Below are 70,968 nucleotides of genomic sequence, written 5' to 3' on the forward strand. Positions count from 1 at the left end.
TGTATAACATAGTGCTGTGGGAAAGTTACGTTTAAGCCATCGCACTTGGCTAAAGCATTGGGTGAAATCTCCAAAGCCTGTGGTCTGGATGGTCCAACAGTAGTTAGTTCTCGACCACAATGGCAGAGCAGATCTCAACATCTCAGATCAGCGAGGGGGTAATTGATGGGTGTGAGCGCTTTGTGGTTAAGGGATAAAAAGGACAGAGTGATGGAAGGAAAGGAAGGAAGTGGGACAGGGACTGCCAGGGTGATTCCTGCACAATCGGTCGGAAAAGAGGGAGGGAGTTGTGAATCGGAGGCGATAATTGGGTAAAGGCTCACTGGACAGAGAAGAACGTGCACACGCTTTTTGAGTTACTGACCATCACGTTCCTGTGGGTTGAGTCACATGACCACAGCATGAGTCGTACCTCTGCGGTCTGAAAACTTCCCACTTAGTGGCGCCACTCTCAAATCCCAACCGCTTGAGTGTGTGTGTGTGTGTGTGTGTGTAAGAGAGAGAGAGAGAGAGAGAGCGAGAGGTCCACTGCTGTGTTCCTGTGCTATGATGTAGAGAGGCACCTGTCACACTAGTAATTCCTCCTATATCTGATCCATCTGCTGGTGAAGTGTGTGTGTGTGTGTATGTCAGTATCTGTCTGTGATTAACATATTGTGTGAACCAAATAGCCTCATCACGATGGAAACGCATGACGGTTCTGGCATTGCGGGGACATTTTGTTCTGGGCCTCATGCCAACTGTAAGCTACAGTCATATACATAACAATGGAATTCCCCCAGAAACGAGTAACAAGGCCCCGGGGCTGTGATTTACCGAGATCATAACTACAGAGCACTTATTTGCATGTTTGGGAATTTGAGAGGAATTGGAAAATTCTAGTTAAAGAGCCAACTGGGTATTTATGAACATTCTGATCATAGATGGTTGTTTTTTTATATTAAAGATTCACATAATATTTCATAGACTGTTTGGGATTCAGTGATATTCAGCACAAAAGTTGCTTGAATCACCAGTTTTTACTCTTACAGTCAGTATAATTAGATGCTGAATTCTGTGGGGGGTTTTTGGGCACAGTATTTCGATATTAGAGGGGCATTCACGTCAAACCGGGACTTTTGATCGCACAGAATAAAAGAAGTAAAAACTCCCTTTCTTTCTAAATATAATCCCCTTCTACACTAATACACTTATTCACAGCTTATTATTTCACTAGTGCTAGTGCTTGGATACCATCAAGGTAGAACGGGATCTCAGTACGCCGGACTGTCTGCTTCATATCAGAAACGCTGGCCTCCCGGGCACTCCTTAAATGGCCCAAATGTTTGGAAATGGCTTTAGCGAAGTCAGGACTAGACAGGGGAACGCTGCAATAACTCTCAGCCGAGTTCCTGTGATGTGTAAGTGATGTTTGTGAATGATTAGGGGTACAGTTCACAGAGACGAATGCGTCTCTCCTGCAAGTTGGCGACAAGTTATCTGTCCAATTTTACGGATCAGACGTAACACTCGCCGAATGTTGATGGAATGACATCAGTGAGCTCCGAACCACCTCGCACTGGATCGTCAGTAACGGACACGTTACGTGTAACGTGTTACCTTTTTTAATGCATGTAATTTGATTACAGTTACCAATGTCCATAGCATTACGGTACTAGATTTACAAATGTAGTGTTTCAAAATGAATCAAAATGCATTTAAAAATCACGTTCTGCGCGGCAGCATCACTTAACGACCATGCGCTTTAATCAATCCGACACACGGATACGACTCGGACGTCTTACGGGAAAAGGGGTGATTTTATTAAGGAAAAAACATGAAAGAAGAGGGTTAAAGGAGGAAAGAGGGGAAAAGGGGAGGTTTTTTAACGCTGAGAAATCCCGAGATCCGTTAACATTAATTATCGCTGGCCGGCCCGATCTGGCAGCCTCGCCCCTTCGCGCACCTGCAGAAAGGAAAGGACGTCTACGTAGGGAGCCTACGGAGTGAGCGAGGAGCGACCACAGGTTGAGGTAACTTGAAAGTAACGTAATTAGTAATCTGATTACTTTGTACATGTAACAATAAGTCGTGTAAACAAATAACAATTAATTAGTCAGTTGTAGAAGATTGCTTTTTTGAGTAACTCTGGCTAGGAGTCTCAACGTACTGCGCTTGAATTCTTCTGTAAATCATATTCACTTTTACACCTTCGTTCACAAAACATTTTATCAAGTCCCGATTTGACTTGAACACCCTTTTGTATTATACAGGAGAAAAAATAATGAAAATAATTAAATTTTATTTCCGGTCCTGGTTTCAGTCCTTGTTTGCATTTACAACACTGTAGTTTGCATGCTGAAGAAGAAACGCCCCAAAGTGCAAACTGGTTATGGCACACTGAAGTGTTCTTTTCCTTTTTTTTATTATTTTTTTTTTAATGAGAAAGACACACACACACCTTCGTCAGTTAGGGTAGGAGTCTAATTATTATTGTTTTTGCGTTTTGATACGAAGGTTTATTGCAGGAGTCGTCACGGTGTGTGTCTGGGAATACCTTGGCAATGACAAAAAATGTCCCAACAAGTTTAAAACTAGCCAGGGTTTGGCATGTCGTATGGTGGGAGGGAGGGATGACGTACTCCTGCTTCCCTGTCAGTCACGGCGGTGCTGGAAACGTGGGGGTCTGAAGGGGGTGATGGATGCTGAGCAGGGCGGATAGCGCTTCTCTCTCCGGGTGTGTTTTACTGCCTTATAGCCAGCATTGTGAAAAGAGCTTGTCTTTGTGTGTCTTGGAGAGAGAGAGAGAGAGAGAGAGAGAGAGAGAGCAGATATTTGCCCTGCCCTCCCCGGGTAAGTAGGTGTTGTTGTATGATTAGGGTTGGGATGTAGGGCCGGCTTTTTGCCACATCTCTGTGGTTCGCTGTGTTTTTGGGTGCATTTCCAATGTTTATGTGAGTCAGATGAGATTTCACGCATTATTTGTATGCTCTCGTGTGTGTGTGTGTGTGTGTGTGTAAGAGAGAGAGAGAGATGATGTGATCTGTGGCTCATTTGATTCGAATGAAGCAAAACCCTCGAAACAAAAGTGTGATTTGTTGATTTTTAAAGATTTTCGGTTTCCCTCTCTCTCTCAAGTTCCACAATCCGCCCGTGTGAGAGTGTGTGCGTGTGTGTATGAGACAACAAAAACATCTACATGATTAACGAGGATGGCGAAACAGCGCAGCCTGCTGTCCAGAATAGCGCGCCGCGGGCCCGGCGATGACTCAGATGTGATGGATGAGCCGGTAAGCGTTTACAGAAAGTGAGGCGGAGAGGCGGAGAGGCGAAGGAAGGACTGGAAAGGCATGAGGAAGAGAACGCGAGAACGCGATTGCTTACGTGTTGACTCACTCGGGAGAAATTGGAGCCGCTGAATGTGTCATGTGTGACTGTGTAGCTGACACATTATGAGCACGCACTCTTCCTTGCACTCTCTCTCTCTCTCTCTCTCTCACACACACACACACACACACATCCACACTATCACAATAGCAGACTGTGCTCAGACTCAGAGGGAGGATGATGGTCCTAGAAGCTCAGTCACTCCGGAGCACGGGATAACTTTCTCTTTCGCTCTCTCGCTCTCTCTCTCTCTCTCGGTCTCTCTTTTTAGTCTCTTTCCTTTTCGGTATTTCTCAGAAGGCAGCGAGGCGCCGGGACGGATGGACACACGCGTGCAGGACGTGAGACGCGAGACGTGAGTGTTCCAGGGGACAAACGCAGCTGTAACGTAGTGGCTTTGTGGGTGTGTCGGATTTTCAGCTTGGAGAAGTGAGAGTGTGTGTGTGTGTGTCGTGAACTCTGAATGATGCCGCATATCGCTTACAATTTATCCACCAGGATTTTCTGTTTTGTGTTCTACCGACGCACGATTCTTTCTAGTTTGAACCACACACACACACACACACACAGTGCAGTTGTTTATATTTTTACGATCATGCCCATGCCAGAGCTTCGGTAATGAGTGTTAATGTGTGACTGTGTGAGGTGAAAGAGGGAGGGCCAGGATGACTGTGCTATGCACCTTGCCCTGATTATCCACCGTAATGCGGCTCTCGTAAACCCTCTCACACATACACACACACTCGTCATGTCAGTGTGACCTGAACATGTGTTCAATTTTTGTTACAACCTCAAGATGTGGATTTAGCACAGTGCTGTAAACAGGCGCTCCCTTGTTTGCTCGCCGTAATCAGGCGATGGACGCTCCCGTACCGCTTCGGTCCGCGGGTTTCTCTAGGAACGTTCCTCTCATAACTCTCTTTCGTTCTTGTTTGCTTTTGTTTCCCGCGTCACGCCCGTGTCCGTAGCGTCTCTTGACGTCTAATTGACTTCTCAGTGACGCAACCCTGTATTGTACACGCGATCCAGAGCACTGAGTCAATCTCGCTAAGGTGTATGAAGCTACACAGGTTTTTTTCCCCCGTCCTAACCTGCGTCAACCCAGGTCGCACGCCCTCGCCGCGTGAATGGCATCGGACGATCGACGGCGAAGCCTGAGAGCTGACACCCATACTAAGGTTAGGCACCCGTTTTTATTTATTGGTGGATTTCGAGTTGGAGCGCAGTGTGATTGCGATCTCAGGCCGGGAATGACGGGGATAGCACGAAATGACGGGGCGCTAAGAAATGACGCTGCTGCCATCTGGCTCGGTGGGGAAGAAAAACAAGAATAGGGAGAAAAGGAAAAGAAGGGAGGGAGAGACGGACAGGCGGATGGACGGGGAGCGATTCTAATAAACACAGAGAGAGAAAAAGGGAGGGAGAAGGGGAGTTCCGTGTCAACCCGGCCTTTGTGTCCTTCCAACACGTCTGGTCACTACAGTAACTGACCTTTCAAGCTGTTGAGTGATACGTGCACGAGGTGCAGGATTTGTGTGCGTGAGTGTGTGTATGAGTGTGTGTTTACGGGCACACACATTAGGTCACGGCGACCGCCGATCCAATCCTGAGCTCAGGTTACTGGTCCGCGTGGTGAATCGATCCCGGCTCACTGGTGACTCTTTATTCTGGGTTCTCCGGTTTCCTCCCACCCCCTACTAACATGCAGGTGGGCGGGGCTAGGAGTGTGTGGAAGCCTGCTCAGTGTGAAGTCTCGTGTCTGCCACACAGGTATTCTGGGACAGGTTGTCAGATCGGGTGAAATGGAAATCGCATTTGTCATGAAAAAAAAATACGGCAAGTATGGGTCGCTCGTCTGGAGGTCCGGTTCGTGAATCCGTTTACAAATCTGGCTCGAGTCTGGTGTGTGGTTTGGTTTGTAGCTCTAAAGAATGCGCAAAGTGTTCCTTCAGCAGAAATCCGACATGCCAAGAAACCGAGCGTCCATGCTGTGAGATTTGTGGGATTTTGTGTGTGTGTGTGTGTGTGTGTGTGTGTGTGTGTGTGTGTGTGTGTGTGAGAGTGGAAGAAAAAGTGCCAAGGAAAAGGGGTGGAGTCCAACTTTCTTTCTCTCTCTCTCTCTCTCGCTCTGGCTCTCTCCATCGGTGCCATGTTTCTTTAATTCTCTTTCATGGGTGTGTGCTTCCTTTTTCATGTTTTTTTTTTATGACTATGTGTTTGTGAATGCTCATGAATGCTTAGACACACCCGGTTTTAGAAAGGGATTCTCAAACTCTCTCTCTCTCTCTCTCTCTCTCTCTCTCTCTCTCTCTCTCTGTCTTTCTCTCTCTGTCTCAGTAGAGCCTAATTAGTGGACCCGAAGCAGGTGCTCTGTTAGATCTGACAGAAAAAGGATTCCGCGACGGACGGATGACCCGCCGGGCTTCGGGAACACGCCGAGAAGTCGATCCGGATTTGGACGGATGATTGGAGTGCTGTGCCGGACGGAGAGATCCCATCCCGCCGAGGTAACACCAGGTTTAACACCAGGTTTGTGACCACTTAAGCGATCAGTTTTAGGTATTTCAGATACTTTAGATGCTTTGTAGTATTTCTCGTATGAATTAGGGCTTCTGAAGTGTGTGTGTGTGTTTGCATCTGTGTGAAACCGAGAGCCGAAAGTGCGTCAAACACGCACAGAAGGTAACTGAAACTGGACAGCTCTGGCCCATCCCACTACCTGCTCAGGCTCTGTGTTTGTGTGTGTGTGAGAGTGTGAGTGTAAGTGTGAGCGTGGGGTGATTGAGACGAGGATAAAAATAGTGATATAAATAGGAATAATAGAGCGACCTGGAGAAGGCGGGATAGAAAATCATGGAACAAAGGACAAATTGAGGTAAATCGATCCGATGTACATTTGGAGACTTAACCACACCCACCTTTCTCCCATGCGCTCATGGGTAAACAGCAGTGTGTGTGTGTGTGTGTGTGTGCATGCTCTCTGCTGTAGTTTAAAGGTGAAACACTATGTTTTGCGGAGCGAGGAGCACTATTGGGTAACACTGGCTTGGTTTTAATGGAGTGTTCTGGCCTCAGGATTTGAGCAGCCATGACAACATTACTACGTCTCGGAGCAGCCAGTGAGCTGGAACTGTGCGTCACCCAGCCCTGTGTGTGTGTGTGTGTGTGTGTGTGTGTGTGTGTGTGTGTGTGTTTGTATTTGTGTTTGTTTCAGAGAGCAGATGAGAGAAGGAGAGAGAGAAATGCAATAGCTCATGCACTTCAGTCTCAGCTTTACAACTAGAGCAATATGTAAGAAATAAAAAAAACACTTCATGCGTGCCGTTAATTGAAAAATAATCAACAACAGGGTGGTGTAATTCAGACTCAGCCTAAGCACGATACGATACTGTTACCACCCCGAACCTGAGTCATTTGCATTAAACACACTCACGAGATCTTTTTATAACACCAGAGCAGGTGCCAAAACTTTTGCCAAAAGATTTATTCCATATAAATAGAAAAACAAGTATAGAGGAAAAGTAATGCTGTAGGAAAGCAATTAGTTCACTGAACAGATTTATCAAAAGCGCTGGATCAAAGCACTGATATTGGAGACTCCTTACAAAAATTTCTCGCTTTTTTGTCTTTTTCCTATTTCTGTATTAAACAAGCCAATGAGATTTTTTCCCCCTAATGTGACATCATATGAGGGAAACCCTCCCCCGGGTTGGTGGGGCGTGGCTCAGAAGTAGCTCGAATTTGCACATTATATTAAATAAACACAGAAACAGGACAACGGTGACCCCTTGCAGGTTTCCCACCATGTTCCGGGTTCGATTCCCACCCAAGAAAGAAGGATATCCAATGTCAAACCTGTCCTAAGTTGTTGGCGTCCGCGGTAGGGACTGGCCTATTCACACCGAGCTATGACATCATCGTATTTAGGCTAGAGTTCATCATACCAGCTTCTGTCAAAGACCGTATCTTAGCACACCAAAACACTCATTACAGCTGGAACACTTTCTCCGAGTTGTTGTTGTTAGCGAAAATTGGGCCAGATTACTGAACATTCCCACTGGTGTGTGTGTGTGTGTGTGTGTGTGTGTGTGTGTTAGTCATGCTGCCATTCCCGTAACTGTGCTTGTGCTTATGTATAGTATGTATACAGTAGATTATCCAAAATCATGGTGTCTAGCTGCCTTGTAGTCATGGTGTCTACATGTAGTCCAATATGTCTGTAGTGACAATTAAGCTCTTTTCAAACGTTAAACTTCGGTTTATAATGTGGAACGTGTGTTAGCATTAGTGCCAGGCAGAATGTACTGTACCCAGGTAGGATTTAAGTAAACGCTTTATTTTCTTTTCACGACATTAAATGATGGATATAAAGTCTCAGTGCAGTCTCTATGGTGTGGGCGTCTTTAATTGTGCACAGCTAGACTAATTCATACCTGACCTTGTGGGTGTAACTATAGAACGAGCAGCAGATCTTTTGAAAATGTGAAATGAAATATTACTTATGTAACATGAATCACAGCTCGCTTTAATCTTTACATTTGGAAAAGGTCTGTGCGTTCTGAGATGCTTTTCAGCGCATCACTTTTGGACAGAGTGGTTATTTGAGTTACCATAGACTTAAAAAAAAACAGTCTGCTCCTTCTCCTCCAAGTGCTTTCATAAAAAAAAAAAAAGAAAAACATGAATGAAGGACTGATGCTCTCTGGGTGTTTTGTTAGTAATTTAATAACACAATAAAACGGGTGTAAATAATTAATGCATTGCTATAATGCAAGATAAACTAATGGCTGGACATTCGCAGATCTAAGTCCCTTTTTTATGAGTTTACAGTTTGAAGTAAGCATTTAAGACCAAGCTTTGCTAGGGGTATTTCTATTCTATATAGTAGAATAGCTTGAGATTTCCTTTTCTTCTTCATTGGCTAGAAAGCTCTTACTGGAAGACCTGGAGATCAGAGATTGCCCTGCTTTTATCTTATCCTGCTGGATCCAGGGCCTAGTTCCCAGGAACATCCGCATCCACTGCAAGCATGAAATTCAACCCATTCTGTTTCAGAGTCTCGGGGTTTGTGTTTCTGATTTACTGTAAGAAAGTAGGAAAGCATCCATGACGCTAGTCGACATGTCTTTATTGATCTAGGCTGTTGATCTCAGATAGAGGGCTCGGCACTAGGGCGTAGGGTATTGCATAACAATTAAACGAGACGTTGGAGTCATCCCTGTAGTGCACTTTGATTCCCAGGAGAAGCCAATCGCAGCACACTGAGCTTGTTTGAAAGCATGCAGGTTTCAGGCTGTTCGAAGGACGTGAACTGGAAGTAGTTTTAAGTCATCGCGTTCGCACCAGCGTGTACTTTTCTCCAAGTCAGGTTCCACAGGCTTCTCACACCCAGTTCATTGTTTCTTTACAGAGTTAGAATAGCACCCTGGTGACGACATCAAAGCTGTTTATATGATCCACGATACGATAACGAGCCTTTTTTTTTCCCCCGCCCGCCGATTTTATTCCAGCTAACGGAATATAAAATAAACTTAAATCATTAACTGTTAAACACACATAGACACACAAGTGATTTATCTTGCTTTCCTGATCCGGTACACTTTTCAGACAACTTATCAGAGTTTATTATTTTTCCATACAGTCATCCGTCAGGATTCCAGGAAAGACTCCTTACAGTAAGCCACTTTTTTTTCATGGCTCCTTTCGATTTTTCGGAAGTCAACCTGGCGCCGTGCCAGAGGAGCGAGGAGCAAGGACCTGCGGCTTCCTTCTGTATGAGTCGGCCGTGCGGTTAGAAGCTCGTGTCGCCGGCAGGCCCTCAAAGGATTCGCTACACATATGCAGCTGGGCCTCGCATTCTTTAGGTTTTTTATCACCGATTAGTCATTGGCAGAGTGCGCGGCTTTTAACAGGAGTCGAGATTTGGGGCCTACTTGCTGCCTGACTCACAGGAAGTGAGGTCAGGGTGTTTAAATGGAAAGCAAATGGGGCTAAAGAGGAACATGTTAGGAGAAAAAGAGATCCAGGAGCAGAGAGCCAAGCAGTCTGCAGGTCGCGTGGGGATGCAGCCGGCGGCTCCCCATGAGTCATTTTGAGTCATTTAGAGTCGTATTTATCAGTCACAGAAACATTTCCAGCCCTTGCACCTAAGTCAAGCAGTGCCAAGACTGACTGCTGCAGATGGACGAGAGGGGCTAAGGCTTTCAGTTCTGTATTTATATTTAGTCCAATCTTATTTCATGTTAACCAAAAGCTTGATATACAATATATGGTCAAAAGTGTACGGATGCCTAACCATCACGATCCATCCTATTTCAGGTATGAACCTCCTTTTATAGCTTTCTGTCAGATTTTTGGACTAACCTAGCTAGCTTGATTTACTTAAGATACACGTGTTGTAACCTGCTTTACAGGCTTGTCAATTTCATGTGTCCGTCTTTAAAAATGATACCCTAAGACCACAATTAGGACTAGCAATCGTCGCCTGTTTGCCGTTTAAAGAGGGTGTACTGTATGTGTTCCAGTGTGTAGGCGTAATAGTTTTATTCCGATACAAAAAGAGCCTGTGCTATAAAGAAATATTACACCAATATTTCCGCATTTTAGCGCTAAGGAATTAGCAGTAAAGGTTTAGCATTTCGCTATGTGTCGCGGCTTCATCCGATGAGCAACGCCTTAGATTTTCAGGATGCATTAAACTTGTCTGCCGTCTAATTTGCACTGGTAATAATACCGGTGCAAATTTTATTCCGTGAAAAGGAACCAAAGGGGTTTACTTGTCAGGTGCAAATATTTTACGTGATAGTCAAATCTGTACTCACACACACAACTACACACAAGAGAGTAAGATGAATGCTAATAGAAGTCAGGTTCCTAAGTAAATGTGGAAATGTTTACTATGACTCAACCCACATCATATCCCCTCTTTCATCCACACGTCATACTGAAACCTTGTCCTCACTGGCCCGTCTAATGTGTGAGCGTGGGCTTGGGTGTGTGTGTGTGTGTGTGTGTGTGTGTGTGTGGGACTATGTACATAAATGGTGGTCAGAGAGACAGACTTCTCCACTGTGAGGTCTGTTTCTCTGTTCTTCTCTCTCTGTATTTTCCAAGGCTTTTCTGGGTCTTCTCCCTTACTTGCACCTCCTCTCCAATTAAATTGTCATGGCTGTTTGTATTTTTTCCACCACAAAACAGTTTCATTCTCATGCCGCTGTTACATAACGAGAGAGAAGAAATGAACCAGGGGTCAAACTCTTCCTGTAAACCCATCAAAAGGGCCGGCCAGATGTTTGAAATTCCACTGAAGATCTCCAGAGCAGTTCCAGAGAAGTTCCCTAGAGCGTGTCTTGGATTAGAGCGAACGGCTAAATGGGAGAAATAATTTAGCTGAAAGTATTTGGAAAAAGAAAGTGCCTTGTAGGAAGAGTTATTTTGAGGATTGTTGTGTATGGAGTAGGAGCGTTGTTGTTGTTGTTTTTCCTCTCGCTGGTGTACCTGCAGTGAAGTGATTGAATGTTAATTGATCAGGCCAAAAACAGTTTGAGTGTAGCTTCAGTCGGCACAACATTACTTAGAGCTTTTATTAGATTAAACCTAGTGAGCAGAAAGGCATTAAAATATCTATTTTGGAAAACCCATTAGACACATGACTATGCCTTTGGCTTTCGTTCTGGTAAAGCGACAACACAATTGGGAAAATTTGTTTTTTGAGCACATAACATACTTTAATGACCTAAAAATATTTCCTCCAAATGACATTCAAATATTTGTTTTACTATTAGATTTACTTGAGTGAAAAAGAGTCCGTGTGCTTAAAGATGTCTAAAATCACAGTGAATGTCACACTTTGTTGGATGGAGTTGTTGTTCAGTCACAACGTGCAGTAAAAAAATCTTAAAATGCAAAGTTTATTCCTTTTTTATTGTTAGTGGGGAGAACATATATTAACATATATTAATATAATATATATAACTGTATTTGGTTGTGATTGACACAAATGAGAAACAACCTGCGACATTGTTTGACCTCCTTTGACTACGGTGTGCATCGTATAGTATAGTATAGTATAGTATAGTATAGTATAGTATAGTATAGTGTAGTATAGTATAGTATAGTCCACGTGATCAGGGAAGAAAAACGCCACAGATGTGATAAACCTGGTCATTCAGTACATTGAGGTCATCAGCTGACTTTATTTTATTGCCAACTGAAGCAACTACCAGATTGTAACATTGCCACCAGAGGCTTGTTGTACAGTGGGCACTTTGGAAAAGTGGTGAAAAGTGTGTGAACATCTAATGATCACAGTCCATCCTATTCCAGATATGTACCTCCTTTCCGAGCTTTCTGTTAGATTTTTGGAGCATGGCTGTAGAGTCTGCTCAGTTTGTTCTTGATTTACTTGAGATACATTTGTTGTAACCTGCTTTACAGGTTTACAGGCTTGTCGATTTCATATACCATAATTTCGTCTTTAAAAGTGAGATCTTGATCTCCATGAGACCACAATTAGGACTAGCACTTGTCGTTTATCCCTATACAAAAAGAACCTGCGCTATAAAGATTCCGCCGCAATGTTTCCGTATTTTAGCGGATGATGCGTGCATCACTTCATGTGCTTTCCTTCTCACCCTGACACGCCCATCAGTCTGAGCTCATCAGACCCACAATAACCTTTCTCCATTGCTCTAAAGTTCAATCTTTATGATCCCTAACAAAATTGATAAGTGTTTTTTCTGGCTACGCAGCTGTTTAGTCCCAGTTGTGTGTGTGTGTGTGTGTGTGTGTGTGTGTGTGTTCGTGAAAATGCTCTTACTTTTACTATTAAACACAGCTGTTTTGTATTTCTACAAATCTCCTTAGTTGTTTTCTTTGCTTTATGACAAACAAAACCAATTATGAAATTGTGAAATTTTTGACTTTTTTTTTTGGCCAGGCTAAATATTAGTGATGGGAAGTTTGAATCATTTTAGTGACTCGGCTTGTTGAATCTTGTTCATCAAAATGAAAAAAAATTTTTTGAGTCATTTAGTTCATTTCGTTTTTTTTTAACAGCAATAAAATGAATGTCTACATACACACATTTTGGCTATAGTTCCAGTAATATAAATATTACAGTGCAGCTAGGGACATATTATAATAAACAGAATGAGTAGCTCACCTCTCATATTTTCCAGTCTGAGTCGTATCGCGCCGCGCAGCGTCTATGGGAGTCACGTGACAAAAGAATGAACGACCTGGAGTAGAAGAGTCACTGAGAAAGAATCGCTCAATTCTGTTTCCTGTACAGTGTACATAACCTACGGAGGTATCATGATGATTTGCGCATGCGCGCCCAATAGAAAATGAACAAATCACTCTCAGAGACAATTCGTTTTTCTGAGTCATGTTAAAGACTTATTCAAAAAGATCTAATCTTTAGTGAACGACCCATCACTACTAGCTATAGCCAGAGGGAAAACCGAATATATAATGTCTAATTAATATTAGAAGTAGACTAATAGCAATTTTTTTTGTGTCAAGCCGCGCAAAAACTGTTCTATGCTGTTTCTTTAATGTATCAAGGCAGCATTTTGTTATAGTTTGCTAGTTTATTGTTTTAAATGTGTCAAGTGAAGACCTCCTCATCTCTACATTTACTTATAGCACAATAGTTAAGAATAAGCCGTCTACTGTTTAAATAAAGAATTAACACAGGAACATTATTTGAATTACTAAAGCGTGGACTGCCTTTAGGATTATTTTAAGCTCATCTTGATATTAAACATCAGCACAACTGATTGCTTTACATTACATTACATAACACTGCCGCTTTACTTCACAGTCCATTCAGACCGGATCCAGGTAAGATCCAGAAAAAATTGCAAATTTCTTTCGTTTAAATCCAGCCTTGTGATGAACCAACTCTGGACGCCGTCATTTCATAAGTAAAAAAAAAAAAAGACAGATGACAGTTTGCAAATAAACACTAACGTCTCTAACCAGCACTAAGCTCAGAGTAAAACATTTGAGAGCTTGCTTACAAAAGGAAGATGATTAATGACAGGGTGGTGCAGTACGCAGCCAGAAATACTCGCAGAGCTGCTGATGTAAAATATTCATCGAAACCCTCTGACCAGTCAGAATTCAGAGAATTCAGCAATGCTGTGGTGTAGCGTAGAAAAAAAGGAAAGCTATGAAAATGAAAACCAAAAAAAATAAATAAAATGCCAAAAAAATGAAAAAGGATGTGAGATGGTGAGATGAGATTGTACAAGTGTTGATTCTGTGTTGTTTTTGTCAGGTTGTGGGCTGCGGATTCCGATCACATGATCGTAAGACTCATTATTTTGCACCTCGCGTGTCTACGGTGTAGCCGAAGTCCTTACCCTTGCAAGACCTGTAGACGCCGAATAAACTTCAGCTGCAGATAAACTCCAGTTTCGATTTTGCATCGTTATGGGCGTGTTGCTACGCCGTACAAGTTTAATCCCAAATTAGCTGAAATGATTTTCTTTCAGTACTTTTCCTCTGCTCAAGTCATGTGAGTCATTGTGTTCGATTCTGGTTGACTCATCCGGTTTGATAAGTTCTCAGATGTCTCTCTGTGTGTGTGTGTGTGTGCGCGTCACATTGTCACATACCACGTCTTTACAAAGCGTAAGCTTGTCCTCGGACCTGCGGTTCCGTGTCATACGGCGAGACCTCAGGATTTAACTTAACGAGTTGTCGCTTTAGGACCGCTTACAGGAATGACACATAGCGCGGGATCGAAGCCTCTCAGACTGATGGCTGGGGGGATGGGGGTGGGGGGGGGGATGTGTGAAAGCACAACACTCTGTGCTGCTGTGCGTCACACTTTGATATCTCGCCCTCCGCCAAGTGTTAATTAGATCCTTATAATAATAAACACACACACACATACAAACGCTCATTACCTTTTTCTGATGCAGATATGAATCATCACTGGATGTTAAACACAAATAGAAGTAGAAGTAATCACCCCGGCTGCCATCCGCATCTATATCGGTCTCTGCCTGTATTTACAGTCAGAATGTCACGACCCTCTCGAAACCCCGATCCTGAACCTGATTTCTTTTTTTAGACCCAGTGGAGCTTGTTAAGGATCACAGGTTGTCCAAAATATGATGTATTGCGCTATAGAGGGTGTTTTTATGACTCACGCTCGCTCTCTCTCTCTCTCTCTCTTTTATGGCAGTAGCTTAAATAACATGGAGTTGGATCAGTCGTATCCAGTGCAAAATAAACCAAACAAACATCGACTCCATGCAGCGTCCGAGTAACGCTTATTAACCGTTGAAGCACGCCTTACTGTCACCCCTGAGCACAGTTCAGGTGTCTGATTGATCTGATTGGTCAGATAGGTGCTGATGTTAGTTTTCTCTAACAGCATCAGCTCTGAGAGTAATCTTTATATGAATGCATTTGTTCTAACCTTATTGTTGCTATAGTAACAGCTTATTCACAGGTATGCGTACTTTTTGTGTCTCATTAATTTTAATCGAGAGATAAGAAGACAAAGAGAGAGCTGTGAGACAGGAAGTGATACCAGGATCTAGCTTATCTGGACATTCCTTAAAATCAAATTGAACAATACATGGATAAAACAAAACGGTATAAACGCGTTGTTTATGGATTAATCAAAAATGGCTGGAATAATAAACTTTTGGCCAGCGACCAAACCTGGCTAGACGCCATTAGTGTATCTGCTTTTGCTTTCATCTTCGATTTCCCCTCACCCATTCCTCTTCTCTGTTTTCCAGCTGACTGCCACCGCACAAGACATGAACTCATGGTTTTGTGCTCACGAAGCATGAAGTGCGGTTCTGTCAGGGCAATCACAGGGGACGACTCTAACCCGAGCAAACCGCGGCCTTCCAGGAGCCATGTCATTCCGGCGCTCGCTCAGAGGGAACGAAAACGGAAAGTGTTTACCCATGCTTGCTGGAAACCTGGACGGCCGTGTGGAAAGAGGCAAAGAGAGGTTATATAAACGCCAGCTGAACCATCCAAACAGGCTGAAAAGGAGGAAGTAGGAAGCAGCTGAGCTGATTTCATCAACGCTAGTGAATTTAATTTTTTCTTTTTTTTGAGCACGTTTGAATATGAATGTCTATTTTTTTGGTGTTATTTTTGTGCCACTTCCTGGGAGAGAATGGAGGAGCGACTGGGAAAAGGAAATAATGCTTCCATGGTGGGCTTTTCATACACGCATGCATACCCGCGCGCGCACATATTTGAAGCGTGTGCGCATGTTTTCAAAACCAGTGCCGTCTCCAACCAGTGATTTGTGGCTGAAACACTGCCCTCTTGTGTTTGCACACTGAGCTGCATGCTGCTTTGCAGTAGCGTTTTTTATTTTATTTTATTATTATTATTATTATTTATACATTAAGGTAGCATTATAATTATGATTAGAGTTTTTTTATGTTTACTTTATAACACATGAGTTAGTTTGTTAAAAAACAACAGCGCGGTTATGGTTTAAACCGGCTTTCAGAGTCATTCGAGGTCAGGGTTGGGGTGAACTCGATGATGGCAAAGCTTGTTTCAGGGCCACACCTGTGGTTGCAAGCAAGTAAACAACTTTACTCGTGTATCCGTTTGACAGCCTACCGCCCACCTTCTGGTTTGGACCAGCCCTTGAGATGATGAGCATGAAAACTCTCAGTCTGATTTTAGTGACACCCAGATAAAGCACCACGAAAAGTGCTTTCTTGGAATTATGCATATATTGGAAATATTCTCCATATTCTTGGAAATATTGCAATCTTAGTGGAGCATCAAGAAAAAATGTAGCCATAAAAACAGCCCTGTGTGTGACACGGTGGCATAGTGATTAGCACTGTCCCCTTAAAACTCCAGGGTCCAGGTTCAGTTCCCACCTCGGGTCTGTGTGTGGAGTTACCTCCGGGTACTCCAGTTTCCTCCCACAGTCCAAAGATGTGCAGATTAGGACTAATTGGTGTTTTTAATTAGTGTGTGCTTGTGCCAGGTGATGGATTGGCACACTGCCTCGTGCCGAAAGTCTCCTGGGATACACTCCCGCGACCCTGTATACAGGCTAAGCGTTATAAAAGATGCATTAATATATCTGTACTGTATGTTTAAAAAAAATTGCAAATCAAATACAATATTATTAAGCCTAATAATATTTCTATTCAAAATTTATTTAAAAAATTTAAGCAGAAATGTTTCATTCTATCAGCGGATAATTTTGCTAGTTTTCGTAAATTACAAAAAAAAAATTCTCTGCCAAGTAAACAAAACATTCTGACTTCCAAATTTCTTATCATTTGACTAGAATTGAGCTTAATAATCTTGTTTTAAGAAATTACAGGTATTTTTGGCTAGATTTAAGAATATAACACATGCTAGGATGTCGTTTCGTGCGGTCTGCTTACACTGAACATGTTTTTAATACAGTCCTGGTTGAGTTTACTCTTCTACATCTGTACACCATAATGATTTATAATTGCTGCACTGAAGAGAACAGGTTTCTTTTTTACTACACTTCCTCCTCTCAAGGCTTTTTTTCTCCCTCTTTTGTGCTGTGTCAGGGAGTTTTACTGCCACTGTCATCTCTGGGTTGCTTATTATCGTTACACTTTACACCCCAATTATGACATCGCTGCTTGGTGATAATGTCTAATTCTTTCTTTCTTTTTTTGTAATGCATTTTCTCAGCTTTGATTGAATGCATCTGTGTTGCCAGGGTTGCAATTTGTACACCAAATTGGTCTGGTTTTGAAACGAAGCTGCAGGTGGAAAAAAACATTTCTGCTGTAAACAACATTTTCAGTGATTGGGCATGGGGAGAGCATTATGAAGGGTGTAATGAACGTGGCATGCAACGATGAATACTGCAGATACCGCAAATCAGAACTGCTGGGAGTCCTACAATATAAAAATCTCAAAGTAGAAACTGTACCAGATAACCCTGCATGAAAAAGGTCACACTGAGCAGCTGCCAAAGCAAAGGCCAAGCTGGTCAAACTGATGGATCATCCTTGGTTCATTTATCAAGTTATTTGCGATTGTCCACATGCAATGGAGGTCTAAGCGGGCTCACCAGGCGAAAAAAACAAAACAGAATCAAAGTTCAGGTGAGTACACAGACCCGATTGTCTCTATAGCGTTTAGTGTTCAGAGAAGCTGTGAATCCGTGACTCATGTTTTCTGACTCCTAACATTCGCCCTCTAAAAGGTCCTGACGTCATCCTCCCACGGCTGCAGCTCATGCAGTGATTTTATTTTTTTTTCTTTTCGAGCACGCAGATAAACAAAGCACGGTGCAGCCGAGGCTGCTCTTCACCTCGCTTCACTGGCCATGCAAAGTTGTTCCGTCATCGTGACACAAACCAGTTCAGCGGACGGTCGCGCTGCTGCCGTTATGTGTTTTAACAGGACCAGCGACTTCCCCTCAAACTGAACCACCTGCTATCACAGCGCTTTCTCCATTTCCTGCCGTGTTCTTTTTTAGCGCGGCCGTTTCCACACGGCGCACAGGCACCGACCGAGAGCACATCTTCTCCCGGATGCTGGTTTCACATGGTGGTTTAGATGTGTTCTACCCAGTGTCTAGCACCATTTGAAATCAGTGTTCCTGAAGAGGAATGGCAGCTGTGGAGCAGCAAAGAAACCACAAGGGGAACTTCCACTGAGGTTCTTTTATAAATGCTAATCATGTCAGCACCAGATTCTTTAGCGCAGTGCCCACACATTTATTTAATCATCTAGAGATCGCGAGTTCGAATCCGGAGTGAAGCTGTATCCTCCCACGCCCGGGCGCCTAGAGGGCTGATTGGGAGAGATGGGATGTGGATGCATCAATCCAGCCAATCATGGGGATTTCTAAGCTCATCCCAGTGGCGTGTGAGCAAGCAGGATAGCGTCATGTGTAACACATTAGGAAACACATTATTAAAGCCTTTGCGCTACTGATTGGTGGTTGTAGCCTTGATGGGGGAGTTCCCTAATGATTTGTAGGAATCGCTACAACTAAATTAGTGAGAATTCCAGAGAAAAAAAATCTATTTAAAAAAAGAAAGAAAGCGAAAGGTGACCATTATGGTTGCCAAGTTAGTTAAGATGCATTAAACCCCAAGCGTTCTGTCTGAAAGGTTCCTTTGACCCTTCCGGTGGCACTTTTCTTCGGTCTGAGGTTTCCTTCAATTCCACACTGACAGCTTTAGCCCCTGCATTAGTTCCCATATAACTTCCCGTCATAAATGGCATCTACTTAAAGCACTTTGACTCCGGATAAGAGCGTCTGCCAAATGCACGTTTTACATAAAATGTGTACTGTATTTAGACATTACAACGAAAAATTAAACTTGGAATGCAAGCAACATTGTAAACAAGCATCAGAAAACCAATTTCACACTGATTAGCACGTTATAAAATTGTGCCGAACTGTTTAAATTTGGAAGTAATTGTATTTCGGATATTAATGTTTCTCACTGGATCATTTGATGCCCACAAGAACGGCCTCACATTTATAAGAGACAAACTAACACCAACATGAGAGGTCTAAATCATGCCAATGTGTATATCAGGTAAGGGGTAGAGGATATAGGGTTAATATATAGAATATAGAGTAAGAATTATACGCTGTCTCTTTTACAGATCCATTACCGATTGATGAACGACTAACACTATTCCTTCTGTGCTTGTCTGTCTTTGTTGGTGTTCCTAAAGCGCACTGTGTGGGCTTGTGATGGAAGCATTCCCTCCTTTGTTCTCTCTCTCTCTCTCTCTCTCTCACCCAGCACTCTCCTGTCCACTCTCACCCCACCAAACGATGACTGATTTCCTCTGGTGCTTAGAGTCTGCTCCATCTTCTAGCACCATTTGAAATCGGTTATAAAGCCTGGGGACAAGTTCTTCAGTTTCTCCTATTTCATGAAGAAACAGTGTTTTGTTCCTGCGAGTAGGTTAATCTGATGCCATGTTCAGGTTTGTACCTGTGTCCGCCCACACTCAAGTTGTGTGTGTGAAAGGAAAATGTCAGTTTCATTCTGTTGTACTGTGTTTGATTCTGTACCATGCATAAAAGGACAATGTTGTCCAATTCGCTCTCATATAAAAGATATAAAACAGTGTGTTTGAGTATTTTATTATTCATATCTAACTACAGTTTGCCCACAAGGTGGCACGGTAGTGGTTAGCACTGTGACCTCATACCACCAGGGAATGTGTGCGTGGAGTTTGCATGTTCTCCTCGTGCTTGGTGGGTTTCCCCCGGGTACCCTGGTTTCCTCCCACAGTCCAAAGACATGCAGATTAGGCTAACTGTCATTTCCATCTTACCCATAGCTTGCATGTGCTTACTGTATGTGTTCCAGGGTTGTACTACACCTCATGCCTGAGCCTTCCGTGACCCTGTTCAACATTTTTTATTTTTATTAAAGAAAGGCATGCTGCGCAGTTTCTTTGATGTTGTCATTTTGTTATTATCCTGAATGAAGTGGAACACGCTCTGAACAAGTTTGTTCATGTAAGCACTTATATTTCTACATTTATAAACAGTCCCCAGTCTGTCCTTTTTTTTTCTCTTGAATGCTTGAATGAGACGGAACTGCAACGCGCACCATCCTGAATCCTTTTGTATCGAAGAACTTAGAATTGCAGCTTTACTAAAGCACTGATACAGGAGATTTGGTCCAAAGTACTAAAAAAAAATCTTCTCACAGTTGCTTTCAATCTGTTTATTTGGAGCATCCACTATACAAGTCTTTGCAAGTGAGCCGTTACCATAGAAACGCTAACATTTTCTAAAATGCAGTACTGTGCATAAGTCCCTGATTTCTTCATATTAAATGATGTAGAGTAAATGAAATAAATAGGAACATGTGTTTTACTGTGACCGGCTGCAAAGTGCCTTAGGATACAATAAAAAAAATTATGTTTATGTACCAACCATCAGAAGCAACCTCCTTTCCCCCCCCCTTGTCTGTTCTAACCACTCAGTATTCAGCATCATCAGTATACTAATCACCGACCTGATCATCTGCACCAATTTCTCACTGGTTCCTTCAATTAAATGTTTTTTGTGCTTGAATGAGTTATACGTCACTGTGTGGCTTCCATCCACGCATTCGTCCATCTAAGAACCTCTGTAGTCCAACCAGGGATCATGGAAGACAATAGCATGACTTGGAAAACAAAAAATATTACTCTGCAACTGGTCAGGTATAGGGACAAAAACTTTCCAAAAATGAGATCTGAGATGAGAATGAGAAATTCTGACTTTTTTGAAGAAAAATTTGAAAAAATGAGGGGGGGCTCAAGACTTTTGCGCAGAATTGTATAAGAACAGTTTGAAAGAAATAAGATACCCTCCTTTTCGGTTTTGAGAAAAACAAGGGTCTTTAAAGCAGAAATTAATTTTTTTATAGAGAAATTGTTAAAACTTTAAAAAAGAATACAAACACTTTAGTTTATGAGGCATCATCAGCTACCAGTTTCATTTTCACTTCAGTTTTTGGCAACAGAACATTATCATAGTACAGGGATGTGACAAGTAAGGTCCGATCTGGCATCAACTAACTGCATAAACATCTGTGATCCCATAAGGATATAACAGAGAGTTCAAAAATCCCAGTAGACTGCATGAACATGACGTCATGTCTGCTTGTTGTCTAGGACAAACTGCTAGTGGAGATCAGGAAGTCATTTTCAACACAGGAAGCAATATTACAAGTTCTCGGAATGTCTATGGTTGTCTGCTTTTACGATTACTCAAGTCGATTAAATAGATAATACGCGAGGAGCTTTTATTGAGCACCTTAAGGGCATAATGGTGGGGGTTTCAAAAAAATCTGCAAGAATGGTTGTGTGCAGTCTGGAGCAGCAGAGTCAGCTACTACTTTGTCAATCTTAACATCCTTGTTTTGTTCCTGGTTGGGGTCTATACCAAGCACGGCGAGAACATGGACATGCAAGTGCGAAAGGAAAAACGACTACACCTCCATGCCGCCATTATCTCATGTTTTTCACCAAAAATATTTTTATAGACAATCTTGTGTGTCTTCAGATAATAATTTGCAAAATAAGTGAAAGTCCCAAATTTATCTTGTTTTGCTGTCAAACTGTTTTATATGCAGTACATAAAAAACAGGTTTATACAGTACATATATATAAATCCATCTTTTTTTGCCCATCATTAAAGCAACACTTTCTGAAGATTGCCGTTAAGATGTCAATCAAGTTTAAATCTCTCAAGTATGCTTTAAGTATAACTTCTCATTTTGCAACTAAAAAGTTTGCAGCTTTATGTCCTGCCAAAAAAAGAACATGCTTTATTCTCTTGCCATGAATCACAGTAAGAGAATAAACAATCATGAGCCAGTCGTCAGTTCGTGCTCCAGGAATTGAATTTCATATTCTGTCCTTTTATATTCTCAGATTTGTGTGCTTCCTATGTAGATAAAATGTTCTTCTGATTCTCCAGATAGACCAAATAGCGTTCAAGTCTTTCATAGACATCTGTTAAAAATAAAATAGGTATTTATATTACCAAAAGATCTTTCATATTTTAAGATGAGAGATTAATGGGAAAATAAGATAGTTTTACTCGGCGGTTGTTGACAAAGCAGTCCGAAATGTCCTGGACAGAAAAAAGATCACAGACCAAAGAATGAGTTTAAAATGTTCAGTATTTCTAAAATTCCATGAATTTTGAAAGGAAATGAACGAAACTGTGAAAGTCTCATTACGTTCATCCAAGTGCAAAATGTTTAAGAATTTGGGAATCATAGGAAGTCTGGTAAAAATGTGACACTTCCCCAATACTTGAATCTCCATAAAGTTACTGTTCACCCACCCGCTTTTGGGCCTTCATTTTTTTTTTAGCTGGCCGTGCAGTAAAACGTAAAAAATACCAGTTGGACTTAAGTTGATTCCAGTTTTTTAAATAAAATCATATGTTAGTTGACCTTTTTGAATTGTGTTGAACAGGGTGGGTCAAAATGAACTAGGCAATGCGTAATGGCTATAGAACTTGTAATCTCGCTGGAGACTACACCACCCCATAGGAGCACCACCTCATTTTGCTGTTACTGTGTGTGCGTGGTTAGACCAGCATTTTCCAGGACGTTGGCTGGGACGTCGTGGACCTTATGAATGGACTCCAAGATCATCTCATCTCATGTGATTTTTTTTCCCATTGGGTCTACGCAAAGTAGGAGGTGTACAGGACAAAGCCTCACACACTAGAGGACTTGGAGGCATGGACTCAGCAATGTCCCAAACAACTTCCTTCAGAAGACCTTGCATCCCATTACCCGGCCGTTTGAGGAAACTGGTTGATGCCACCGGGTTTTTGATTTCATTTTCCTGTGTAGTAAAGTACATGTACAATTAGTTTTAATACATTTGTGTTCGAAATATGGATTTTATTACTAATTTTAATGCCAAATTCCTTTTCAGCCACCTTGTACGGTATTTCACATTATGTTGCCAAGTGCATCACACTTATACAGGATGCAATAGAGAAACAATTGTTTCAATTTAAATGTTTTCATTTATATATTTTTCCTTTGAAGTGATGATATGCTGCAGTTCATCTTTAACCCTACAGGTATGACACTCTAAACTATTTACAAACAAATTATTCAATACAATTCAAATCGAATCGGCACCTAAGTATTGTGATAATATCATACAGTTGAGCCCTGGTGATTCCCGTCCCTAATATTCAGGCCTTCCTTACACTGTTGCCACAAAGTTGTACAGGATATCTTTATATGCTCCATCTTCACCAATTCCCTTTACTGGAGCTCAGACGCCCAAACCTATAAAGTCTGACCTCGACCTCACCTATTTCCGATTTCCACATGTTTGGGCCACGAAAGGAGTTCCTGGAAGGCCATCGTTTCAGACGTGAAGCAAGCAATCTGGCGTACTGAGAAAATGTCCTATCTTGATGGTATCCAAGCACTAGAAAAAACACTGGAATAAGTGCATTAGGGTAGCAGGGGATTATACTGTATCTAGAAATAAAAGGAGTTTTTACTCTTGTACTCACTCGAACTTCATATTAATAGGCTACTATAAATACTAAAATACACAATGCAACCATGGGGGGCGCAATCCAGTGTCTTTTTGTGCCAGTCCCAAGTCTGGATAAATGCAAAGGGTTGTATCAGGAAGGGCATCCGACGTAAAAACATTTGCCAAATCAGTGATGCGAATCACAAATACCATTTCCATACCGGATCGGTCATGGCCCGGGTTAACAACGACCACCACCGGTGCTGTTGACCTACAGGGTGCCAGTGGAAATTGGGCTACTGTTGGTCGAAAAAGGAGAGAGAGAAAAGGAAAGGCAAGAGTTTAGGAGTGATAGTAGGGACTATGACAGGGAAGGCAAGAGAGTTGGTTGATATGATGCAGAGAAGGAAGGTGGGTATACTGTGCGTCCAGGAGACCAGGTGGAAAGGTAGCAAGGCTAGAAGCTTAGGATCAGGGTTCAAATTGTTTTACCATGGTGTGGATAGGAAAAGAAATGGAGTAGGAGTTATCCTGAAAGAGGAGTTTGTAAGGAATGTTCTAGAGGTGAAGAGAGTATCAGACAGGTTGATGAGTATGAAGCTGAATACTGAAGGGGTGATGTTAAATGTTGTTAGTGGCTATGCCCCACAGGTAGGATGTGAGTTAAAAGAGAAGGAGAAATTCTGGAGTGAGTTAGATGAAGTGATGCAGAGCATCCCCAGAGGTGAAAGAGTGGTGATTGGTGCAGACTTCAATGGACATGTTGGGGAAGGGAACAGAGGTGATGAAAATGTGATGGGCAGGTTTGGTCTTCAGGACAGGAATGTAGAAGGACAGATGGTGGTGGACTTTGCAAAGAGGATGGAAATGGCAGTAGTAAATACTTTCTTCCAGAAGAGGCAGGAACATAGGGTGACATATAAGAGTGGAGGCAGAAGCACTCAGGTCGACTACATCTTGTGTCGACGTTGTAACCTAAAAGAGATCAGTGACTGCAAAGTGTTGGTAGGGGAGAGTGTAGCCAGACAACACAGAATGGTGGTGTGTAAAATAACCCTGGTGGTGAGGAAGGCGAAGAGGACAAAAGCAGAGCAGAGGACAAAGTGGTAGAAGCTGAAAAAGGAAGAATGTTGTAAAGTCTTTAGGGAGGAGTTGAGACAGGCTATGGGTGGTCAGGAGGTGCTTTCAGTTGACTGGACAGCTACAGCCAATGTGATCAGGGAGACGGGTAGGAGGGTACTTGGTGTATCATCAGGTAAGGCGAAAGTGCACAAGGAGACTTGGTGGTGGAACGAGGAAGTCCAGGAGTGTATACAGGAAAAGAGGCTAGCTAAGAAGAAGTGGGACTCTGAGAGTCAGGAGTAGACAGGAGTACAGGGAGATGCAGAGTAAGGTGAAGGTAGAGGTGGCAAAGGCCAAACAAAGAGCATATGAGGACTTGTATGCTAGATTGGATAGTAAGGAGGGTAAGGTGGATCTGTACAGGTTGGCAAGGCAGAGAGATAGAGATGGGAAGGATGTGCAGCAGGTTAGAGTGATTTAAGATAGAGATGGAAATGTATTGACAGATGCCAGGAGGGTAATAGGAAGATGGAAGGAGTACTTTAAAGAGTTGATGAATGAGGAAAATGAAAGAGAACAAAGAGTAGAAGAGGTGACTTGTGGAGCAGGAAGTAGCAAATATTAGTAAAAGTGAGGTAAAAAAGGGCGTTGAAGAGGATAAAGAGTGGAAAAGCTGTTGGTCCTGATGACATACCTGTGGAGGTATGAAAGTGCTTAAGAGAGGTGGCAGTAGAGTTTCTAACTAGTTTGTTTAACAAGATCTTGGAGAGTGAGAGGATTCCAAAAGAATGGAGGAGAAGTGTATTGGTGCCGATTTTTAAGGACAAGGGAGATGTGCAGAGCTGTGGCAATTACAGAGGCATAAAGCTAATGAGTCATACAATGAAGCAGTGGGAAAGAGTAGTGGAAGCTAGGTTAAGGGCAGAGGTGAGCATTTGTGAGCAGCAATATGGTTTCATGCCTTGAAAGAGTACAGCAGATGCAGTATTGCCTTTGAGGATGCTGATGGAGAAGTACAGAGAAGGTAATAAAGAGTTGCATTGTGTCTTTGTGGATCTAGAGAAGGTGTACGACAGGGTGCCAAGAGAGGAGCTGTGGTGTTGTATGAGGAAGTCTGGAGTGGCAGAGAAGTATGTTAGAGTAGTGCAGGACATGTATGAGAGCTGTAAGACAGTAGTGAGATGTGCTGTAGGTGTGACAGAAGAGTTCAAGGTGGAGGTGGGTCTGCATCAAGGATCGGCTCTAAGCCCCTTTTTGTTTGTTCTGGTGATGGACAGGATGACAGATAAGGTTAGACAGGAGTCGCCATGGACTATGATGTTTGCAGATGACATTGTGCTTTGTAGCGAGAGCAGAGAACAGGTGGAAGAAAATTTGGAGAGGTGGAGGTATGCTCTGGAAAGCAGAGGAATGAAGGTTAGCCGCAGTAAGACGGAATACATGTGCGTGAATGAGAGGAACCCAAGAGGAACGGTGAGGATACAGGGAGCAGAGGTAAAGAAGGTGCAGGACTATAAGTACTTAGGGTCAACGGTCCAGAGCAACGGAGAGTGTGGAAAGGAGGTGAAGAGGCGGGTACAGGCAGGTTGGAATGGGTGGAGAAAAGTCTCAGGCTTTTTGTGCGATAAAAGAGTATCAGCGAAAATGAAAGGAAAGGTTTACAGGACAGTGGTGAGACCAGCGATGCTCTATGGCTTAGAGACAGTGGTGCTGAAGAAAAGACAGGAGGCAGAGTTGGAGGTAGCAGAGCTGAAGATGTTGAGGTTCTCCTTGGGAGTGACAAGGATGGATAGGATCAAAAATGAGTTTATCAGAGAGACAACCCATGTTAAATGTTTTGGAGATAAAGTCAAAGAGGCCAGATTGAGGTGGTTTGGACATGTTCAGAGGAGAGATAGTGAATATATCGGTAGAAGGATGCTGAGGCTGGAACTGCCAGGCAGGAGGTCTAGAGGAAGACAAAAGAGGAGATTTATGGATGCAGTGAGAGAGGACATAAAGTTAGTTGATGTGAGAGAAGAGGATGCAGAGGATAGGGTTAGATGGAAGCAGATGATTCGCTGTGGTGACCCCTGAAAGAGAACAGCCGAAAAACAAAGAAGAAGAAGTACACATCAAACTACCTCTATAACAGCAAATTGCAATATTAAAAAGAAACAAACAAAATATGGACTTTTGCATCTAATATGTACTCCTTGTGTATATAAAAGAGTTGAGTTTCATCACCTCGGCTAGCTGCGCGCATGTCTGGTAGCCGATCAAAACTTGGAAAGCGAAGGTAGTATACTCCCTTTTTTTTTTTTTTTTTTTTTGTGCAAGATTTAGTGAAGCACCATGGATCACAATAATGTAAAGGAAGCCAGTTTCAGTTTGCTTTTTAAAACAGTCGGTGCCAAGAGGAATCATAAATGAAGGTTTAAGTAATTTAAGTGAGGTTTAATGTTATATTTTAGTTAATTTACATGCCTTATGTAATGTTTTGATTGTCTTTATATGCGAAAATATGAATATAATGTTGGAAATTGTTAAGTTTGGTAATATTTCTGTATAGCTGGAACGAATTGTCTGCATTCACATTATTTCCTATGGGAAAATGCGTTTTGCAATATAAAATTTCGCCCTAAGAACTCACCTCTGGAACGGATTAAATTAGTATGCCTAGATACTGCTGTATTTTTCATTGCCAATTTTAGTGACTTTTCTTCCAGCGGTGTCTCACCATGCCAGGGAGCAGTGTGCTGTGGTGAAGCAGTTTACTGAAGTCTTACCAGAAGTGCTGATGCAGAGCTCAGTTATTCCAGTGGGCAATGTTTAAATATACTGAAATAAATCTTAAGAGAGCAGCTCATTTGTTAGGAGTTATGCCTTCTGGCAATTCTTCATGCATTATTAGTGCAAGCTGCTTAGATTCGAACATATAATTAAAATGTCTTCTTGTTTTATAGTTATAATATTCTAATGGAGGCTGTGTTTGCTCAGCTGATGTCAATAATATGCGGTTTTTCCTCGAAACAGTATCTGTATTGTGTGAGTTTGTCTCTCACGTGAAATAAATAAAGTGAAATGTGCCATGATGGTTTCTACCTTGTCATTTTTCTTACTATAACATTTTTATGAGTATTTGTTGTTTAGCCTTTTGCCTTGCTGATGAACATTTTGTGACTGAATAACGTTTTTGTTGCCAGAACATGTGGGTTTTTAGGAGAATTTAATTGCCTGCCAAAGTTAGCTTCTAAGATGAATGTAAGATGTGTTGGTTAGAGAAGATAATATGCTGGATAATGGGCATCATTGTAATCCGAAGCGAAAGCAAATTATATAGCCATAAAGAAAAAAAGGAATATGAGTTATTAAATTCAACTATAGTAAAAGCTTTATCTTGGACAGGGCTGTGTTGGATCTAGAGCCAAGAATAGTGGATGGGAACACCCTGGATAGGATACCAGTCCACCACCAGGCACCATGTAAACACATATTCATACACTCATTTACACTTTGGAGAAATGAATCATAACCAGCCACGTGGCAGAATAAATAAAAATCTGGAGGAAACCAAAGCGAGCCCTTGGAGAACATGTGAAACTCTGCACAGCCATTAACCTGTGGTCGTGATCGAACCAAGGATGCTTGAGCTGTGACACAATAACACAAGCCTTACTTATTCATTTAAAATACATACTTTTACATTTATAGCAATTGACAGACACTCTTATGCAAACACTGTAAAAAGGTGCTTTAAAGCCTCTATTAATAAATACAGCGTGATATTGGTTCAATAGGTCACGGACTAAGAATACCTTTAGCCTAATTACTCTTTTAATTAAAGTGCTAGTTCAAGTGAAAGAGGTAAGTCTTTAGACATCGTCTGAATCACCAGTGACTCTGCTGTTTAGATACCTATTGGAAGTTTATTCCAGCATCTGGGTGCCAGATCAGGGAAGAGTTTTGATCTATGCCTTCCTTGTATCCTGAGCGATATGGGACGAATCAAGCAGTTGGATCAGAGGGAGTGTGGAGGGTCTGTTTATTGAAAATGTAACATTTTATTTTATTTCTGATGAAAAGGACGAAATGAAATAACTGACCCCAAAAAAAAAAGATTTGTTCATTTTGATGAACGAGATTCAAAGAACCGAGTCACTTAAATGATTCAAACTTCCCATCACTCGTCGTTACTGAAGATTACTGAATGTAAAAAAAAAAACTAATTAAAGTAAATAAGTAAATCATTAGCAGATTATGTGTCCTTGGTGTTAGCAGACCTGCTTGTCAACCAAATCATTTTGTACATTTGCTAATTCTATGATAACAAAAACACTAGAATGACATATTCCTACATGTGATTGGTCAACACACTTGACCTAGTTATATAAACTGACATACAGCTATAATTTTATGACCACCTGCCTAATATTGAGCCCCCTTTTGCCACCATAACAACGATGTACTGTGTGTTCTGCCACCTTACTGTGGGAACCAGCATTGACCTTTTCAGCATTGGATCGGACTACACGACCCAGCCTTCATATCCCATGTGCATCAACGGGCCTTGGCCGCTCTTGACCCTGTTTCCAGTTTACCAGTTTTCCTTCAGATTTTACTCTGCTTATCTCTGGCTCCTAATAGAAGCTTTGCTGTGATTTTTTTTAATTATATACAGTGGAACCTTGGATTACGAGTAACGTGGTTTACGAGTGTTTTGCAAGACGAGCAACAATTTTTAATAATTTTTTACTTGAAAAACGAGCATTGTCTTAGTTAACGAGCACCGAGTATCATGTTTCACGCATGCGCTTCTTGTTTTAACAACGAGCGTTACGTCATCACAAGTGAGCCAACGGTTTTTCTCTCTCTTGCAGCAGAATTGTACGTAATCGTCTCTCCTGCTGGGTGAATACACACACGCGCTGTGTGTGAGATGTGCACACGCACACACATTAACGGAGAGACCGTTTTTAAAACCGTTTAAAAATTAGCAAGTAACATCGCTAGTCACACTCGCGTGAGTGCATACTAACGGGATTACTACTGTAAAGTAAAACAACAACAACAACAAAAATTAAACAGCTCCTCACCTTTAAAAACAGTCGCGACAGAGAAGAGTTTGTGTGTTTATTTGGCAACCTGAGAGGAGGCGAGCTGTAAAGCCGAGACCTATCGTCTCCCTGCTGGGTCTTAGTGCCTGCAGTGTTTTTAAGTGTGCGTGTTTGTGTCTGTGTAAGGCAGAGAGTTTGTGTGTTTGTTTGGCAACCTGAGAGAAGGGGGCCGTAAACGCGAGCGAGCCCCCCTTCATCCCCCCTCCTCTCAGGTTGCCAAATAAACACACAAACTTCTCTCTGTCGCGATTGTTTTCAAAGGTGAGGAGCTGTTTAATTTGTTTTTTTGTTGTTGTTGTTTTACTTACAGCAGTGATCCTGTTAGTATGCGCTTACGTGAGTGTGACTAGGAATGTTCTTTGCTAATTTTTAAATGGTTTTAAAAACGGTCTATCCGTTAATGTGTGTGTGTGTGTGCGCTCGCGCGCACATTTTACACACATACACTCTGGATGCACAAACGAAAACCCTTATCTGTCGGGGTTTAATTTTACATTTTTTTAAGGTAAAGTACAGGTTAATTTGTTTAATTTTTACTTTATATTTTGTATTAATTATATTTATGTATTTATTTTTTTGGGCTGTAGAACGAATAATTTAAGTTTCCATTATTTCCCATGGGAAAATTAAATTTGGTTTACGAGTGTTTTGAAATACGAGCCCACTTCCGGAATGAATTAAGCTCGTAATCCGAGGTTCCACTGTAATCATATCCCATAACAGCTGAAGATTATCATGGTCAGTACATGATACAGTTACAATATCTTGTTACAACGGCACCTGACAATATCAGTTGCAAAATTATTACAATATCTTGTTACAACGGTACAGTGGGTAGGATATATTAGGCAGCAGGTCAACGTTTTCTCCCTGAAGTTAAGCGTAAAGATTTTAACAATTTTGTCAAGGGCCAAATTGTGTTAGTCAGACGACTCGATCAGGGCAACTCCAAAACTGCAGCTCTTGGGTCTTGTAAGATGATCCTTGGACAAGGATTTTTTTGACAATTTCACACACTGTAGAAAGAAATAAAAATCAGGAAATACCATTAAACTAGAAGGTGTACAAACTTTTATTATGTAATAAAGTTTCCCAGGCAAAATGGCAGGAGGTTTTTTGTTGTGTCATCTTTATCTCTGTAGGAACAGTTTGTTTCTGTAACCAGCAGATGGCAGAACCTTGTATTTCCTTGAAGCCTTTTTTTTTTCTCCACACAAAAGTATCACTGTAGTTCAGCTTGTTAATCAAACATACAAGCTGGGGGTAAGTTCACTGCTGAGTTAACAGCGAATTAAATACAGAGCAAACACCAGAACGTCAGTTACACGACAATGGCGCTTTTCACTGTACACAGAATAACCGCTTTCAAAATAACCCCGCCCATTCAACCTTGTAACCTGGCAACCACTACCTATTCTCTTTCTGATTGGTCACAATTGGAGCTTCCGCCATATTCAAACTCAGTCCATATCAGTTCGGGCACATACATTTCCCCCCGGTTTACATTTCATTCGTAAATATTTTGCAGCCTTGCTTGAAATGGAGGAGACCGACGAGACACAAGAGACGAGGAGTGCGCGGCCAAAGAGAGAGGCGAGCTGCAAGAGAAAGTCTGGTGCTTCCTCCCCCGAGAGCAACAACAACAGCCAGCGGTGAGAGAGGGAGAACATGGCGGCTAGCCAGACATGCTAACCCGGGTCTCGCTATATTTACTACAAACAGTATTTAACCTCATTTTAACTCTCACTTTTTTACTTCCTGCTATTCATACGTCTAGTTCTTCATCTTCTCTTGTATCATTTGCTTCTTGCTCATTTTCAGTTATTTTTTTTTTACATAATACGTATTATATTCTGTTTAAATGTGTTTCAAAGCCTGTAGCTTATCAGCTCTTCACATTTTTGTAAACATTTTTTTCTACTTATTTCTCATAATCAAAATTAAATACTTTAATTAATACTTAAAATTACAACTTTATTTTAGCATTTAGCTTATTTGTTTACAGCACATCTTTATTTTCTGTATAAAACCCATATCAAAAAGCGTTAAAAACAAAGAAAGAAAAAAAGGAAGTTGTACCAGTGCATACAATCAATACAAAGCATTAAACTGACTTTTTTAATCAAGGTTTTTATTTAGTTACCTACAATGAACAGCAGGTGCTCGTCAGGTGTCATTCCCTCGTGTCACCGCATGATGTCGCTGCATACACGGATATGATGCTTCAGCATAAAAAAATATATAAAAAAAATCATAGCAAAGCTTGTGTTAAGAGCCAGAGATGCACTATACTGTACTGACAAATGTATTTGCCCAAACCTGTTAACTATTGAATTCAGGTGTTTCAATTAATTCTTTGTTATCCCCAGTAAACGGCATTTATAATGCTTCAGCATACCAAGACATCTTGGATGATGCACTTGAACTTAGTGGAAGGGCCTTTTTAAAAATTTATTCCAACATGAAGCAAACACTATAAAGACATTAAGTTCGTCATAAGTTCACACTCTGAGGACAGCGCTATCCTCTCCTTCCGCAAGCTCACAGAAGCCCCTGATTGGCTGTAGACCCATGATTAATGTGGGAGCACTAAGTACCTCTTATCCCTCCCCTATGAGAGAGCTCGGCCAATCAGCTCTCTCCAGACCTCCGGCTGCGAGGGGTTACAGAGAGGGATCGAACTCCGAATGGCGCACTTTACCACTGCGCCATTGAAGGTTTGACTGGCCTTGAAAGCCCTGACCTTAACTTTATCGAGCACCTTTGGGATGAACTGGAACAGAGCTTGTGGGCCAGGCCTTCTCGTCCAACATAAGTGCCTGACCTCATAAATGCTCTACAGAATGAATGGGCACGAATTCCCACAAAATGTTCCAAGAAGAGTGAAGGCTATTATAGCAGCAAAAGGGGGACCAACTCCATATTGAAGTACAGTTTGGATACAGTGTCATTGAAGTTTGGCCAAATACTTTTGTCCATTTAGTGTGTAAACAGAGTTTACATTGGCACTGAAACTGAAAGCTTCCAAGTTTCATGCCAACCTTTTTACTCTTTCCCATGACCCCTTAATAAAGTATTGAATATTAAATCTAACTTTGGACATGGTAAGTTTAGGAAAATAAATTACACACCGTCCCAGAAGTCTCCATACACAGGGAATGGTCGGATCAAAGGTTTCCCAGTAGTAAGCAAAGCTACAGCACATTGCGACGCATTTGGAGTACACTTGTACTGTATGTATGAAACCAGAACATGTAAACACATGTCATCTCTTCACAAGAAAAGAGATGACTGCGTGCACACCACACACACACACACACACACACACACACACACAAAGCCGTACTATGCTATATAGATTATTCTTTAATAATGTTATGTACTGTATTTATCGTAGTGTGTATCGTAGTATAAATAACAAAGGTGTCAATAATATTGGTAAAAACGTAGTGAAATTTCAGCACAAGTTCCAGCACTCAAGAAACTAACGACCCATGAAGTGAAGTGAGGTTTTGAACTTTTGAACCCACCCAAAATGTAGCAGTTATGTACTTGTGTATTATAATTGAGGCATTGATTGTTACTGATCATGATTTTCTGAAAAAACATTTCATACAGTACCAGTGGCGGGCAGTCAATAAGGGGCGCTGGGGCGCCGCCCCCTTAAAGTTAGGCAGAGAAGAATGCTACTTTAACATGTAATTATTTAACATAATTTATTTTAATAATGAAAGTCATATAGTCACAATATTCCGCTTATTTCTTAATATAATTTATTTACAAAAAAAAAAAAAATCATTGTATTCATTTGTGTTTGTGTACGTGGGGCACCGGACAATCGAGTGTCTATGTAGGCACGTCAATTTTTGAAAAGCATGTGATTGGAGGCTGAGCTCTAATTGGATTTTTTCAAATCATCCAGCACTGTGCGCCCTGAACCCTCCCACTTCTGTTCTTAGCAAATCAATATATTTAAAAAAATATTTGGGCTCATGTGATTGGACCATTCTCATCGAGTCTTATTAACGGTCATCAGATTAATTATTTAATGTATTGAATAGTGATCAACGTGGAAGCCAGATAAAGATGAGAGACAATTCTGTGATTTCTTTGCTAAAATACTTCTTCGCAAGACGATCGGACGGAGAAAGAAAAAAAGTTAAAGAGCTTGGACCAGATCGACCTGATCTTTTAATTAAGCAGCAGTCAAGTGATCACGGTCGAGCTTACACTCGGTGCTTTTCCAGCACGTCTTATGGCAAGCAGAGCTGGCTAACTGGATGCGATATGAGTCATGCCTTTATTTTATACTAGTAGTAATGATGCTTAAACACCTGATAAATGGCTATTTACAGGCAATTAAGAGTTTAATTAAAATTTTGTTTGCGCCCCCCCCAACAAATTTTTTTTGCACCAGCCGTCACTGTACAGTACATTACATACAGTAGTGTACAGAAGTCGTGTGCCTCCCTCTTTTCTTTATATTGTGCTTCAAAATTGTTTTCTTCTTGGCTCTTGTTTTCTGTCCAGTCCCTGTACCTGACCAGTTCGTTAAGCCACACAGCGACCTATTAATCATTCAAGCATTAAAAAAAATCAAATTTTTATTATCAGGAGAAAATTCACCATATTGTTTATCATGTAAAACATATTTTATTTGACTAATTCTTTTACTCCCGTGAGAAACTTGTTTTATTCAGTTGACACTTATAAAAAAAGTTTTTAAATGAGTAAATCCAAATGTAGTTTTAAAGTTCTTAGGAAAACATCTTAGCTAGTTTTAATATCTAATAACAAAAACTGACTCTCGCCATGAATATAGCAGTAGAAGGGGGCATCTCGCTAAAGAGGGAGAGAAAGAAAAAACAAACCAGTGAGAGAGACAAGGCTTTACAGAGCAAGAGTAGCAGATGTATCTCAAGGCAGGGAATTTTAAATAATACACTCACTTTTCAGACGAATGAAATGGATTTAGACGCAGTGCTAAGGGGTTATCGTTTCTCATGAGACTAAAACTATAAAAATGTTTTGTTATTGTGTCTGGTCTGTTGCTATGGAGTAATCTGTGATTACAAACTGGTCAGAGCTTTAGATAAAAAAAAAAGGCTTTTCTCATACTGATGTGATCTTAATGACTAAGTACCCTGCTTGTTTGCGGAGTGCACTCCTTGGAAATGTCTATGCTGACTCCCCCTTGTCCCTCCCATCTCTTCATCCATACACTCGAGGCTTTTTTTCTGTGACGCAACCCCATTTTTATTTGACAGTTTATTTCTTAGAAATAAGGTCTTTTCTATAATCCCTATAACTTGCATTCTTGAGTCGTAGGCCGTCAATGTCGTTCGTGATCAGCTTTACTACCCAGTTCCAAGGACCTCTAGATGACAAATGTGTCCCACACATCATCGGATGTCATTCATACGCACAGAGACATACGTGGAAAAGATTAACGTGGGCTCTCCTTATTTATTACTTCACAGGAATTCTTAATGAAGTTTATTCGTATTGTGATTTGAGCTTGTCTTTCTGAGCGTGTCAGAAAAGGCCCGTGGCGTTTGTGTGGGAGTGAGGAGGATGATGTAAGCGGTAGACTGCGGGAAATATAGTATTGTTCTGATGCGTTGTCCCATTATCTCATGTCTTCAAGCATCTGTGGGAGGAAGGGTGGATGAGATTCGGAGAGGTGGGTTGTTGACCATTTCATCAACATTTACGTGGGTTTTTAAGGGTGAGTTCAAATGTCATTTATGGGAATAAGTGGATAAATTCTAAGTATGTTGACTAAATTATGAGAGAGAAAAAAGACATGACTGTGTCGAAGACCTCAATCGTCCTACACTGAACCCTGACCTCAACCCCACTGAGCACCTTCATGTGATATCACGTGACATCATCAGTGCCTGACTTCTCTAATGTTCTCTTGGCTAAATGATTACAAAACCCTGCAGACACACTTAAATCTAGTGAAACGCTCTTCATATGTGTGCTAGCTTATTATAACAGCAAAGGTAGACAACGTAGAAGCAGCACTTTTATGCTTCTCCTGATTTTGGTATTTTGAGACACAGAGGCAACTGTTGGCTACAACTCCTGACCCTCAGCAGTATTTTTACTACATGCTACACCCTTGACCCCCGGCTGTACTGAAAGAAAGCACACAGAACCAGCAGTGGAAGAAAGAGCTTTATTTATTTAGCCAAGAAAATCAGTCAAGAAGGAGCTTTTTATTTATTTAACTTTATCACCACGCATCCTTTTATCATATCATGTCTTAGCCTTTTTGTGGCATTAGTGGACACAAGAATGTTTTCCAAAAGAGATGTTTACTATGAGTAAAGCATCCCTCTAAAGCAATGACTTTATTTTTACTATATTTTTAGTATAACTACTATGTTTGCAGCTATGGTTTATATCCCAGATAGGTCACAAGGGTTGTGCCTATTTTACACCAGCACTTAGAGACCCCACCGGTTAACACCAGTCTCAGAGCTCAATTTCTTTTACTCATCATTCAACTGTGCTATTTTAGTTTATGCATGTGAGCTACCGCCAAGCTACACCTTACAAGAGAACAATAGAGCTGAGCAGCAAGCCTGGGAAGGGGCTCTTCTTTTATGAGGTCACAATAGGGAGAAAAATAGAATTGTATTATTTAAAGTCTGGCTAATAACACTTATAAAATGGGGAAAGGACAACAACAACAAAAACAACAACTTTTTCCCCCCCTCAACTTCTGAAAATGCCAAAAAAAAAAGTGTAATTTGCATAATAGGCTTTCTTTAATGTGATCCCGGAAACAACCTAAACATTTCTTACATCACCCAGGCCTGCAAACCCCTCACACACAGTTCGGGTTTGCTTGCTATTTCCTGCGATCATTCAGTAACCATAATCCGGCATTGATGTGGAAATTCCTCTAAACCTTCAGGCAATTTATAGCCCATTCTTCCATTTTTCTCTCACCCGTATCACATTCTCGTTCACTAATCCGCTCACCTATTATGCGACAGTGATCTGATCCCCACATCACACCTACTCTCATACACAAGATATGAGCTCACTTCTTTCCTAGTAACAATGTCGGGGAGTTTTGTAAGGATGATGCACAGCTACAGGTTTGTACAAGAGGCTTCAGTTGACCGGCTTGGGTTGTGGCCGCAGTATTTGTGAGGTAATGAAAAGCGCCTTCTTATTTCTGCTCCTCATGCACGATGCCTCAGGCCCCACTGTTTTCTTTTAGAGTCTTTCATGTACTTGCTTGTTGTAAGTGAAGGGGGGGAGTGCACCACCTTCATCATTGGAAGCACACAGTCTCAATCAACTTTTTAACACAACTGTGATAGGCTGTGAATTAGCACCGCGGCGATTAATAGTGCAGAGTAGCTCATATCTTTTTTTACACTTTTCAGGCTTTTAATTTTTACAATATTGAGGGATGAAATTTGATTGGCTCTCAGTGCCAGATATATATTCATTGGACTTCAGAGTCACAGAACCTTACATCATAAAACCACATGATGTAAGGTTATAGGCTAGGCGGCTACGTTTAAGACTAAAAAGAGGACCGACCGACCGAGCGAGCAAAGCTAAGGGGCATCGTCAAGCTCTAAAAGAGTTTTATAGACCACCCGGACTCTGTTAGCTATGACCACATTCCCTGTGTGCTGCAGTAACACATGGGTAAGAGAAGGGGACAGCAGCTGCAGAAAGGCAAGTGTGGTGTTCCAAAAGTATTAAAGCACTTGAAACAATTAACCTCAGAATGATAAGAATGCCTCAGTCCTTATGTGCTTTTTAAAAACGGGGGGGGCGACGACATGTCGAGTTACCCCTCTGTCCTTCTATCTAATCAAAGGGTAAATGCAGACAAAGGATAAATGACTAAATAATTTTAAAATGGATCAAGAGATGAAATACTTACCAGTGTCCTCATCCCTTCTTCTTTGTCAACATATAAAACAGGTATGTTTATTTGTTAGGAAGCATCGTTTCTTCAGAAAACTTTACAAAACCTTTCTTCAGATTTTATATTCACAATATATAAATATATATATCAGATTATATTCAGACGTCCCTCGTTTATCCTAAGAGATAAACATTATATCTTGTCTAAAACTGAGCAGTTTAATCTCAAGTACTGCCGATGCTGGGATTTAAAATTATGACCATCTGCTCAGTAGTTCAATGTCTTCACCACTGAGCTACCACAAGCCTATTAAATTTTAGGTCAAGGAAGCTTATAGAGGAACATAGAGAAATCTACAAAACATATTAATGAAGACTTTGATTTTAACACCGTAATCTGTAAAACATTCCATAATGTTCTAGTTATATATCTTATAAATACCTAGTTTCAATGCTAATTATATTTTAAGTAAATATTCTTATTAATTTAAATAGTCAACCCTGGTGCAAAGCTTTTATAGCAATAATAAAATAGTTTCTATGGTAAAGAGAGGGATGTGGAGAAACTACTGTTAAAAGGGGCAATATTTGTGTTAGTCTTTAAAGTACAGTTTATGTAGATAACTTGGATATACCACGGGAACATCTGAAAGATTGCAGAGGTTCCCGAGCACTAGCTGATACCTCTGATAAATAAATCAATGCATCCTGTGTGGTTGAAGTGATCCACTCAGATGCTCAGTGAGTGTTAACGCCATTCAGACTCATGCACTGCAGATAAGCTGATGAATACGGGAATGTCCCGGGGGGGGGTTCTCTCACCTGTGCGTCTGAAAAAAGGACTCGTTATCTGTGTCAACATGACCCCACACGCACAGTTGTTACCAGGCCCCAAATAAAGAAAGAGTGACACTGCTTTTTAACAAAGAGAGCACATGAGGAAGTAGTGCACAGGGTCCTCTGAATGACTGCAGAAGCAAGAGGATTTAGAGTTGGTGCCATCGCTTGCTTTGGGCAGCTTCGTTCCTCTCGGTCTGCTTTTGCAGCCATTAATAGGAGATGCAGCATCACAGGAAGCAGCGCTACACAAGGCTCGGGGTGTGGTACGTACACCATGTGTGTATGGGATACTGTATTGTAACCCGATGGCTCACTGGTAAAGTTAATTGGTTTAATTAGTGAGGTGTATATATTTAAATAGAGTTATAGGAATTGAAACTAGAGAAATACATATGCATAACTGGAGAGATGACAAATTCGTTAGCTAGGGTAAATCACAGGCTTAACAAAAGCTCCAGTCTGCAACTCTTGTTTTTGTAAGCTTTGAAACCTGACTAGCTTTAATAGTGGTAGCGAATAGTAGCAATAACATATGATGATCTAGTTCATGCCAAATTACGTTAGTGCCAAACTAGTACACTTATATGGCCAAAAATGTGTGGACTCTTAAGCCTGGATATGCTTTTTAAATGTCCTGTTCCAGATTTAGTCTCCCTTTGCTGTTATTATTAACTCTCCACTCTTATGTCGATTCAAAAAGGTTTTTTGGGTGTTGTGCTGTTCGATTCAGTAGTAATGACGTTTATTTTCTAATTTGTCTGAACCAGCTAGATTTTAAATGACTAAAAATGACAAATTATCTAAAACATTAAAATGTTGGGTAACTTGTTTTGTTTAAATGTTACATGCAAAGTGGTACTTATTTTCTGGTCCACTCTCCAGTCCAATAGGTGGTGGTAATGCACCGCCTATAATCAATAGATAAAGCAGTTATCTTAAAAAAATATATGGGTTTTTGCAGATTGTGTTTTCAAGTAAACCTGAGGTATTCATTTTTGTAATTCTTTTTGGGAATTTAACATTAAGATTACCTAAATAATTTACTAAAGTATGAGCTAATTTCGAATCGAAAACGGACAAACCCAAAAGTGGTTCAGTGGGATTCGGAGCAGATTCGGGCCTCTTAGATTTAATAAAGAGAGATTATATGACCATAAGACGATTGTGTGCCTTCAGCTCTGTAAGAACCACATGAGGCTGTGACGGTCTGATGTCATAAGCACAGTGTATATGAGTTCTGGCGAGGGAGATGACTAGGCCTGTTTGGACTGGATTAGTGTTACATGGATAGATGGGGTAATATAATTACTGGAATATCTCTAGGGGTTTAATTTTGACTAGTAATTTTATACTGTTTTTTTTTTTTTTATAATCCTAGTATGTGCGCCTGTCTGTAAAGACTATGCAGGATGAAATGACAAGTAGAAGGTGACTTGGGTAGCGGATGTCCTGTCTAAACATATATGGCTAACGATTCTGCTATGTGGTGTTGAAAAAGGTGTAATTTTTCCTTTTTTATTATAAAGGGCACTCTTATTTTCATTTCTCTTTCCCAAACTAAAACTAATGCAAATGTATGATGTTTAAAAGAGCTTTTGGGTGGCAGTAAATTGTTGACTATTATTGCACAGGTACAAACAACATACATGTTAGAGTCGTCTTGTGATCAAGCACCTCATGTACAGCCTCGCTGGCTTGTTTAACAAAATGTTCTCTATGACTTTTTTTATGTTCTAGAAATTAGTTATAAATTAACAGCAGTTTGTATTTTAATATTTGTTCTTATTTCATGATTTTGTTTGTCCTAGGCCTCCACTGAGAAGAGGAAGTTCCTTCTCCTTCCGTACACCCGGCCCTCAGTGGGACTTCACTTTGGTGAGTACACTATCTGTTTTCAGAAGACGTCGACATTTCCACTGAGGTATTTTTAGTGGATATAATCCTAGAATGCTAGAGGAGATGTTTTTGTGGATAAAGTGATCCACTTGTCATCCAACACCTTACAGGGCTTTTGGACAAAGAGAAGAGACTGTAAACTCTGTTAGGGAGTGTGTTTATGGGTTTGGCGCAAAGAGAACTGCTAATCTCTTCTCCTCCTGATGTAAACAGTGTCTCATAGTGTGTGTGTGTACGTTTGTGTTCGCCCACACATCTGGGGAACCTGTTTTGGAGTTCAGAGTGGCTCTTTCTGCCCTGACCTTTAACACTGGTGAACGTTCTGTTCTGTTCATCCTCACCCGCAGATCTTTCTTGGGTTTGCATAACTGTTTTTGCTGATATAGATTTAGATCCTTAGCTGTCTCTGTAACAGACTAAACCAGCCAGCTAGACATCATGTGTGTATGTTGTGTTAAGTTACCAGACTTTCTGATTCAAATGTTAGTATTTTTTTTACTAATGACGATAGATCAACTAGAAAGCTAGAAAATGCCAGTAAGTCATGTGGCTTTCTTAAGTCCGTTAGTCATTGGCTGTTTAAGCCACTTAATGAGTCTGTGGTTAATGAGCAATTGATAAGGATTACAATGAATTAGATATTGTCTAATGATATTTTTTATTTCCCAGGAATCCATATCAAGTTATATATCAATTCAGGTTTTATGACGAGACAGAATACAGTATGATGTATATCGTTACCCTGTTTGTTGCTCTTGAAGCCTTGTAGCTCTTATAAGATTCCAACAGGAACAAAAGGTTTAATTGTGCAAAAGGGATTAAATGTGGAGCTTAGAATAGAGAAAAAAAAATTAACTAAAAGGCTAACACTGAGTAGTTCCCTAAAACTGTGCTAAAACTAAATCCAGCTATTAAAAACGGACATATACTAAACACTAATAGAGACGTATAAAACAAGAATTCTGCAACATCTCTGATCCAGCCAATCAGAAAATGGGGTGGGGATGAGTGTCCTCCTGGACTGGAGTGTGGAGCAGAAAGTTGGCGTGGAAAAAAAGATTATCAATTTGTATGACACGTGTAATTTAAACAAGCAGCAATCTTTTAATTGTGTAAAGCTGCTCTACGAAAATGACTTGTTGAAAGCGCTATACAAATTTAATTTATTGAATTGAGTGCTTTTAGAAATTTTTAATGCTGCTTGTGACAAATAACACAAACATTAATGCTGTTGAAATTAGTCAAAATTAGTCAAAAAGTAAAAATCTAATTTAATTGACTCTTTTGATTAACATTTTAAATTTTTAATTCAGAAGTTATACTCGTGTATTGATATACCTTTCTTTCATTTTTACTGATAACGTGGCTAACTCTGCTATAGAAACCATTTCAGTGGGAAACTTTCTGACAAAAAAACTTTTATGTGGTGATCTCAGACAAGCACAGTGATGAAACACTGTAGTATGAAAAATCCTAGTAAGATTAGACTAAATACTTGAAACACTCTTGGAATGCTGCTTACCCAATCAGATTAATGCGCCACCACTAACTGATATAGTTATATAGTAAGATAGAATATTTTCCTGTTTATTGGAACCAAAAGATTTTCCAAGCATGTTTAACCCATTTTTATTTTCAAATTGTTCTTAGATTTAGTTGGCATCATTTATAGACATAATAATTTTGATAACTATGAGCTTCAAAAACCATAACAAAATGAAAGCATCACAAACCCCCTGGCTCTGCTTCACAGACCCCACTTTGAGTACAACGAGTATAAATATTATAAATTATTTTAAACTACAGCTTTATAAATGAGGAGATAAAATGTGAGTAAGAAATGTGCAAATTAACTTTGTACACATCTGCCACACGGCAATATTATATGCCACTTACTGACATTAGACATTCTGTTCTAATAACATACACAATTTTATTTTTATTTTTTCAAACAGCTTATGTAAAGCAAGTATATTACCTAAAACAAAACACGTTTTAAAAACAATTCATTTTCTGTCTCTTATTTTACATATCGCTGCACTTTACTCGTACAAGACTGCATGTTCTCTAATAAAACAAGGATTTCTGTACTTTTTCTGTCTTACTTTTAAAACACCAAATTACGTCTTTGCCTAAAATATAAATTAAGATTTTTAGTTGATTATTTTAATTGATTGATTCTTTCCAGGTAAAAAAAACTTTGAATATCAAGCAAATGTTGGCCATCGAGCCGAAAAACATGTCAGAATAGTCCTTATTATAACCTAATTCTAGACATCGACTGTACAAGCTAGTTCTGCAGGACACTACATTTGTTAGCTATACGTAAACTGTAAAACATAGTAACAATACCCTGCATTGCTCGTTACTGATGACAAGAAGTTCAGCGAGGTGGCTAATCAGAGCGGCACCTTCTCCTTGGCCTAGCAGCCCACCTTGCCTGTAATATTATACGGAAAACACTACATGATTTAGTAACCCTTTTTTTTTTTAAGGAAACATTTTTATCGTCAGTCTTCCATTATCATGATTGTAACTTCAGTATAATGGAAAATTAGTAAAGGTAAATAGCTATTTAGCATTCTGCAGTTTGAGGTCATTTTACTAGTCCACAACACCAGTGTAAGGCATAGAACACATGCTGGATTTGATACCTCTATTAGTGCTTTATTTCAACAGAATACACTACATATATACATTACATGTATACATTACATTGCTTAAACAAAGCAGGAGTAGCTTTGTTTTTTTTTTTTCTTATGTAACTTGCTATAACAAAAGCAACATTTTTTGTTGTCCAGTTGCTCCTCCCTATAACGACTGCTACATTAGGCAATAGACATGGTTAATCCTTTCATATGAACTTGAATGCCTGTGCGTGACTGCGGCCCAGATGCAGCAGATAAACATCTGATCCTACGATACCTCATGCTTTCCTTTGTCCTGGTCTGCCTCTCACCGTCAGAGGAGAATTTACAAAGCTCCCGTTCCTCCTGGATCAGTTAAGTGCTATTTGAAGTAAAAGTAAACCGGTGTCTGATTAAGAACAGAACGCAAGAGGCCCGATTAGAAAGAGAATAAAGAGGCCGGGTGAATTCCACTGTTTATGAAGGCCAAGTGAAACTCTAGCCATCATTCCTCTCAGGCGAATCAGAGGGAGAGGAAGGGAAGAGTGTTCTTCATCCTGTGCCAAATAATTGCCTTGATATAAAGGTATCCACTGCCCCCTTGTCCAAGAACACGCACACACATTAGCTCATCAGATGAACATATGGAGCTCATTAAGCTTCCAGTTGGCACTTCACCATCTCACCTTCAAAACCTTATGGAGGTAAAAGATGAACATGTTTCACGTACACACCCCTTACTTTTTTTTAAATATATACACACACACACGTCTGCCACAAGGTGATGTGGGGGGGTGTTTGATGTGGCTGCACTTCCATGGCCTGACTTACAGCAGGTTGGAAAGCCTCGGGACAAATAGAGAATAATGTGTTTTTACTGGTTTCCTCAGACAGTTTGTTTGAGAAATGGCCCTGGTGTGACTTCATGGGTTCTCCAGAGCTGTTCCAAACTAGACAAAAAAAACTTGACTTTTAAAATATGAGAAAAATTACAAGAGGATTTGCGGTCATTGACTGTCTTACACAAACAAGCTTCTCAATTTTCAAAAATTGCTAATTCCTGTCCTCCCAGCCAGCTTTCCTTATTAATATCACGCCGATCAGCCAGCAGTGGCTCTCGTATGGTTCTACCGAGAAGTTAGTCAACTACATCTTTTCTGCTCATGCTGCATCACAGTGCAGTGTAAACACCCGAAGGGAAGGAAAATCTGCCTTCTTTCATGCTCACAGATGCTCACAATTGACTGGTGTCGCTATGATTGACAGGAGCGAAAGGATAACACTGCTGTTTCCACCCAGAAAGCACGGCCAGTTTTTCTTCCTAAGCTAGGGTTTATGATTTCTTACATGATGAGACACAATGATCTTTGGCTTCCTGCTGATAGTGAGTTGGATTTAACTTCATCTCTACCTGACAAGACTGATGCAGCAGAATTTTAGTCCTTGGCACCCTCCAGTTCTCTTGTCCATATTTCATGCGAATATGTTGAAATCACATAGTTTGCTGACTTGCCACATGAATGCTGTAATGCTACTTCTGTGATAGATTTCTCATTAACATTTTAAAAATAGTGAAAGAGGGAAAGAAGCCCCTGCTCTTCTGCTTTTGGGAGCTATAATCTAAAACAAATTAGCTAAACGCATCACAAAACTTTTCAGTCTAAATATAATGTATATTATAAATGATGTGTGTGTTTATCAAAAATAAAGAATTTCAGATGTTTTCAGCAGTAGGATTCTAATTTAAACCCCCAATTGAAATGTTTTTTATATATACAGGATGATACCGACAGTTTTCCTATAGAGCAGTTTCCTTTTAATGAGCAGAGTTTAGTCTTAGCATAAATATTTTATTCAGAATTTCCACCTGCTAATGTGTTAGTGTTTTTTTTCCACCAAGTTCAGGTGAGTGGAAAATTGAAATGAAAACAAAAACAATGAGATCCTCTACATTTAGGGAGGGAAGGGATGTCGGACTATCTCCTGTCAGCAGATGTTGCTGTGAAAATCCCTCTCAGGCATGTTGTATATTCAGGCCACGGGGCACTCTCCACTGTTTTCCTTTCCATTTTAGTCTGGCAAGCCAAAGGCCTGATCATGCTTTATTTTGTTTCCGCAGTCTGCTCAGTGTATAACTGGTCTCTGTTTTGGTGAGGGTTCTTATTAGGGTCAGGTTAATGTTAGTTATGAAGACCATTTAAGGTTGGAGATGTGTTAAACATAGTTAGGCTACTTTGTAATAGTCCGTGAATTAAACTTCATGTATTTTCAGCATGCAGCACTAGTTCCAGCTTTTTGTCTGGTCTTAAGCAACCTATTGACCTTCACACAGACATCATCATCAACATGACTCCTGCCCATTACCCACATTCAACCCTGGTTTCTGTTTATTTGAACTGCAAATTACCTGCTTGTAATTCATCTAACCTGTGTCCTAAGTACAAAGTACGCCTGTTCATCAAAGACCTAATTGATTCTCTCTATTGTCTCTGAATGGGGATTTGTCTAAATGAGCAGGCCATTTATCTCATTAAACTACACTCACATTACAGAGCTGTTAAGAGTGAATGCTTAAGGTAGCCTAGTAGCTCTTAACCAGACCACTATTGCTGACAGCACTGATCTTTCAGGATTTTTGCATGAAAAATCTTAGAATTATATAATTTGCCATTGATATGTACTGCAGTTTAAAGTAAATACATAAATGCACAAAATTAGGCTGTTATAGAAATACCCTATTGAGATGACTAGTATAACCTGATGTTCACGTAGGTGAGGAACTAGTCACTCGTTACTGGTACTTTGTCTCTTGTATCGACTGCTGCTTTTCTGACTTGTGAGTTTGTTCCCATGAGAAATGACTAGCAAAAATATAAATGTTTGTATAGCGAACTAGTGGTATAAGATTGGCCCAAGGAATTCAATTTAATTCAATTCAATTTTATTTATATAGCGCTTTTAACAATGGTCATTGTCTCAAAGCAGCTTCACAAAAAAAATTAAACTTTTTTTTTTTTTTTTCTAGAAAAGAAAAGAAAATATTTGGAAGTGTGTATGTGTGAGAAAAATGTGTCTAGATAATAATGAAATGAATGAATGATAAATGAAATGTTTCTGATGAGCAAGCCAAGGGTGACGACGACAGTGGCAAGGAAAAACTCCCTGAGATAGGAAGAAACCTTGAGAGGAACCAGACTCAACAGGGAACCCATCCTCATCTGGGTGATAACAGATAGAAATAACATCATGTGTGTTGTGCAGGTGAAAGTTCAATATAACAGAAGTTGTGTAGATTCAGTTCAGCAGAGGGCAGATGGCGTCTGGATCACTGGAAGCACAGGAGCAGGATGGTAGCTCCAGCCATCATAAAGCAGAATTTAGCTGGAGCAGGTCCTTCTCAAGATGCCTTGGAAACCTCGCAGGGTTGGCCTTTGTCTACTAAATACCTCGGGATGGGTAGAGAAATACAGAAAAGATGGAGAGAATTAGCGTAGTTGCCATTCAGGATAGGTGTACTGGAGTATGAGGTTAAGCGTTAAGGAAGCGTTTAAGGCAGCCATTCGCACTCGTTGTTGAACAGTGTCATAGCGAATTTGCGTCAAATCAGTTTTAGACATGTAGTTAGAAATTATTGCTTTGTTGTTTCCTAGTGCAAAAGTAGGACAATAATTTAAAAAAATCGATGTAACTCACTGTTGGTCCATCAAGGTAGACGTTCACATAGCTTTTATTTTGGTAAATCTTATGTTCTTGAAATTTGATTTAAACGCCTTCAGTATCAAAATACTAGATGTGTACATCTACAAATTTCTGTCCTAGAACTTCTCCAATCAAATGCACATTACATTACAAAAGCTCTTAAGAACTAATGGAAGATGAAGTAGTCATTAAAATACAGTTTTTAAAAATGTGCAATACACTATGTATAGTTTATGTCTAAATTCCTGCATAAGATATCTCTGACTGCTTATTTATATTCATGTATAAACATATATACATCCTCATATTTATATTACTCTGCTATCTTTGTGGCTTAAACGGGACCTGGGTCCTAGTTTTGTACCAAACCATGGAAGTGTGCTGGTATGACACAGAATCCTTGAAGCTCACTCATTGAGCTCAGACCCACACATGGCATGGTGTTAATGCAGCACTCACAAATGGGTAATACAAGCTGTTCAGATCTGTACCTCGGACAAATGTAGAGTTATGGGCCTCTCCATTTGTGTGTTCTCGAAAGTTGAGGACAAGTCATGTCTTTTTCTTTATCAAGTTGCAAGCAGGTCTCCACTTAACCTGTCATGACTGCCATTTTTTCGTGTCTCAGGTTTGTAGAATGACTTCCTGTAGTGAATCAGGAGCATTCTCACACAATACAGGTTACACTTTTAACCTGCTGAGCCTCACCACACACACCTATACATTTACACGTGCATATGCTAAAGTCTCCTGGGGGTTAATGATGGCCTTCCTGAGTTTGATGGACCTCCGTGTGGGACATTGTAAACCACAGTACTGTGTGCTTTAAGCAGCCACCCAGCCTTCAGGCAACCACGTCTGAAGCAACAGGCAGTGAACTAAATGAATAAGAAAGAGCGAGAGAAAGTCCAGCCTTTTTTTCTTTTTACAATCTTAGTGTTTAGTGAGAATGTGTATTGAGGAAATTGTGTTTTGTGTGCCAGGGAGTATATTTAGGCTTTCTAAATGAAGTCTGTGCTTATTGAATTGTAACAGCCTTTTGTCTCTCTACAGAAACGGAAACGCAGAGACAAAGACGAAGATGCAGTCAGTCTGTGCAGCTTTGACTTTAAGGTGAGCGTGTATGTGTTGAAACAGGGGAATGAGGTACTTGTGAACTCATCTTATTTCCAAGGTCTCAGAATCAGCACCACAGCTGATTAATAATTGAATACTCAAATTGTCTGAACAAACTTATTAATGCCCACATGAAATTTCCAAATTCAAATAAAGTCTCTACATGAACAACACATATATCTAAAAAAAATAAACTGCACAATTTAGTCTTTTAGAAACAACTTGGGGCCTTTATTATTTATTACGTGATAGAATTTAACTGGAATTAGACAGAATGATCAAACAGCCTGTCAGGCAGAACAGTAATACTGCACTCATTCCATGTAATAAATTGTATCATTAGACACCGAAATGTTGATAGTTTACGCTGGAAAAACTCCTATTCATAATAAAATGATTAAGAGAGAGGTCAGTCACATTTATTTTCATACTGTAGGTTATCTTGGCCCTATGGCCATGTTAGGAAATTATCCACTTAGAGCATTCTACGATCCTTTTGCTTTGTAATGTTTTAGATATCATTTTTATTAAAAAAATTCTCCTTCTCTATGATCCTTTATTCTTTTCTCTTTTTTTACCCTCTGTGATCCTTTATTCTCTCTCTTTTGGCAGGGATGAATTATTTCTTTATACACCAATAGCAACAGTTTCTTTCATGACAGTTATATAAGATGCAGCATGGGTGCATCATTTACACATCAATCAAATGCAAGAAAATGAGAAATTAAACTTTATTGCAATTCCAAGTTCTAAACCTCACCCAGCCCCCCTCCACCTCCCCCTCCTTTTCAAACACAACAGCACACACCCTCATGCGTGTTTGTGCAGGGAGGGGGGAAGGGACCCCTGTTGCAGGTGTTCACTAAAACCCCCACGACCACCACCCCAGGTATCACCTGAACTGAGAAACAAAACTGTTGGCACCGTAAGCCAGTAAATGTCAGTAAGTTAACGCACCCTTGTGTATCGAATGACTGACATAAAAAATTATCGTCTTTGAGACACGGCCATATTTTAATCATCCACGTCAATGTTGAGGTTGCAAGTAGGTGTAATGTTGAGGTTATCAGATTTCTACCTTGAGTGTCAAAACATACACTGTTTGCATTGAGAAGTTAGAAATTGAAACTCATTCATCTTCTCTACCGCTTTATCGTGTATTCAGGGTCACGGGGGGAATTGAAACTGAATCTCTTATATTCCTGTAAAGAATTGAGTGTTCCGACAAGTTAGTCATCCATCTGGTAAATGTATCATCCCAGGAAACAATTACAAACGTTATATTAATTGCTCAATGAATGACGGATAATGAAATGAAATAAATTGCTCGGGTAAAAAAGTGAGAACAAGTGTGAACATGCAGGGGCAAGGAAGTGTACATTTTCAGTTTATATGTTTGCCTGGGACCATTTAGTATAGACAGTGTTGTGTAAGAGTCTGTTTACAGTGAGGGGTGTGTGGAAGGGTATTGGTTAATTGTTCTGTTTGGTAGCAACAGGTTGTGTTTTGTGGGCATGTTCCCTTAGTCAACGCTCTTAAACTGCTGAGTAATTGACAGTCTAATGCTTCTGGTGATACAATACACTGAAAAAGAAAGCGCAGAGAAGATTTTTCCATTATGCACATGCTCAAGGTCCAGAGATTAGATGTCGGGTTAGGGCTGAAAGTTCGGAGCCTTTATTAAAATGAAACCATATTGACTTGAAGGGGTGTTCAAATCAAACCGGGACTTTTGTGAGAATAAAAACTCCTACAGCGACCCCTCTACAGAAGCAGCAATATTATTTCTGGATATAATCCTCTGCTACACTCATGCACTTATCCCAGCGTTTCACTAGTGCTTGGATACCATCAGTGTAGAAAGTTGCCTACACATCTGAAGGCCTGGCCTCCCAGGAACTCCTTTAAAAGACCACACATGTGGAGACTGCTTGGAGTGAAATTAGCATTGTACAAGGATGTGACAACAACCCCCAACCAAGGTCCTTTAATGTGCATCCTTTTGCACTGCCTCAGCGTCCACTGTAGGAACCCACCCACCCAGCCCAAATAAGCTAAATAAATTTAGGTAGACGTGCTGTCTTCCTATTAAACATATATTTTGAAACTATAGGAGACTGGATAAAAAAAATGAAGGATTGGATATCAAAATGCAATAATTCTTTTTAAGGGGTCAGTTGAGGATTATGGGAATTAGTCATCTTGTGTGTAAATTAAAACACACTCCTGAGTAAAACAACAAAACAAAAAAATTAAGAAAAAAAAGTTCTTCTTTGTTTATGGAAGTTTCAGGAATTCAAATTCTTCGCACAGTTTAGTTTCCCCATAAATCTGTTTACGACCAACTTGATCATTTAGGCCCATTGAGGTTAACATTCTCTGACGTCTGTACAGTGAATAACCCACACAATAAAAATGGATCTACATCAGCTAGATCTTGCCTTGTGAGGTGAGGCTTAGAGAGTCTGAAGCTTGACCTCTAAATACATCACAGCATTGTAAAGCGAATAACATTTATGCATCAAAAATATGAACCTTTGCTTTTCTTCTGCTCTTCTGGAATTTTCTTTAGGAACTATCTATCTATCTATGCATCCATCTGCTGTATCCATCTAAGCTCCTAATAAAGTACTTCTATAGGATCTATAGTTGATGATGAACACACCTTTTCCCTTCAGTTCCTGTTTGCAGGGTGTGTTTGCTTTCACTTTCGCACCTCATAACCGGATGGCGTAGGCAGGACTAGTAATCATAAATATGGGAAGATCTTCACTGGTTGTTTACAAGAAAGATATGATTCATGCTTATGTGTAGTATGTGAACATAAATTGGATCTGTAATGGAAGACGGATATTTCTGGGAAAACGTAAGTTTAGATTAAAAGCAGAAGAAGAACAAGAGCTTCTTTGCATTAATAGCTTTTCAAACAAGCACAAACATTGTACAGACTTGCCCTGTGACCGTGTAGGACGTGGGCTCATCCTGTCTGCTAAAAAATCTCAATCTACGCAGTCATCTGTTTTGAAAGCAGGTGTCCTGTTAAACCATGCGTATGATCTCCACTCCTTTATGATTAGTCCTGTAACATCACCATGGTTGCAATTATTTTTTTTTTTTGTTTGTTTTTTAGCATTTGTGGTCTAGTATGGAGTTGGACTGCACTAATGTAATAAGGAGGCTCTGTGAATCATTAACACTGAATCAGATGTCTCTGGTGACGAGACGTATAGCAATTGCATTAGAGAAATGGCTATACCCATTCCTTTAAACAGCCTGTTAAGTTCAGTTAGACAAATGTCAACTAAATAAAATGGTTAAGATTATTATAAGTTGAACTGACCACCACAAGAGGGCAGCAGTCAGCTCAACTCAAAGGGGGCAAGACCCTCAGTTCTGAACTCTTTTTTTAGTTTAGACACAGTTTCTGTTAAATAAATGACCTGATCTGCGGCGGATAAGCAATTTTCACCCCGTCGGTTCATAGACCTTTGCCTTCCACACATTTAGCCATTTGGCAGACACTCTTATTCAGAGCAACTTACAAAAGTGCTTATGTTTCCATCATTTGGATAGATCCTACAGTGGGGTTACTAGGGTACTAACACTCTGCACTCTGACCCCAACTACCTTACAAAGCTGGACAGAATTTTACTGAGAAATAAAGGTTGGTTGCTACAGGGCGTTTATTTTCTGTATTTATTGTACTTTATTTATAAAGTGTTGGAATATTTATTTAAAACACAAAATAATTTCTCAGTAACCCCCCCTTTCTTTTTACTAATCAAGTTAGGTCAGTTAGCTATATGACAATTAATTGTAAATGAAGGATTAACCGTTTAATAAAAAAATTGACAACTTTTAAAGCGTTTAAAAAAAAAAAAAAACGTCTGAAGCAACAGATGGCTCAGTCTGGTTCTGCCGAGCTCTAATGTGGTGACTCAAACATGCGTGTGCCTGAGGAGGAGTGCTGCAGAGTCGGCATGTTTGTGTTTCACACCTATTTCTCCAGCTGTCTGGGTGTTGCCGTGTAGGAGGCAGAGAACAGGTCACGCTGCAGGTTCTGCCCTGTCTGCTGTCCAAAATGTCCATCACACCCCTCGTCAAAACAGTACCATCACGTACATTGCCGTCCTACGCCAGCCTGACTAGGCATGCACATGGTTGAAGAATCAACACCCTAGGTTGAAAAATCCATTGTCATGTACTTAACAAAAAATAAAAATACTGACAGTCAAGAGCAAATTGATGCACTCTTGGCTAAAAACCTGTTCTCGGTTTTAAATCCCCAAACCCCTCGAGCAGCTTCCCATGCAAACACAAGATTTCACACTTCACTATTGACACAGCGGGGTAAGCGGACACTAAACCACCGTGTCTCCATTTGCTCAGGACGCATTCAGAAGCCTTATTTACACCGTTTTACACCAAACCCTTGCACAAACAATGCACAGGTCCATTTGCACAGCTGAAGCTCATAGTCCTCGCTGTATGGGAAAAAGGCAAGCAGTAAACGCATACTCAAAGGAATTAGGCTGTCTGTGCAGAACACCTCAGGGGTCACTCATGTCCTCCATACAGATGTAGATGAATTGGTTATTCAGTTGTCTTCTGCTTTTTGTTTTCTTGTGGCCCAGTTGAGTTTCTCACTTCTGTACTGCGAAACTTGGTGTTACCCGTAAGCCCGATTCCTATTGTTTTAATCAATTCAGAGAGAGAGACAGAGACCAGCGAGCTGTGTTTGTTGTTGTAGCCCTACCTCTTCACTGATATTTCTATTGATCATCGCTCCCTTCCCCCCCTACCTGATAACGACTCCCTGCTTCAGTACAGACACACAGCTTTAACACCTCAAAGAGACTGCCACTCTAATCCGCTTTTACCCACACAGGACTCCCTCTCACTTCGTTACGATATGCTCCATTGCCTTTTTCATCTCTCACTGGTTAGCAACTTGAAGGGGAAAATTCATTTTTATGTTTGTAAACAGTGAAACCTGTTCAAAGAAGTGTGAAATGGTTGCATAATTTTTTGCATAATTTTGATTTATTTAAAAATGATTTGCCAGTACTGAAACAGTTGCTTTTTCGTTATCTTTAAGAGTCTAAACTCAAGAAATTTATTTCACAATTTATGTGATTAATTTGCACTTAATGATCAAACTGAATGTTTAATGATTTGGAGAAAAGGTACAATTTCAGGGAAACACTTTACCACATTCACTGCAATAAATCTAGTAAATCTAAATTGCGTCAATTGAATCTGATGGATTCTCCATAATAAATTCTCTGGATGGCATGACGTTTGAGTGATACAAGAAATATTCCAAAGAAAAGTTAGAGGACAGCTCAGGGGACTCTGACTGTTTTAGGTTGCTTTGATTATTCCCACCCCTAACTCTTTAAAATGGGCGGGGTTTACTCTCTGGTCCCTCCCACACAGAGTATTTGAGTTTCCTTCCCTCCCACATCCAGCAGAACAAAGTTAGAGCTTTAGAGAGCACACCGAGTGTGCGTTTAGATTAGAAGTTAGGCAGCACCGCTGACAATGAAGTATTAGGTGGACTAAGAAGGGTTGTGTTTTTGTTTAAAAAAAAAAAAACCCTTTGACTGCATTGTTACTTTTTTAAAGTTTTCTCTTTCTTGCGGATTACTTTTGTGGATAACCTCCTGGGAATAGCAGACCTTTACCCGTGGATTTTATTCAAAGAAATGGTGGCTTACGATGAACCTGGTGTGGTGCCTATCAAACGGACTCTACAGAAAATAGACTATCAGAACCAAGTGTGCAAAGAACTTGAGGTGAGCCTCGTACAATTTCAACGGTCAAGCATTTTTTTTCTCTGCAAATTACATCATACGATTTGTGACCTAGAATGTTATCAGTAGAATGAGATCTTTGCCCTGGTAAGTGCTACAGGTGTGTTTCTCCAAGGTGTGCGTGCAAAGTTCGTCCGCAAGATTAAATGGTTGTTTTGAGTAGTTCTGCCTTTAAGGTCAGCCTTGACAAGCTGGATGTGCCTGAACAAGCAGTTATAATGAACTACTGCAGACCTGAAGAGCAGGTAAAGCAGACCCTGGTAAGGCCTCAAGGGCTGCGTGTGTGCTGCACACACACTGAGAATAAAAGCATTCCAGCAGTTCACAGAGAAAAGTAGTCCCTGACTTAGGTGTGACTAACCCCAGGCAAACTCCATGGGGAAGCAGGATTAGATAAGAGCAACTTCTTTGGGCTCTTATTCCCCTTTTTTCGGTTTGTTTCGGAAGTGAAAAGGGAGAAGTGGCTGACATGCCAGGAAATCTGAATAGGAAGTTGAAAAGAATTGTGAATGAGACATTTCAGAAATTGTTCATTGACTTAATCTGTTCCACATACCTTTTTTGGCATATGTTCACCACCACTTCTTCTTTAATCAGCAGTTTAACAATGTGGTCTGTATTGAGAGCCAATTGTCTATCAGCAGGGGAGCCCGAGGATTCTCACACTGTCCTTCCCCCAACAATACTTACCTTGCAATCTCAACCTACTGTACTGTAATTTAGTCTCGGGGCTTTGTGAATCCAGTTCCTGCTTCGAAGCTCTGTTTTGAAGGGGTCGTGTCCCAGTCAGCAAAGTCAGAAATAGTCCTGCCTGCCTGCTTGTTGAGAAATCTACAGTGGTATGGTTAGCACACAGATTGTGTAAGATTGCTAACTTCAGCAAGGGGATTGCGATTCAATTCTAATTTACTCAGCCATCTCAAAATAAAAGTAAATAACACAAAGCCTTCCACCTGGCTGCAGGATCACTGTCCATCAAACTTTTCCTAGAAGAAACACAGTATGAAATGCTTGGTTGTGGTCTCCCATGAATATTGCCACAGCAGAGGCGGATTACATAGTCCGGCAGTACAGTAGTCCTCTGGTGGTCCCGGTTAGCAAAGCATAACGCTACCTCAGATGGCATTCTGCATAATGTAAACTAGAAGAACTGCTTTGCAGCTGTTTAAAGCAGTCCGAGTCTGAATGGTGGATCTGTTCTCTAGACTTCCTGTGCCAAACTGAACACAGTCTCATTCTCTCCCTCACTGGGGAGAAAGCCAGGCATCCATATTTAATAGCACCTTTCAAAAAGAGTACACACAGTAATTTGTCTGAATCATGCTTTTAAGATATACGCACAGAGCATTTTTTTCAGGCCCGAAAGCCCTTGAGTGATTCGGGACTGTGATTATGGTATAAAGTAATCCTGCTGGGTCTGCCAGTATGAAATCACCTTGTCAGGTTTGTTTTGCTTTGATTTTTTTTCCCCCTCTTTGCTTCGGTTTGTACGGTTTGGCTTGAGTCCCAGTCGTTATGGTTTGGGGCTGAATTGCTGTTTTTACAGGGGTTCAGGTGTGCTTCTCCCTCTCACGCAAGAGGCCTGCAGGGCCTGTCTGAACACGAGGCTGTCAGCCGCACTGGAGGGTTATAAGGGAGAAAAGGAGGAAAGACAGACTGCCAACGTGGGGGGTTCGGCAAATAAGCGTGCAATGTTTATCAGACCTGGGTCTTTTCCCCTGCCCTCACTTACAGGTCGCCAGAAAGGAAGGTATACATTCAGAGGGGATTATGAACTGTTGGGTTAGTTGAACAAGACAAGTAAGTGAATTAAACAGACAAACAGGGCAGTTAGAGCATGTGTTTTAAAGACAGCTGAGAACAGGGGTCTTGTACATTCCACACATGCTCATAGACCCCCTGAACTCCATAGCAGCAGGCAGAAAGAAGCCTTTGTGCTTCCTTCTTGCTGAGGGGACTCCCTCATGATGTGTCCAACAGCTGTTGCCTCTAGAGGCTCTAATTTCTGTAGCCCAAGAAACGCCAGCCAGTCTGACCCCAAATCCACCTCTCAGTAATCTCCCCTTCTACTCGATCATTTCCCCCTCTAGCTAGGGGATTCTAAGAAAAAAGTATGGTGAATAGTTAAGCCTTCTTTTTAAGAGCATAGCTTACCTCTGATCACATCAGTGCTATAAATGTTTTTGTGTCAAAAGCAATTTAATAATGAATGTATTTTTCCCCTCTCTGTCATAAACAGGAACCCAGTACTAAGCGTGTGCGGCCACTGGGCCGAGTCACCTCACTGGCGAACCTCATCTCCCCCGTGAAGAATGGGGCCGTCCGGCGCTTCGGTCAGACCCTGCAGGCTTCACTGCGGGGTGACGGACGCTCCCCGGGCGTGCCCCAGCAAAAAGCAGGCAGCAAGGCTGCAGCACCCACACCACCCAAGCGCCGTAACAGCACCCTCTGGTCCGAAACCCTGGATGTGCACCAGAAAGGAGCCTTCTCCACAAAGGAGATAAAGAGACAAGAGGTGAGTACAGGAAGAGCTGGAAAAAACAGATGGCAACTCAGACTAGTAAATCCACCCTGTCTGAGACAATACTGAATCAGACTGGGCTGACTTATTAAACCCTGAGGGCTCTTGGCTTGAATGCTTTCCTGGTGCTTCCTAATTAGTTTAATTTATTTTTTTTTTTTTAATAAATTCTTTCGGTGTGTACTCTGGCTGAAACGACTGGAAATGGAGCGTCTCGACTAGATTTTCACATCTGTGCATCACATCACCAAGCTAGCAGTCTTGGTGGTGGGGCACACAGACATGGGCCTCTCCAAGAGTCTTTTTAGTCTTTTCAGTATTTCCAGTAAGCATTAAGAGAAGCTTCTATAGCACAATCTGAATCTGCAAACTAAAAACATTTAGTTTAACCAGACTAAGCCAGCGTAAATCTAAATTACTTAGGATTCTTGGCATTTGTTTTGGCAGCAGATGTACCATGCTCAAAATAACTCCTTTTTTTGTGTGTAATTACGCAGGCAATATTCGAGCTGTCTCGAGGTGAGCATGACCTGATCGAGGACCTCCAGCTTGCCCGCAAGGTTAGTACTGATTAACACTTGTAAGAATGCAAACGTTGTGTAACATGTTGAGTTTAGCAGTACTTAGTCTGAATTATGTTACCATGGGACTGTTATAAACTGATCGGCTTTATCTTTTAACAGGCATACCACGACCCCATGTTGAAACTATCGATCATGTCCGAAGAAGAGCTTACTGCCATCTTTGGAGATCTTGATGCTTACATCCCACTTCATGAAGGTGAGCACAACAATCCATTTCTCTCATCTGACTGGGTTCGTGTTTGACATTCAGGGCACCTAACACCTTCTTCTTGTTCTTCTGTCAGATTTGTTGGCGCAGCTAGCCAGAGCAACGGGCCCCGATGGAACAGTCGGAGAGATCGGCCAGATTGTAGTCGACTGGGTAAGACTCGTCTTTCTTTTTCCTTCAGTGTTCATAGAAGTCTCTTTTCGTGTGACTTTAAATTAATGACCCTCTATTACCTCTTATAGCTGCCCAGACTGAATGCATACCGGGCATACTGCAGCAACCAGCTGGCAGCCAAAGCCCTGCTGGACCAGAAAAAGCAGGATCCAAAAGTGCAAGACTTCCTGCAGCGCTGCCTTGAGTCACCCTTCAGCAGAAAGCTGGACCTGTGGAGCTTCCTCGACATCCCCCGATCACGGCTGGTCAAATACCCGCTTCTGCTGAAGGAGATCCTCAGACATACACCACCTGAACACCCAGACACTGCCAGCCTTGAGAAAGCTGTAAGTATACTTGAGAGAGATTTTCACACAAACACACTTATATTTGTAGAGTATTCTTAGAAATTAAGAAATGGTGTGTGTTTGCACATTCACAGGTCAGCATTATTCAAGGTGTGCTTTCTGACATAAACATGAAGAAAGGCGAGTCGGAGTGCCAGTACTACATAGATAAACTGGAGTACCTGGAAGACAAACAGAAAGATCCACGCATAGAGCAGTGCAAGAGCCTGCTCTGCCATGGCGAACTGCGCAACAAGAGTGGCACGGTGAGTCGCGCACGTTCACACTTTTTGCCATTAAACTTTATCGCTCTTTAAACAGATCTTATGTCAGTTATGACTAACACTTTGACCCATGATTCATTCTATTCATGATATCCGTGTAGCCATTTTTTTTAACCAAACCCTTGTGCGTTTCTTTGCAGAAGCTACACGTGTTCCTGTTTACTGAAGTCCTGGTACTGACACGGCCCGTGGTCCGGAACGAACGCCAGTGCTTCCAGGTGTACCGTCAGCCCATTCCAGTGCAGGACCTGGTGCTGGAGGACCTGCAGGACGGAGATGTTCGCATGGGCGGCTCCTTCAGAGGAGCTTTCAGCAACTCCGACAAAGGTAAACCTCAACACTTGTTTTGTTATTAGAGATGATTTTACGAGCGCTGGCTTGATGACTTAAAATAAAATAAAATAAAAAAGGCAGCACCTGTTAACATCACTTTGTCGTCTTGCAGCCAAGAACATCTTCCGTGTGCGTTTCCAGGACCAGGCACAGGGTCAGTCACACACCCTTCAAGTCAACGACATATTCCACAAGCAGCAGTGGCTGAACTGTCTGCGCAGCGCCATGTCGGTCGTCCAGAGTGAAGTCTCCACTGACCCCTGCTCTGAACGCTGCGCCTCCACAGCCTCCGCAATCGTCCACATGGAGGAGACCGACGAGAACCAGCCTCAAAGCCCTGAGCCCCCCAGCCCCACATCCTCCACCACCTCCACATCATCCTCTTCGTCGTCATCGTCGTCTTCCTCATCCTTGTCGCCCACGTCGTCTAGCTCGCCAAGGAAATCTAAAAAAGACAAGCGCATACTCTGCTCTCTGGGCAAGAGGAAGGAAACCATGGTATAGGGAGCTCTCAGGCTCTACATGGACTATAAGCTCGGCACAGAGCGGACTTGTATTTATGTGTGTTTTGGGACCCCTGTGGTTCCGCAGCAGTGTTTTGTGTTACTGTCCCCAATGGCAGCTATATCCTCTCTAATCTCCCCACACACACTCCAAGACAACTCATGGGGCGCAAATCCGAACCAGGGAGACGCAGTATTCAAGGGTTGACGGCATTTATGTTTAACACACATGTGCACGCTTTCACTCGTGTCCGAGAGTGAGCATGAGAACACACAAGCCCTGTTTACTGTTAGTTTGGTATTATTGTATTATTATTATTATTAATTTGGTTTGTAATTAAATGTAAACTTTTTTTATATATATATTCCAAATCAAAATTTTACTGTAGCTCTTTCTTCTGTTTTTTTTTTATTTTTTCATTGAATCAGCACTGTAGCTTTCAGCTAAAAAAATCTTCAGTAAGAGGAAAAAGAACAGCCACCAAGAAAAGCAATAATCAAAATAAGAAAAGTCTACGGGCGGTGTTGAATTTCAGGACATTCCTCTTGAATCAGTATCTGTTGTTTTATCAGCTCGACACTTTGCTATATGGATTGTACATGATTCGGAAAACCAGCATTAATTTAAATCTATTTGTTGTTCTTAAAAACCAAAAGAATTAAGTCAATTTGTGATGTACACTGTCAAGATCAGGATATGTGGTATTTTATTTTACTCATGTAAAATTCAAACTGAGCCATGTTGGCTTTTTCTTTTTCTTTAAAAAAAAAAGAAAGAAAGAAAGCTAACTCCCGACAGGAATCTGATGAATTTTCAATGTAGCATCTTGCATGGAGCTTTACTTGTACGATGGCGTGTAAATGCTTGTATAAACAGAAGAGTTCACCGAAAATCGCTGGCGAGGAACTATGTATGTTATAAGAGGGATTAAGATATGTTGGTTATGAGAATTCTGAATTGCATTGGGAAAGAAAAGTCCGACTTTGATTCTAGATGCTGCGCGTAATCACACGTTTTTCGTTGTGTTTTATCGTAGTATCCCGAACAAAGCACGAGCGTTGGCCTCACTGGTGAAAAACCAGTGAGTGGTGTTTACGAAAGAAAAAAAGCATGTAGAAAGAAAGGGAAAAATGAATGTTGGATGGAAAAAAGTCACAAGAATAGAATAGTTTGTATAAAAGACAAAGATGTGTTGATGTTTGAAGTCTGATGTGAGCTTGTAAATCTGTTTCCTGTATAAAGAGAACATAATTAAAGGGACAATAAAGATCTGTGTAAGATATGCATCTGAAAACGAGTCTTGCCTTTTCTGTTCTTTCTTGTCAACAGCAAAATCAGCTACTGCCTACCCTACACTTAGAACCCTCAAATGCCTGGTTTTAGGAATCAAGCGGGATGCCATGAGGTCTAGCCAGGCTTTATTTATACAGTGGGGGAAATTACAACTTATTATCAAAGTTATTATATTTATTCATGAGCATACTATTAGCCTATTTGACTGGTCAGATTAATCAAAACCCAAAAACAATCTAATTACAATCCAAATAAACTGTTTACTCTGAAGGCCCTGATCTTAAGCTGGTGTTGAGTGCAGTTTCTGTCCAGGTTCTCACCATTTCCATGAGTTTCATCCCACCCACTGAAAACATGCCGATATGTGGATTGGCAGGTGTGAATGTATTTACATCAGGCACTATGACAGACTTGCACCATCCAGTGTGTTTCTGAAATAGGCTCTGGATTTAATGATGAGGGTTTAAAGTACTTACTTGGCTCCAAAAGTTTCTTGACCTCAGCTATATCACTCAAACTTATACAGATTTCTTTGTTTAAAAAAAAAAAAAATTAATTCATAATACAGTTTCCAAGGTAAAATGATCATGTTCAATAGAGTGCTGCTTTGATCATGGATAATCGAACTCATTCTAGGTGGCGCTGAGCACATGCCTGAAATTTGCCATATGATTACGTCTTGGTTTCAAAAGTAAGAAAAACATTCTGATTCAGATTTTGCCTTTACACTATCCTGCCCTGTTTAGGCAATACCAGCAGAGAGAGAGGGACATCAGGTTCACAACGCAAGCAGACATCACCAGACGGGTGGACGTTGCCAGGAATACCATTTCCAGGCTGTGGAACAGATTCCGAACAACTGGCTCCACTGCTGATTGCCCTAGGTCTGGAAGGACAAGAGTGACAACGCCAAGAAAGACAGACTAACTTGATAGCGTCATTTGAGAAAATCTGCCACTACTGCTGCTGCTGGTATTCCAAGGTTAAGTCATTGCACTATTCGATGGAGTTTAGATGCAGCTTGGCATGCCAATGTTAACACGACATCATTGTCAATGCTGTCTGAATATAGAATTTCTAATGCTTACGTTTGTAAAAAAAAAAAAAAAAATTGTTAAAATTTATTTAACAGAAAATTTTGTTGTTCATGAGTACAGTTATTATATACGTGCTTGATCAGTTAGTGGAATTGTCCAAAATACAAACGATATTTTTTAACCTTGTTTACATCCCTGTGAACCTGAGCAGACGGTTACTAAGAAATAATCAATGCAATCATCAATAAATCAGTAGTTTTCAACCCCGAGGACCCCCTGCCCTGCACATTTCATCTCATTTATCTAATCAGCTAATTAGCAGCCATGACTGAAGGTGTGATAGAGCAGGAAAACCACTACAGTGTTCAGACCAGGTTTAAGACCCACTGCTGCACTGAAGGGAAGTAATGCGGGTTGTTGTTTTTCCCCCATAAGCTTCACGTCCAACCACCCACTCACACCATCAGCAAAGTATAAAATACTTGCCCACAGCCCGTCTTGCTGTTTTCTGCGAAATGCGAGTCCCAAACACATCTCTAGTCTCAACCAGTCACCACAAGTTTTGTTTAATGAAGCGTCTTCTATTTGTCCATTTGGAACACATTCAGAAATGTGCATTCATGTTTGGTTACGTCCTAAACACTCACTAAACAATGTGCCACCCTGAGCTCACTCTGGTCGTATTGATCTGTATAATCAGATCTAAATGCATTTTTAAAATCGTTTCTTAGTGCCTACTGTATATGAAGTAACCCGTCTGCGTGGTGCCTGAAACATCTTCCAAACACCAATTCCTCTACACAGAATGCACTCTTGGCAGCTGTATAAAGAAGGAAGGTGTCTATTAAACAAATTCATTCATTCATCTCTTCACCCTGGCGCTATTTAAATCAGCGTTAATCTCCCTCCGTCAGTCCGCTTATAACAGATGGGAAGCTTCGTGTCTCACTCAGGCCCATTGTCTCGTCTCACTGCCGGCTCTACTAGTCCCGGCCCATTTAGTTGCTTACGAGGTGATCCATCAGCGCGGCTTCGCGTGAACATTTACGATCAACCCGAAGAATGCGATCTGCTCTGTCTCGGCCTTGCCGTAACCGGATGAGCTCATAAGCTGGAGCGGCGCTTGGAAGTCTTTGCTATAAACATTTTCACATGCGTGAGGTCAGCAGCCCGACTCGCCTGGCTCTCATTGGTCCCTCTACGGCTGGCAGTGGTGGCTTTTCAGGGGCCCAGGGATTTTATATGGAAATGGTCTCATGTCTGTTGTGAGTAATAATAATAATAAGAAGAAAATTCTTTGACTGTTCAATCATGTTTTTGCCCACGTGCCCGCCTGCCTGCCTGCCCGCTGGCTATTTACATTAATGAAGCGCTAATGTATGCTGGAATAAATAACGTCTCCAACACTGGACGCTTCTCAACAATGACGGCCTCATAAATGAACACACTCGCCATTGTGGTGTGCTGCTATAAAAGAAACACTTATCTGTTGTGGAAGTCAAACAGAACAGCTAGTGATTATCGGTTTACGATTCAAGACCGAGGGCATTTCAGCTACCTCATTGCATTTTCACTGACACAATTACCCTGTTATAAAACTAAAGGCAAGATCCGTTGTTTTTTGTTTCCCTTTGGAGAGTCTGAACACTGAGAATGTTGAGCTATAATCTAATCTACAGGACAGTCAGGTATACTATTTAGGGAAAAATTAAATAAATGTTTGCCGCATTCGCGTCACACCTGTAGAGACTCTTCGCTGCCCTTTACACTTCTTCTTGGCGACAAGCCGATGAGGGCTCAGTTCTTAAGAAGGCAATAAACTAGTTTGTTCTATCTGTCATTAACATGTACAACTTTGTCCAATATTTTTTTCTCCATTGTGTAGCTTTTAAATAACCCGTTATGCAAGTTCTTATCTGATTTACACGCAGGACGAGAAAAATATGACACATATTTAGTGAGTTTCAATATAAAAATGGAATGATCCATGACAAGTGTGTGTCTATGACTGCCAATAACAGCTTCCAACACATTCCATCTATCAGGCTAAACAGTTATGAAGTACATCAGCTTGTACGGTTATGCAGTACATCACTCTGGTACCATAGTACTGTAGATCCCCAGAAGAACTCAAGTATATGTCCTTTATAAATTCTAGGACTACTTAAAGACGACATCACAAACTCTTTTCCCCCCCTCAGTCTTAATGGAAAAGAAGTTTCAGTCCGCATTTACATTTACGGCATTTACATTTTATCTCGTTATGCATCTGAGCAGTAAAGGGTTAAGGGCCTCGCTCAAGGGCCCAACAGGGGCAACTTGGTGGTGCTGGAGGGGTGATGACTTTATTGATCAGGATAAAGCAGTTATGAACAATGAATGAAGGAAGGATGGATTCTAACAAGATGGGACCCACCACTTGTACCCTAGTAGATTCCAAAAAACAGTTTTGCAAAAAGCATTAATGGAGTATCAACCAATATAAAGGCTAAATCTAGGGCTCTTTAATTAGTCATGTGATGTAATCTTAATGTTTCTTTATAGAGCCCTACAAATAGGGGCTGGCTGTAAGAGAGGGTTAAAGTAGAACCCAAGAAGGAACCCATCTTAAGGACACCAGAGGAACTTGTTGATTTTCAAGACTGACCATAAACAAACGGAAAAAAAAAAAACATACTTTCCAGTAAAATACATGAAGATTTTAGAGCAGTAAAAAGAGAAATAAAAAAACAAACAGCTGCAGTTCTGGATGACATTTGCTTTTGTGCTGGATATCAAAGTTAGAGTTGTTGAATAATGTAGAAAGTAGAAGAATGTTGAGAGATTTGTATAATGCTTTGTCATGGACAGCAATCCAGAAATTCCCATCTTGTCCCTGGGGCTCGTTCACCTTGTCCAACTGGGGCAGTTTAAGGAATTCACCTACTGATTGAAAGTTAAAAAAAAACCCAACCCTATCAAGGTGAAACTGTTGGGCCCTTGAGGAAGAACCTTAGCTCCCAACTGCTCTGACGTACAATATAACCAGATAAATACACGTTGCTCTTGATAAGGGCTTCTAGCAAAAGCTGTAAATGGAGCGCGTGGTCAATTCCGAGCGATGCCACAGTCATAGCCTTGAAAGGATCCAGAGTCAAAAAGGGAAGCCATACCTATTTGGGTGGACACTGGATAGTGCGGTTATAAATAATTTCCTTGTATAGCTGTGTGTAATTGGTCATTTATAGCACACTATATAATAATCCGTCCACTCCCCCATAGGGTAGGAGTTAAGATGTAGCAGCTGGGAATTCGTAAATGAACAAATTAGGATAGAATGGGGTTAAAAGGAAACAAGATGATTGACTGACTTAATAATATAAGTTTAAATTTACTGCTTTAGACAAATCTACAGTACAATCCTAACTAGTCCATGTAGAATCCTTCTCTCTATAACACACTATATGTTTTACGTTGTCACTCCCCAGGAACCAAATAACTATTATCTATCCAAATACCCCTTGGTACTGCAGATGTAATCCTCTTTGCATTTTCCGAAAACTGAAATAAATCTGATTAAATCTGAACTGATGCCACTGATGATAACCTGTATTTCTGGTGAACCACATCCCAAGTACATTAATCGTTGTCTTTCTCTGATCAGACGTTTGATAAAGAACCGGTTAGATTATAGAAGTTTTTACAGTTTTACTATCTGGGTGGCATCACATCATAACATCCCCTCAAGCCAAGCCTTAGACATTAGTTTGGAGATATTGACAGTTAAATTACATTTCCTGTTCTTTCAGTAAATAGATTAGGTGGCTCAAAGCCATATTCCACAGATCACTTAGGAAGGGTGGAAGAACTAGCATAAACTGTTAGTCTTCTAACCACTTGAATACGTGACCTCACAGACACCCACACACACAAACACAACACTTTTATATTGACTGACTATCCTCTTCCCTAATTAACGCTGAGGTTACACATCCACAAAATGAATCAGGACGGAAGTGGTGTTCATTTTTTCATTTATTCTTTGACTCATATATAACCCAACTAAACTGATAAAATAGAGATACTGCTCATGTTCTAACAATTAACTTGGATTGGGTGAAATTTCACTCCGAAACACGCAGAGGAAACTGAGGAGGTTTTAAAATGCACTAAAGCTACAGTTAAGGTGGACATGGAAGTAAATGGCCATAAGACAGTATTGGTGCTGATTTAAAAAAAAAATAATAATGAAAATGTGTGTGCCAAAGAAACTTCTGGGCCCGTATTCACAAAGCTTCTTAAGCCTAAAAGTTAGTCCTAGTGATGAAATTTTAAGAAAATTCTTAGAAATATGACATTTTCTTAGAATTTCCCTTAAATTTAGGATTAAATCTTAGTAAAGATAAAAATAATTCGCGAAACATCTTAGCCCTAAAAACAGCTCCTACTGTAAGAGTAAAGAGAAGAACTTTTTAAGGCTTATGAGTTTTTATAGAAGAGGCAAAATGGCGGAAAGTGGACACTGAACATAAAGCTAAAAGTAAACAATGTCCTATTCTGTCCAATTTGGTTTTCTTGTTGTTTTACTCCCGTCCAAAAGATTGTTGGCGACATCCCATCCAAAAGTGCAACTTAAATCGACTGTCCTACAATCATGTAAATTGGTAAAAAGCTGAGCCATTTTGCTCCCATCAATCTGAAATGAATTACAAGTAATAAACTCAGTATGGTAAATAAATGTAAGAACTAAAGTAACTACTGTGTGGAAATGGGTTGCTTCAAAAGTATCACATTTTCAACGTTTGGATGTTTAATTTACTTCAAGATATTTAGCCTATAACAGAAACTTTGCAGAAACTAGCCTGTTGTCATGATTAAACAATTTCTTTATATACAAACATTATGATTTCACTGTTTCTATTCTATTATAATATATTTTATTTTCACAAAGAGCGCGTTTCAAGACCTTTACAGAGGTCAGAGGTTATTTATCCACCAGTCACAGTCCTCGAAATGTTGCATCATCCCTAGCAATGGGGTCAACCACACCCCCTCACTAAGAGAAAGGTTTTTGTACTTTCTTTACTCAGAGTTGCTCTAAGAGGTTTTCTAAATCACTTTTAGTCTAAGACTCCCAGCTAGGACTTTTTAGGCTAAGATAGGAGCTCTTTGAGAGAATTATAAGAAGCTTTGTGAATATGGGCACTGACGTTTATGCAACATGGAAGTGACCAATCTTGCTTCTTTAAAAATTTCAAGTTGCTAACTTCAGCCATTTTGGACAGATGATTTTATATATGCACCGAACATTGCCATCTCTTAGCGTTATATGGTTTCGCTTCAAACAATCATAATTTAAATGAAAATATTCACATTTCGTTGTGAGTGTTGATCATAAAATTGATGTAAGCTGATAAAAGCATAACATCTGTAAAAACTGTTGCGATTACTCACTGGCAAGTAAAATGTGATAAAAAAAACTGGATCACATTGGATCAGATTGCAAAACCCTTGGAACCCTGGAAAGACATGAGTTTTTATGTCCTGTTTGGGACATTGTGCAATATTGTGTTCTCAGCATTTTATTTGCTTCACTCTGCACTAGCCACACCAAGAATCCAGGAAATTCCCTGCAACGTCCTATCTTTCCCGTCTTCCGTCTCCTGGTATTGCCTGTAATTTTACAGAATGAGAAAATACTTTTTAATTGGACATTTTATTCTGTCCATTTCTTTTAGATGACATGGAAGCTGTTTACTCGTGGTTCTTCTGCATCTAATTATATCCGTCATAGCTTTATGATAAAATCTTTTACACTTACAAAAATAAAAAGCCAACACTGTTTACACATGGGCTATTATGTGATCTACTTGTAATTGAGCCAAATTCAGCAGAATCATTTTGTACTAATTACAAGTAAATATTTCAATATTATACAATTAACTCTGGGATAATGTACTTTTCCTGAAAAAAAAAAAAGTCTATTTAAAAAAAAAAAAAACATAAAATGTGATAAAGTGGTATGCTGCGCTGAGATACTGTATCCTGTAGATACCACTGTGTTTAGAACTGGTTTACTAGTTTTGGTTTCAAAATTATTGGCACCCCATGACTAACGAGTCTAACAAGGTTGAAATTAGAGATTCTTGGACACTCCTTCCAGCTGCGCTCCTCAACAAGGTTCAAATTCGGAGACGGAGAATCAACACTGATTTAGTTTTCCTGCAACCATTTTCTGTGTTGAACTTAATGCTTCTTAACATTTGGTAGAAATCTTAGTCTACAAACACCACATGACCTTTTGGCAGAGGAATCCAGGATATTGAGCTAAATATTTTGGTATTCTGAAGAATCAATCTTTGTAAGAAGTTCAAAACCACCAGTAACAAAAGATACCTATTGATCATTAAGTGACTATATTTTACACTGGGTAGAATATTTTGTCTTTGCTTACATTTATGATTATTGGCACTGGATTAGAAATTTGTCCTGAGGACAGGGGAAACCAGCAGGGGAATTTATCCCAGACGGGACACCATTCCAACGTAGGGTACCACACACACACACACACACGCACGCACGCACGCACACACACGCACACACAGATTTACACATTCAGTACCATCTATAAGAAACCACACTGTAAATAAGTAAACAATTTTGGGTATTAACTCAGCTAGCTAAATAAAAAACAAAAGATCATAAGAAACTTGACACCTATTCATCAATGCTACAATCCAAGCTAAATATATTCATGTTGGAATCTGGATCAATCTATATTTAGTTATTAAAAATCATTATCGCTAGGGGTCCGAGCACTTAAGGCGCTGTCTATTGCAATAATGCTTAGTCTACAAACATGACTTCTGTTTATTTATTTATTTATTTTTTAAGTTTACGCTACCAATATGGACTGGGACAGAACCCTCAGTTCGGGTTCACACGCATTCAGCCTGTTGTTGGTAACAGTCGCAAAAATACGAGTCTATAAATGGATCGTAATTGATTGCCGCTTAAATATACTGTATGCTTTGCTTTGGTGCCATCGTGTTCATAAATTATAGCGAGGCAAATCCAGTCCATCAAGCGAGCCAAATATCAGACCAGACCTCGCTGAACCCTCCAGTCTGGCCTGTGTGATGCTCCAGTCTTTTCCCAAACACTTCCTCTAATACTTTTGGCTCACTTCTCTGTATAATATAGTCGGAGATATTTTTTCAGACCCTGCAAATCAACAAAGCGAACATGCAGCTTTGCACGTCTTATAGCTTCATCTGGGCAATTTTTAATGACCAAAAGCAGAGCCTTCATTTTCTGTCTATACTGTAAGCCTATAGGGTTTAAGATGCTCTGAGTTAGTGGGGTTTGGTGCATGCTGATGAGGAGAATTTGGCTCGAGTATTAGCTCTGCTCCTGTTTCACATTGGAAAAGAAAAGCTCAAACATACCACACACAGTGTGCAGTGCGCGGAAAAGTCAGCCTCATTCACACAGTCTCTCTATATACACAGTATAATATATGTATATATATCAGTTATGTAAAGAATAAAACAGGGGCGACACAGTGGTGTAACCTCGCACCTCCAGGGTCTGTGTTCTATTCCCGACCAGGTTCGATTCCCACCTCTGTGCATGGACGTTTCTACGTTTTCTCCGTGCTTGGTGGGTTTCCTTCTGGTATTCCGGTTTTCAAAGACATTTTTGCAGCCAGGAGGGCAAACGTCCAAAATGGCTGTGCCATCTGGGGAAATATAAAGCATGGCATACTCTGCCTCCTGTCAATCAAAATGACAGTAGACAATCATGGTGTCTAGGTAAGCATGTACGCAGGAGCCGGTAAACGGTGCTTTGTACTGAATGTGCTGCATGGCTTCATGTGTCTTGAAGGATGATGGAATAATTCACAAAGAATAAAAGACAATGAGATAAGATAATAAAGATAAAAAAAAAGCAAGATAAAAAAATAATGCCCGTATTCTTGGGCCACGCTCATTGATGTGTTGTTGATTAGTGCCCTAGAATAACTGACCATGTCTTGTTTTATTCTTTACATAACTAATTATCCGTGTCACTGTCAGTGAAAGAGCAAGACAGAACAAAGACGGAGACAGAGAGAGAGAGAGAGAGACAAGCAGGCACATGTACAGTGTGTACTAGACCAAAGGTATGAGTATCTGGTTCTTCATCAGAGCTTCTTTGTAAAGAGATGTAAACAGGGCCTAAGCAGAACCTCGAGTCAAACTCTAATCATCACCAAACACCAAACACCACTTACTTATATTTTTACCTTTATCAATGATTACCTGTTTATAATAACTAAATAGCATCATGTCATAGTTTTTAATAATTCCAGTTTAATGTTATAGAATGACTGAGAATTCTTTTAAATTGCCACTTTTGACATATTTAGCAGACGGCCTTGTCCAGAGCGGGGAGCGACTTAAATTTTTTTTCTCTCATTATACATCTGAGCAGTTGAGCAACAGGGGCAACTTGGTGGTCGTGGGGTTCGAACCTGGGATCTTCTGAACCGTAGTCCAATGCCTTTTTCATTTTTCTTGGTTAAAAACACAGTACGGTATTTCGACCCATGTACAGTACAGTGCTGTGAAAAGGGATTTGCCCCTTCCTGATTCTTTTGTGGTCGGTCACATTAAATTGATTCAGATCATCAAACTCATTTGAATATTACACAAAGATAACCTGAATAAATAGAGTAAATGTAGTTTTAAAATGATAAATGAATAATTTATTAAGGCAATAAAAAGCTTTCCAAACCACATTTATTCTGTCCAAGCTGTCCAAAACACATTCTGGATCTGGGGAGTTTGGAGGACGGGTCAGCAGTCTTGGGTTTCTTGCCTGCTGCTATTCTGGTGCCTTCCTATCATGGCGAGCATCGACACATTCAGAATCCAACAAACGCTGTGTTTAAATTGTTTAACCTGTTAAAAATCCAAATCCTACGAAAAAAGGTAAATAATCTCTAAATGGTCCTTCAGTAAATGTTACAAAAACGAAAAATACATTAGGACTTATGTAACATAGTGTTTAGATATACACGTTGTGTTTAAGAACACCGTGGTGTGAGAAGGTGCGTGTCAGAGGAACGGTCTGGACTACTTCTCTGAGATCTAAAGTCCTGCCAATGTGTATAACACACCATGTTCCACGGTATAAAACTGCATGATTAAGCACTTAGGATTCACTCGAGGGTGTTCTCTGTCAGTGCTCTGCGTCGTCTCTCCGTGAAGCTTAACAGTGGTTTGCTGTAAATTTGTTGTTCTCGGCCTGATCCAGATGGAGCCGGATAGTGCGGAGTCTGCACTCTGTGTGACTCCGTGTGCAGAGTCAAAATCAATCAGCGGGTTTAAAGTATCAGTGTTTTGTAGGAACTCCTAGACACTGTAGGGGAGCCAGTTCTAGAAACTGAGCTGAATAAAATGAAACCAGTGTGTGTTGATACTGTATTTGTGCGTATGTGTTTTGGATCCAAATTTAAACAGGGCTCGATTTGAGGAGGTATGCAGGAGGGTCTCCCTCAGAACCCCAACTCCCACCTTGGCGCAGTCGTCACTTTTGTTTACGGCCTTTGAATTCATTTTGTTAAGCGAAGTCACAAGTATCACAAGTTCTATTCCGTGGTGCAAAACAAAGCACATGTCCTCAGGTCGATGCACTCATTCTGATATGGTATCATTTCTATAGAAACCGCTCATTTACAGACTTATATAATGGATAATCCATATTGATGAAGGTGTAAACCTGACATTTACAGAAGACCTCAAGCACAATACGGTGATGGGTCTCTTATCGTAGCTGCAGGAAAAACATTTAAATGGTGGAAGCGTTTGAAGTCTGTACGTCTGCCAATGACGATCCCGGCCGTGGTGACTCAGAGCCCGCTACAGCCGTTCCTGTCAACCTTCAGTAAGCGGAACACCATATATGACAGCAAGAGAGACGCATCTGTCTAAGGGGACTGTACACACTATCATTCACCGGCGCTACGTGCACATTACAGGAACTCGGCTCCTAAACCTCGCTCCGAGCCATTTCCACATTTTTGTACCATTAAAGGAGTTCCTGTGAGGCCAGGGTTTCAGACGTGAAGTAAACAGTTCAATCATGGCTGAGAAAACGTTCTACCTTGATGGTATCCAAGCCCTAGTGAAATGTGGAAGAAGTGTGTTAGAGTAGCAGGGGATTGTATAGAATGATAAATTAAGGGAGTTTTTCCACTCATATTTGGTCGTATTTTGTACAGTCAAAGGTCCCATTTTGAGTTGAACGCCCCTCACATT

The 70,968-nt window shown here is 40.6% G+C and overlaps 1 protein-coding gene across 2 annotated transcripts; it reads left to right on the forward strand.

Annotated features, from left to right (window-relative positions):
* The first annotated feature begins 30,982 nt into the window (after window positions 1-30,982).
* net1 (neuroepithelial cell transforming 1) lies at window positions 30,983-59,652 on the forward strand. 2 transcript variants are annotated; one of them, XM_053508552.1, is made up of 11 exons: window positions 30,983-31,174; window positions 40,076-40,142; window positions 47,543-47,602; window positions 55,661-55,936; window positions 56,440-56,502; window positions 56,626-56,722; window positions 56,811-56,887; window positions 56,977-57,234; window positions 57,330-57,500; window positions 57,659-57,845; window positions 57,964-59,652. In XM_053508552.1, the coding sequence occupies exons 1-11, from the start codon at window positions 31,062-31,064 to the stop codon at window positions 58,353-58,355; spliced, it is 1,761 nt and encodes a 586-aa protein (XP_053364527.1). In that variant the 5' UTR covers window positions 30,983-31,061; the 3' UTR covers window positions 58,356-59,652. The 2 variants fall into 2 exon arrangements, with proteins under 2 accessions (XP_053364527.1, XP_053364528.1); XM_053508553.1 differs by lacking the exons at window positions 30,983-31,174; window positions 40,076-40,142; window positions 47,543-47,602 and adding an exon at window positions 53,070-53,403.
* The last annotated feature ends 11,316 nt before the right edge of the window (window positions 59,653-70,968 follow it).

This window comes from Clarias gariepinus, chromosome 12, assembly GCF_024256425.1.
Source record: "Clarias gariepinus isolate MV-2021 ecotype Netherlands chromosome 12, CGAR_prim_01v2, whole genome shotgun sequence".
NCBI classification, from domain to species: domain Eukaryota; kingdom Metazoa; phylum Chordata; class Actinopteri; order Siluriformes; family Clariidae; genus Clarias; species Clarias gariepinus.

What these genes read in the sequence shown, in the direction of transcription:
- net1 (XM_053508552.1), top strand. Translation starts at nt 31,062, where the DNA reads ATGGAGGAGACCGACGAGACACAAGAGACGAGGAGTGCGCGGCCAAAG. An exon ending in TGTGCAGCTTTGACTTTAAG is followed by an intron (nt 47,603 to 55,660) that starts GTGAGCGTGTAT and finishes TGTCATAAACAG; the next exon opens with GAACCCAGTACTAAGCGTGT. An exon ending in TTACATCCCACTTCATGAAG is followed by an intron (nt 56,723 to 56,810) that starts GTGAGCACAACA and finishes TTCTTCTGTCAG; the next exon opens with ATTTGTTGGCGCAGCTAGCC.